We start from the raw sequence: 72,089 nt of genomic DNA on the forward strand, positions 1-72,089 counted from the left end.
AAAAGTTACGGGTTTCAAAGATTACAATACAACAGTTCTTGAGCGAGTTCTCCAACCCAGGGATCTCTAGTATTAATTATTGTTGATTTTTGTTAATAATAAAGCTTTAGCAGACTGAAGGTTGTAATCCTCAGACCACTAGACCAACCTGGGGCCTATTGCATGTAAAAACATGATATTAGTAGTCAGCTGGTTATTAGAATAGGAAATTACAAAAATATTAGCTTATATTTTCTCATTCGACAAGGCCCTGGTCGGCAATGTACTGGTTCCGGCAATAATATACTGGCAGTTCACTGTATTTCTTCATAACCTTTGTAAACTCCTGGCAATTTGGTAACGGTGCAGAGTAGGAAAAGGATGGGGTCATGTGTTTTGTCTAATGACAGACAAGGATAGCAAACCAATGTTAATCAGATACTGACTAAAACTTGAATGTCTTTATACTGGAAAAACTTGTTTGCCATCTCGATTCAATTGATTCTTCTTATAATTGAGTAAAAGTATCGTATCTGTCAGTATTTTTTGTAAGAATGAAAGTTTTGGAATTTCATGTCTGTAGAGTCTAACGCACACAGCATTAGACAAACGGAGAAAAATCGAACGTTTGCATGCAGACTTGAGCAGACTTATATAAATAGATGGACGGCTGTGTGCGTTGCAACATTCGAACACGGGTAGGGATTTTCTCTCCGTATTTCTGCACTATTCAATTAAATTCTTCGAATGCAACGTTCTTTGTGATGATAGTTAAGGCCGGTTGCAGACGACATACCACAGAACAATACGACTTAAATTAAATTCTAAGGCGGATTTCACACCAAAGCTAGGCCGAGCCGAGCCGAGCCGGGCGTATCGGCCGAGCGGAATCTGCCTGCGTTCGCACTGAAGCTGATTCGCTCAGTAATACAAAATACTGTGCAACTCACTACGTGGGAAGATCGAACTAAACTGAAAGAAGGCAGAATCCGCTTGCCCGAAAACGCTCGAATTGGGCGTCAATCCGACTGCACAAATCCGCTCGGCTCGGCCCAGCACCGCTCGGCTCATAAAATTCAAATTTCAACAATAAATCAATCCGTGTCAAATCTGACATTATGAAGTACACAATAATGTACCAATTACAATTAACTACCTAGCTATCTAATATAACTTACAAATTTGCGGTAAAATTCGAGGGAACACTATCACAGCGACTGCGATTGTGGTACAGAAGCTAGGGGAAGCGTAGTGCTCAAACCAGTGACACAACAATTGCAAGGAAAATAATCGCTACACAGCGCGCAACGTCATGTGGAAGTATTAGTGCCACTGCCATGCCTGCCAATGCATTCCATATGCGCTGCGTTTGTGGTACCACAGAAGGAAAATAGTAGCTCCCACATCTCACATGCGGTACGGTAGTGGTTCGTCTGCAACCGGCCTTACTGAGCACTGTGATTGGACATTTCGAATAATATCAACGTATTGCCATTTGTATCGCCTTTCTTCACATTTCAAGTCTGTGCGTATTGCACGGGTAATATCGCCTGGGAAATATCCCCATCTTAACATACTGGCCAAACCTATCTAATTGTAATGTAGTTTTATGTGAGAAGTGGTGGAATTTTTCAAATATAAATACGATAAGTTCGCGTCTTGATAATTATTGATGTTACAACATTTTTATGGTTGCTGATAAATTTGTTCTAGAAATTGAATTTCAGTAGCCTGAGTTTAAGTATACTTTTCATGAGATCTCTTCAATAGACGTACTGTATTTCATTTATTTTATGTATGGAAAAATTCCTTGATCAATTTTAATATACTAGAAGTTTTAAAAGCTTAGAATCTTTTGAAAATAGCTTTCAGTTACAAATCAATTATAATGCATAGGAAAGTTGTATTTTTTAAACTGATGAATAATTTATACTAAGTAGGTTTCAAGTATATACTATCGTTATGTCTTGGAAGATTGAAAGAAAGCTATTTTAGTAATTTTCTTACAAAAACAATAATTGAATAGACATCTTAAAACCCCTATTTTGCATGAAACAAGGAATAACTGTTCTTTTATGCTGTTGAAAACAGTCACTGAACCTAATATTTATTTTAATTGAATATGAAAAACTTTCATGAATCTATGAGAAGCTTGTGAACTGAGAAATATTTCTCTATATTACTTAGTAGATTAGAAAGTAATGTATCCATACATGTTAGTGAAGGATATTTCAGATATGATTGTAGATTTTGTATCCCTTAGCTGGGGATTTTACAACCCGGTTTTTCTAGATTGACTTGTTGAAGAAAATTGATAATGTGATGATATCCTAGAAGTTTAGAGAAATGAGCGTAGAAAAACTTGGCCGACCAGTTTGATAATTACATTTGAATGTGTATAGATAATCGAAGATGCTTTAGTTATTTTAATTTGAAAATTGTTATAGATCACTGTAAAAGTATTAAAAAATGTACTTATTTTAATAATAATTTTGGGGTTACCGTTCTGTTTATTTTTCTTAATATTTATTTTTTTCCAATTCAGAATGGTTCCCCCTGTTATTAGTGGTCTACACTACAACACGCTCTCCTGTCCGATTGTTTTTGTTTTATTTCTTTGAATCACTTGAATTCATTAAACCTGTTTCATTACTCTGCTGTATCTATTCGTATCTACACAATAATAGTAATTATATGGATATTTTGTTTCAAATAATGGAAGAATCAGTTATGAATACTTTCATTATTCCACGTTTTAAATGTATACAACTATAAACAAGGGATCATCGAATTCATGTTATTACTGTACAATAAATCAAATATCTAGGTAATCACCTCTCATAATAAGTGTTACGTGTATTGATGAGACCACAATTCTCAAATATTATCAAAGTATTATGAAAAATGAAGAGTTTAATTAGATATGAACAATATAGTCAACTAAAATAGAGTGTTTGTAATAAAATATCTTTCTATACACTTTCAACGACAAACATTTTTTATCGTATATTGAAATGTTGAATAGTAAATCTAGAACAATAAATGATACAATAAATTGTTATCTTGTCTTGAATTATTTTCACCTTCATAGTTTGTATGACCTTATTATAGAGGCAAACAGCAAAGCAACCATATAGGTAGAGCTTCTTCACAGCATCGAGTTGATCTCATTTTTGGAGAATTATAGAGCACATGTTCTCTAACACATTTTTGTGCACCAAGAATCTATCCTTCATCTCCTGAAGAATGAAGTACATTTAAATGACATGAAAAAAAATGCAAGTCTATAATATTGTTTGGAGTTATTTGTTTGAACGTTTGGAGGCTTGTTTTGCCTCCCACCTACTCTAGGCATTGAAATTTATTCTTCTGCTTCTTTGAAAAGTTTATCAAAAGCTAATTCAGATTCATCTCTCAAATTTTGTATCTCTTGCTAAAGCTCCAACATACTTGATTGCATCAGCCAAATCCAATGTTGGTGCTTGCAGGAATTTACAGAGCCCAAATGCAAGATGAAAAACTTTGCTTACTGTAACCAAAAATTGGCTGTTGTTGAGAGCATTGTACAATATTCTCTTTGAAAAAGCATCAACATCATGGGAGTTTTGAATATCAGATAGCGCTCTTAGAATAGGAATGAAGAGTTCTTTAGAAGTAACTGATGCACTCAGATGTTCCACCCATCGTGTTTCGCAGAATTCAAGTAATCTGGTTCTTTTTGCACTAGGATTTTTAGCAAGGAGGATTTCTTTGAAAAATTCACTCCTTTTCGGTGATGACCTGAAGAAATTTGTTATATCTTTTATAGTTGCTAACGCGTTTCTTATAGCTGGTACAGTGTATGAATGTGACACAACAAGGTTCAAAGCATGACTAGAAAAATGCACATACATTGCTCCAGGATGAGGTTCCTTTATTATTGCAGCACAACCTTTGTATTGTCCACTCATTGCCGATGACCAATGATAAAATTGAACTTGAAAGTTTTACAGTAGAAACATAACCTATTTTTGAACATTTTATTAATTTATCAAAATTTGGGAATGGAATAGATTTGGGCCAAGCCTGTTGTTCCTTCCTAATCATATTTATATGATTTGTGATTCTGTCCACGAATAAATAAATAAAAATAACTGTATCACTTGAAAAATGACAAATTCACACCATCCAATACTGTTGAAATCATGCAGTAGTTTTCCTCTAATGCTACACCTCGGGTGTCATGTACAGGCACAAATTTCAAAAAATCCTCTTGTTTAAACGATTGGCCATCTTTTCTCTTCACTTCGTACCTGGCACCAGTAGCGGCTCGTGATCTTTTAGCTTGGGGGTTCAACCTCATTATCTATTAGGGTGAAAGGTCAAGAGGATATAGAGTATTGAGCATAATCAAGTGTAAAGGTAATCAATAATAATTTTAAGGAATTACCCCCCAAAGATTAAGCATATTTTCTACAAATAAAGATTTTTGTCCTGTTCATATTTTTTTTGTTTGATTTTTACGTTGATCATGTTTTATTTTACACCTATCCTCAATATTAATAATGTTTGTGTTCAACAAATACTGAACCTTATTCATATTTCTTCATCAAAATGCTGTTACGGTACCTAACACAATAAATTATATTCAAACTCTCACTAAAACAAAGTGGACATACTAGAAATACTCACGAATACACGAAACACACTAGAAATTACTAGTCTATATTCTTCAACACGCAAAACAAATTTATATAACAAAAAATGCAGTGAAACCTATCACAACTGTATACAGTGTATACCCGAAACCGTACCGTATAACCTCAAAACTGTCATGCTTTCTACTTCTTGTTTACCGCTTTTTTTCTGTTTATTGCCACCAAATTTGAATTTATTGGTTATGTTCAAGATGGCACTGCTACTGAATCCGTATCACGAATACTCACGACTCATTCCGAGGTTTACCGAATGCTTCGCTTGCCTCGGCTACTCTCGGATAACTCGTGGAAACGTGGTTCAGTCAGGATTGTGAACCAAATCCGTGCTAGCAAACCGATTCTCCTCCTCTGTTCCACTACCTCACCCAGCCCTGTTTTTGGGTTCACATGGGGGAATAAACACTGCTTTCCACCACCACCCGGCTCGCCATGCCATTCGGTGCTGTTTCAAGCAAGCCACTCCGGCACCGGCCGCAAAACATCGACGTTAAGTTTACGTAGATGAAACATTTTGTAATGTAATTTCATGAGTATAAAATAAAAATATAATTATATGAGTAGAATTCATCATTCTATAGGAGTTGGTTCAATTCTGGCGGTTCATTGAACCATTGAACACATAGGACGAGCTGCCACTGCCTGGCACACAATGTGAATTGTTCAATGCCGCTTATATCTGTGGTCTCATCGGCAAGTAAACTAGAATAGCCTGATTCATTCATCTTATTTACAATTTTAGCAAGTATGATGTGACCACAAGTATCTATGATTTTATTTTGAATCAGAGAACTTATATAAGATAAATTCAGGTTGCATGTATTCAAATGGATTTTTAGAATATCTTCCCACTTTCAAGTCGAAGCAAGGCTCTGAAGTTCCCGTTGTTTGAAGAGGAGGTACCATTGTTCTTTAAAATTAAATTCTCTACAATATTACATAAATCAAAATACCGTTCAACAATAAGCTTTCTATGAACTGTGTTGAATTGTAGTATTGTATATAATCTTGTCTGTAATCTAATGTACTCGACGTCTCGAAGCTAATTTATAGTCTATTGTATGATTAATTGTTGTGTGATATTTGCACTCATATGAACCTGACGATGTCCATGTATGTGTATAATTGCTCACGACAATAAATAATGAATAGAATTGAATCTTATTTCTATCTCTTGGAAAGTTGGAAAAGTGAGTTACACTACACTCGTAGTGGCGAATAAATAATTCAATTTTATTAAAACTTACAGAGAAAAGACAGAGGATGATGATTCAATAACAAGGCATAAAAGTGGTTAGAGTGTTTCGAAGATGACTAGAAACAAATTATACTAGTAATACTATTTCACGACTGAGCCATGAGTTTTACAGTGTAAATTATAGTTGGCCTTCCACCGGAAAGTTTTCGGACACAGGGCGCACTTGTAGGGTGTGGCCTTGCTATGCACGCGCTGGTGATCGGTGAGGTGCGTGCGCACACGGAATGCTCGCGCACACACACGACACACGTAGGGCTTCTCGCCGGTGTGCGTGCGCGTGTGGTTGTCGAGGTTGCGTTTGTCGGCGAACGACTTATGGCAGTGTGCACACGCGTGCGGCCGCTCACCGGTGTGCGTGCGTAGGTGGCGATTGAGCTTGCTGTTGGCGGTGAACGACTTGTGGCAGACGGGGCACGCGAATGCGGCCGTGTGCAGGCGTCGGTGCAGCGTCAGGTCCCAGCGCATCGCGAACGTCTTGCCGCACTCGTCGCACGTGTGTGGCCGCACCTGAAATCATGCCGCACACATCAATAATATTCATCAATACTAAAACATGAATAATATTGACAAATTCAAATTAATTTTATTGAGCCAAAGACAATGCACATACATACCAAGTAGATACTAAAATCTTTGCAGATAATTTGAAGGAATATCTGGTAAGCCTGTCTCTTTATTCCTTACAAGAGTGTTAACTACCGATGATTTTTAACTAAACTCGGTAGCACTTTCGTATTTTTAGCCTTCTCATAGAAATAGACTTAAACATTGACACTATTCAAATGTATTTGTACATATTTTGATGAATAAAGATAGAGTCCACAGAGGCACAGAAGGATTTATAACCGTAAAATATACGAGAGAAAAATAAAGTCTAAAGTGAACTTTTGCTTTGCTCATCCAATGAAATGAGGCGATTCCGCGGTTGGGTAGGCCTACTGACCTGAGTGTGCAGTGCCATGTGAGAGTTGAGTCTAGTGCGCCGCTGGAACTGTTTGCCACACACCGAGCACGCCAACCCCGCCCCCACCCCCGTCCCCGCGTCACCCCTAAACAAGCATCAACACTCCTATTATCAATACAAATAATTTCATAGTTTCAAGTTTTTATTGGGCCAGTTGAACATAGAAGTTACATATAGCCATGTCACAATTCACATTGAAGAAACATACAACAAATTGCACAGGTACAACAACAAATACAATAGACAATAATAAATAAAACAGATATGTTAGATTGGAATCAAAGCAAATTTACAATTAGATAATTTAGTGGTCTCCTGTACTTTGATATTATTTTAAATAGACAAAAAATCACATTAAATTAAATTGACTAAGGTGTTGTGATCAGCAGTAATGAAATCCTCAACTGAATAAAATGGATTCACATCAACCAGGATCTAAGTACTTGAAGAAAACGTTTATTTGGCAAGGAGTTGGTAGCAAGTTATGGAGTTTGTAGCCTATCACAGGGTAGCTCGACTTAAACTTTTCATAAATTATAATCTGCATGATAACAGGAAATGTCTAGCAGTCTATGTATACTTGGGATTTGACAATGTTTCACATGAATAATTGACATACGTGCTATTTCCATAGATGGTTATTTTGCGCAGAGGCGATGTCAACTGGCCACTAAGATCGTGTGGTTTCACTCAAACGTATTCTTGTGTGGTAATACCAGCTATTTGAAAATACCATAAGTCAATGAACTATTGTTACTCAAAAGTCAAAATTACTCAAGCCATCAATGAGATTGAGCCCGACTTGTGTGTGCGCCGGATTGAGAATGGACTCTGATCGCCGACACCACGTGACCCGATTTGAACATTGACAAATCTCATGAGTAATAACATTGATGGCAGACGGCTTGAAGGCCATTGCTGAAGAACATTTATCAAACAGTGTTTATTATTATAATTTTATTGATTGTCAATAACGATTTCTTCAATTAATAAATGGTATTGATAGTAATCCAAACAAAAAATGAATCTCATCAATATCACACACATAGCTAGTTTCTTCTAATTAATTGAAAGTTTTTTGTGTAGTTGAGAAGTTGAAATTGTGGTAATTATTCATATTGAATGAAAAAGACTAAGAAATTGTCAAAAAACCACTGTTTATTGATAATTAGAAAAACCGGTTTCGGTTATTACACCATTGTCAATCTCTGATAAACTAAAACTAAATACAAGAGCAGCAGAATTTATACTAGTAGGCGAGTACTGCTATTGGTCGAGGGCATGAACGCCTGCCATTGGCCTAGCTAGACAGTCTCCTCCCCCTCAACGGTGTGACAAAATGGCGGCTTAAGCAACAGAATCGCCATGATAATAAAATTTACTTTTAGTACAAAATAAGAACCAAGAAAACAAGTGTGAAAGATAATAAAACAAATATGTAAATGGTAAAACTATTGACTAATGTATGCTTACAATATTTTATGATAAAACTAAATTCGTAGTGTTGTATTGGTTGAAATGAATCTGGTCATTTAAACTATACTGGGAATTTTCCTTAATTACTCTGGTTATTTCTAAAGCCTCTAGAATATTCAAAGATCTGCCTTTGTTATTAACATGCAGAAACTCAACATTCTCCTTAACTGTGAACTTGTGATTATTTGTTATCAAATGTTCTGCAAAGTTAGATTCCCCATTTTGTTTATTCCAATCTCTGATGTGTTCTTTAATTCTACTTTTGAAACTTCTACCAGTCTGACCCACATAACAAGCATTACAATCATCACATTTAAGTTTGTACACCCCGCTTTTATCCCAAATATCAATTTTGTCTTTACTCCAGCTAAATAGACTATTTAAAATCGGTTTTGTTTTGAAAGCAACATGAAATCCATTCCTCTTCAATTCCCTACCTATCTTATCAGATACAAGGCCTAAATATGGGATTGTTATCCAAGTCTTCTCTTCACAGTTTGAGCCTACAAAGCTAGAATTGATTGAAATTTGTCTATTAATTTTACTCAATAATCTATCCACCATACTTTCTTCATACCCATTTGTGACAGCTATCTGTTTAATTTTAGTGATCTCAATATCAAAATCATGATATTGATCTCAATACCTATGAGCCATCATTGATCAGATTCATTTCAACCAATACAACACTACGAATTTAGTTTTACCATAAAATATTGTAAGCATACATTTATTAGTCAATAGTTTTACCATTTACATATTTGTTTTATTATCTTTCACACTTGTTTTCTTGGTTCTTATTTTGTACTAAAAGTAAATTTTATTATCATGGCGATTCTGTTGCTTAAGCCGCCATTTTGTCACACCGTTGAGGGGGAGGAGACTGTCTAGCTAGGCCAATGGCAGGCGTTCATGCCCTCGACCAATAGCAGTACTCGCCTACTAGTATAAATTCTGCTGCTCTTGTATTTAGTTTTAATTTATCAGAGATTGACAATGGTGTAATAACCGAAACCGGTCTTTCTAATTATCAATAAATCAGTGGTTTTTTGACAATTTCTTAGTCTTTTTTCATTCAAAAATTGAAAGGACATGTAACAATCTCATGTAATTATTTTACTCGCGCAAACGACATGATCATCCTGAAATAATGCTACAGTAACTTTATTGTTACTTGATTGAGCTTACTTACTTTTTCTTGATATTGTTCGCAATTTTCGCAGGAGACTTGCCATCAGTATCCGAATTATTCGAGATCAGTCTGAGATACTTTTCCGACGACTTGTTCTGGCTGTCGTCCGACTGAAAGAACATCAAATCGGTCGACAGACAGTCGTCGTTTTCTTGAATTTCGGCCTGGTCGCAATCGATTGCCACCAGATCTTCACTTTTTACATGGTCGTGATCGGGATCCTTGTACTTGAGTTCGACCATCACGACGAAATCTCGATTGGGTTCCGGCTGCAGTTGGAGTGCGCTCGAGTCCAGCTTACTCAGCACGATCACGTTCCTGTCGTGCACGGTCAGCGTTTTCCCGCTCTTCGTGGCTGCATCTTCCGACCAGATACAGTTCGACACTTCCTTCAAACTACATCCGTCAGACACCGGCTCTCTATCCTACAACACAAAATAACATTTCATAAGAATTTCCCTCATGATATTCTAAACTGATTAATATGTATTGATGCACAAATCAAGGATAAAGAGAGTGCATCGGCACCTTATTCTATCTGCTGAGTATCAACTTATAGCTGAAATAATTGGAACTACAGCCGCTTACGCTAAATTGGTAATAGAAGTATTATATGATAAAAAGACATTGGACATACTGAAAATAGTCATTACAAAAAGACAATTGGACACTGGACTTTTTAAAAACTGTGACATTGTATTCTGCATATTGTATATTATATTTTATTCATAATGAATGTTGTATGTGGCTGGCTTAGGTACTGATGTACTTTGGCTTAAATAAAAATCATTGAATCAAAACAAGGAGTAATGTTTCTTTTTTATGACATACATACATTTGAATTACAGTTGAACCTGAGCCACACTTATCATGCAGCGTTCCGATCCTACTCATGCCTGATATTTCTGTTGGGTGGAGAGGTGTAGGAGTGGTGGTGGGACAGATCACATGACGGTCATGTGTAGCATGCACCATTCTACGCCGTTGTAATCACTGAATATATATGTGACCGGATCAGAACGCTGCATGAGTGACCCGGGCTCGAAGCGTTTTGCATAAAGATCACGAGCTGCATGACTTTTCGTTTCATTTTTTTCTCTCTATGTTCTATTTTTCTTATCTATATTTTCATCTTGTTTCATTGTAATCCACGTTATTACTGTACTTACATTTATTATAATCTAGTGCTATATTGGTTGTGTACCACTATGAGTCTCTCCAGACTCATTCGAAATTGACAAATTCTGTAGATAAATACACTCAATATTTGTACGTATTCTATTGAGACACACTAACTGCTAATTTAAATACAGCACTCACAAAGAATATTAGCAGCTACTAGCCATACTAATAATCTATTGCTAGCCAATACTACTAGGGATATATTGACAACGTACGATTTTGATTAGATTAGATTTCCTTATTTCTGTAGATTACAATACGGTTATGTGAGAGCTCATTATAAGAGTTGCAGTCATCCAGAAAATCAATGCTATTAGTAATTTTAATAAACTATAACACTAAAATGTGACCTCATATCTCCTGTAACTCATGTGTTTCTTTACATGAATGACCAATTCCTTAGTACCTAATCCTTGTATCGTTTTCTATCAAGACTATGAATTTGATATTCTAGTCTGAAGTCGTGAAGTCTCAGTAGCAAGAGCTACCAAGTATTCTGTTCAATATAGAAGTTCATATCATTTCAGTCTGTTTAGTATGAAACTGGGCCATTTGGAATCTGATACCCAGGAGTTCCTGCCTTTATTATCCACTATTTTTGTAAAATACTAATACAAATCCATGAATCATGTTTGTTTGATGTTTCAAATTCATAAGATTATTCTATGATTTCAAAAATGAACCTTATAGAGAACAGAACAGATAACAAGAATAATGTTTGCAGAAAAAAATGATACATACATGAGTAGGGCTACTGCAGTGCCTGTCCAAAATGAAATTGAACTTCGAATCAGCGGCCACACACATGTCAAAAAGCTCATTGCAAATTTCCAGTTTGGAGAAACAGGACAAACAAACCTGTTTTGGTTTAGAATCATCCTCCACTATCTGAAAATAAGAATAATTATCGTTTATAATTTATATATAATCGTTTTATGATCAACTCCTGAATATCAAAATTATTCCATGATACTGGATCATTGTGACGGTTGCTTACATGCAGTTTCATGGCATTTTATTGATAACAATGATAATATTGTGCTATGCTACTGTTATATATTGTATATTGCTGACGTTGTTGTGACACTCAGTGTTTTTGACAATAAATGATTTGAATTAATCCAAAGTTCACTTTCAATTAATTATCCTTGTTGAGTCTTCATCACAAGAACACAGGCTTCACATGTAACCGAAGTCAGTGCTACTGATATACTTCATACTATCGTTTCTTAACGGTCCCTTCTCGTAGGGACCTCTCAATTGATTTCAGACGATAGTTGTCAGCTGACACGACAATACTGATTATACTGTCAGGAATACCAATCAGCAATCAGAAGCGACACGTAATAGTGCTGAGCCCTACCAACTATTCTGTGGATAAAATACAAGTTACTTAAACATTAAACTGAATTCATAATAATAAAATCCGGTGTGGCGCACTCACACAACTTTCCTTGCCGTTATGAAAGATTCCATTATAATTTTGAATCAATCAGCTGACGAGATCAATTCTGCTATCTCTTCCAGTGAATGATTGAATAGAATCAATCAAGGTATCTAGAATAAATTCTAGGTACATTGGAATCAACAGTTGCCTCTCTCTTCAAGTTTGAATTTGAATACAGTAATAACATTTTCTCAAAATTCGAGCTTATTTTCAATATTAGGTGAAAATTTTACTGTACATTAATTGTAGAGATTTCCATGCTCAATCTTGTCCACTTGGAATTTTTCGTTTAAATTGAATCTGAAGCCTGATAATTGGAAATCTAAAATCAAACTTTGCATAGATGGGGCAGAGCTCCTGAAATTATTACAGATATGGGACTTGTGGTAGTTGATAGAGCTTATCAATGACTATTCAAGGTATAAATTTGATCAAAATTTCGAGAAAATCGCAAAGCTTCCTGTTTTTTACATAATTTTTGCCGTCATCTTGAATTGCATTTGATCGAAATTGTTCGTGTCGGATCCTTAAAGTGTAAGAACCTCAAGTTTCAAATTTCAAGCCATTCCGTTAATTGGCAGATGATATATCGTGTACACAAACACACACTCATACAGACCAATACCCAAAAACCATTTTTTGGACTCAGGGGACCTTGAAACTTATAGAAATTTAGAAATTGGGGTACCTTAATTCTTTTTGGAAAGCAATACTTTCCTTACCTATGGTAATACGGCAAGACGATGTAATTTTGTTCGTTTCTTTAGTCCAACTCGTGATATTTTACTACAATATTTCAATGTGTATTTGTCAATTTGTTCGTTTTATAATCCAACATGTGATATTTTACTTATTATTGACGAAGCCTATTGCTTACATTTTTGTAATGTGGTTTTATGGCCAGTAAAATTCTTGATTCTTGAAGGAAAGTCAATCGAGTGGAACAGCTGTTGTTTAGGCTGGCAGGGCTAATCTCAAACTATACCAAGCAGACTGTAGACGGGTGACGTCAGTTACAGATTGAACTGTTCACCCAATCTTATTTATTCAATTAGAGAGGGCTGTGAAACGCAGAGCCCTGGACCACTGGCAAGACAACACCCGCTCCACCTAGTATAGTGACCAATGATTTGTGTACGAGTGTATATCGTAAACAGTTGATTACTCTCGTATTATTAAGTTTTCAACATTATGTTGAATTAATTAATTCAGAATAAAAATATCATATTTGAATATTCAAGGCTAGAACTCCTTTGGTGGATTTTGTCGATTGAATACAAAAACTTTTGGCAGCGTTACAGCTCAGCAAAGTTTTCACCAAAAACATCCTTCAACTGATGGAACCTCTTTCCAATGAGTTCTTGAACACATTCACTGTTCGCGCTTGTTTCAACTACTTTGGCCAACATCATTAGATCTTTCACCACTCACGCTCCGGCTTGTTAGCCAAACATCCCCACATACATTATCTGGCTCTACAGTACTGGGTGGATATTATACAACATAATGCCTTCACTCATCTCGTCGCCAGTTCCTCACTCCAATCACCTGGAAGTCGCAGATCACATCGTTTATCCATTTTGTCCTGGGTCTTCCTCTCTTTCTTGTTTCTATCATACTCTAATCAAGCAATTTAATGGGCACTCTATCATTGCTCATTGTTATCAAATAGCCCAGCCATTCTAACATCCCCACTCACGTTTCAAATCGAACCTTAACAGGCGGCTGACCTTGCGTGGTCGGCCAAGTCAGTTGAACATTTCACCAGACTTCCGACAGCATTAGCCCCGCCCACAACAACCCCATTCACGTTCCGACGTCGAATTGAAAGACCTCAAGTTGGAAAAAATATCGGATAGTGAATGGCCCGCATAACTGAGTTTAGCAGGCAGGTGAATATTCATTCGCACAGCCAACACTGGAAAACTTGACAGGTGACAGCGAGGCACTTTCAAGTTAACCCTTCCACGAGTTCTGTGTGCGTGCACTTCCTCTCATCTAGTGAATGTTTTGGTGACATTTGGGAGCGATGACGGTATCAAAAGGTCATTACTTGTATGGATGACCAATCGCTGGAATGTGAGCTGACAGTGTGCATGAAACACTAAATGTCATTCACAGTATGTTCTTCACATGCGTTTAATGACCCATATAAAAACGCCATATTGAATGTGACTGGCAAATAATGCATAGTAATACATCAGCAGGCTTGGAACTAAATAGTCCAGAATCTCTATCCTGATGAGTATACATAGTCTATATCTCATTCAAGATTCAATTTCAGTTAATTATAAAAAACCACTTCTTGGCCTTGGAAAAGAGCTCACATGGGCACCCCTGGTAAATGTATTGCAAGTGTAAGTGAGTGATCACATTGAATGCAAGCTAAAAAGTGCAAGCTTGATTATGTATTACCAAGCGTGCAGATGAGAAACAAAATCTGGAAATAGCAATATTATGAACACTCACATTGAATGCTTGCACTAGCTGGTTGCGTTTAGTAGGTGTAAGCAGCTACATGTCACAACGTATTTTAATGGATCTTTTCAAATTTTGTTTACCATGATCTGACGTGCACTTGCATACAATGTAATCGCACCCCTAATATTAAACCTACAGATTGAGTTACAGATACATAAAATATGATTATATAAAAACGTAGAATTTTAATATTTGACAGCTAACGTACTTACTGATAAAGAAGGAAAACATTTCTTGATTTTCTCCAATAAATTATCTTTGTCGAACGATGTTTTGTCAAATATTGGAATTAAAGAATCACTGGTGTTTGCACATAAACGACAGATGTTGGACTCAAAAACTACAACCGAGTCAACAGTTTTCTGTTTTAAAAAATATGCCATGAGATTGGAAAGTTGGAATAATTTCTCAGTTTAAAAAATCTAACAGCAAATATTTAAAAAAATCAATTTTCTTGATTTTACAAAAGCCAACAACATTATAACCTCATTTCTGAAGATTTATTCATTTCTCATTCGGATTCATGAAAAAGTTCTATAAAATTTTGGCGCACTAAAAACAAATATGAGCTAAATTGTGGATAATGATTTGAATTATTTTAGAACATTTCAACTAATACTTTTCACCAAAATTGAGAATCAACTTATCTGTTCAAAGTTTGAACAGACTTCACACAGACACACACGACAGACGACACAGAAGACGAGAAGCCTAGGTGTTGTCGGCGCCACACTCTTGCTAAGTGCATACAATTGACGACGAGCGCTAAAGCACAGGTTAAAGTGTAGATGGCTATTACTCGACATCACTGAACTTGTATTCGCTCCGATTTTTGTCAAGACAAGAAAAGTAAATAAGTAGACGTGTAGCTCCTTATAGCTATAATTATTTACATTTTCGCGCTCGTCGTTATTTGTACGCACTTGACAAAAGTGTGATGTCGGCATATAGAGCACATCAGCTGGTCAACAGCTGATTGATTTCAAATATTGCAATAATTTTGCATTTGTTGTGTCATCATCGTCAACTCTAACCTTTAGTCTCATAAATAAATACTATAATATTAAAGTTAATTATATTATTTGGTTTTTATTATTATTGTTTTAGAATCAATTCTTATCTTTCACAGTCAGTTCTCAACTGTTTACAATGCATAACACTAACCATTCTTCGGATCCTCGTAGACCCGATAAAGAACACAGGTATTTTTATTTTTAATACTTCTATTTTGATGTATTTGTTGAATCTGTTTTTTCATGTTTCATTCTTACTAGACTAGAATTGATACAGTGTGATACTGGTAACAACACTGATTTCCAACCTGTGCATAGTGATACACTATACTGTGTCTTTCATTACATCTTACTGAAGAAGATTTCAATATATTTATGGCTTCATGGACAGAGCATAGAGCATGCTGAATTACCTAATAGATTGTAAGAAAACATTGATGGAAGCCACTTCAAGGGAGAAGGATGTATGAGACACGTCCTTCTTTCTTGCATTGGCTACCATCAATAGAAAAGGTGTATCATATGAATCAGTGCTTGGCTCTTTGCTCTTTCCTATTATAATTTGAACCTGATGTTTGCAGACGATACCACAGTCGTTGGTAAAAATAGGTATTGGACCAACGAAAGGAAAGACTGGGATGTCTGAGCACTTTACTAATATTCAATATAATGATTAAAGACCAGGGTTCCCCGGATAAATCGTGTCAAAATGTAAAAACTAAATTTCCTTGAGATAGGGACGTCACAGACCAGAAAAGTCATCATCAAAAAAAATTAGAAGCTCCTCCCAATGAGCAACCTTGAAAGGGTGCTCCTGAATGCAGTTGGTGAGCGCCCTCTCACTGAGTGTGGCAGGCAGTTGAACATCCTGATTGCCAGCACTGGAAACCATCCTTCAACCATCAACCATCGACAAACGATGGCGAGGAACGTCCAAGTTGATCCTCCCTGGAGTGTCATGAGTGTACACTTCCTCCCTTCTTAAAACGTAGACAGGTGTTTTGTAGTGATGCTAATATGTACAGTCCATACACAGTATGAATTCTCAACCGTTGGAATATGGGCTGGCAATGAGCTTCAAACTTGCTAAACGTCATCACCCGGAGTGCTTTCTATTGGAGTAGGAGAATATCCTTTACATGAGCCAAATGTCCCCACACCAATATTTCATACTGGATGTGACAGTTGAACACCGCGTGAAACAGAATCAGCAATCGTTGGGCACTCAGTGTGGACTTTGGTGTCCTCTAACTTTACAAAGTGAATTACTCGTGACAGCTTTTTGCAGACTCCAACAATGTGAGGCTCCGAAGACAATTTGGTGTCCACACGGAATCCATGCAAATAGACCGGAGCTGCACTAACATCTGCTGATTTGGCCAAAGTACACAAAGTATCTCCTGAGTTTTGCTCTCATTCAATTTCAGCTTATTTGCGCAGAACCAACTCTTGGCCTCTTCTTACTTACTTACTTACTTGATACTTGATGTCTTCGTCCTTGACTGGGGGTACCAGACAGACTGTGTCAAAGGTTTTAAAATAGTGGCTCTTCAGCCAGCTCAGTCAATGAATAAATTGGTCTATTCATTAATGCCTGTCTGATGAGAGAGCAGAATCTAGTGCGAGGTTTATTTCTCACTTCAATTGGGAGTCTGTTATAAAATCTTAGTGCAGCTGATGGATAACGTCTCTGCATGCTGGTCAACCGGCTGCGAGGAACTTCCAGATTGGTAGCATGGCGAGTGTTGTGGCTGTGAATTTCGTTTCTTCTCACCAACTTATGCTGATTGTCCCTGACATAGATCAAAGAGGACAGGACATACTGACTGTATATGGTGAGAATTTTCAGTTCCTTGAAAAGTGGCCGACAATGATCTCTATGTCCTGCAAAAGAGATGATTCTGATTGCCTTCTTTTGTAGTAGTAGCACATCGTGACAAGAAGGTGCGTGTCCCCACAGCAGTAGTCCATATCGGATGTGACTGTGAAACAGGGAATGGTAAGCTGATAACAGGTAGTCTCTGCAGACAATATGTCTCAGCTTCCTAAGCAGGTATATCACCCTGGACAATCTCTTACAGACTTCTGTCACATGGTAGCTCCATCGCAACCTGCTGTCTATCCAAAAGCCCAGGAACTCTACAGGCTCTGCCTCCAATGTTGTCCTCTTTAGGGAACAGACCAGAAAGTTTGTTTTATCGTCATTTAGCATCAGCTTGTTTGCTGCAAACCAGGTCCTGGCGACATTTAGTTGGAGAACTGATCTTTCCACCGTTTCTTCCACAGTTTTACCTCTAGCAGTCAATGTGGTATCATCTGCAAAGAGTATGGAGCTCTCATTGTTTGGGAAGTCATTCATAAGCAGGATGAAAAGCAGGGGACCCAACACTGAGCCCTGTGGCACACCATGATCCACATTTCTAATGCCTAATGAAGCTCCCTCAAGTGAGACCACTTGCCTTCTATTTTCTAGGTAGCTTCTTAGTGTGTTCAGTACTGTTCCCTGTACACCATACTTCTCCAGCTTCTTGACAAGTATACCATGAGGCACACAGTCGAACGCCTTGTTCAGGTCGCAAAGCGTGATTGAAAGGAAATCTCCATACTCGAAAGCTGACTGTATTTTTTCTGTCAGGGTCATAAGTGCACTAGCAGTTGAACGACCACCTCTAAAACCATGTTGGGCCTGGTTGAGGAGGTTGTTTCTCACACAGAAGTTTGTGATTTGCTGCTTCATCTCGGTTTCAATAACTTTGGACAATGTAGGTACTATGGAAATAGGTCTGAAGTTTGATGGAAGTTCTGTATTTCCCTTCTTATGAATTGGCAGAGTCCTTGCTAGTTATTCCTTCGAATAGCTCATGGGTCTTCTGCTTAGCTGCCTGGGCCCCTTGCCCTGTCCGATGATGGTGGTGTCGTCGGCAAATCGCAGGCTGAAGTTGTTCAGGTGCAGGTCATTGATCATTATTAAGAATAACAATGGTCCAAGCACCGAGCTCTGGGGTACTCCATGCGGTACACATGCCCTATCAGAGGTAGCACCCATGTTGGATACAACCTGCTGTCTGTCTCTGAGGTAATCAGCAATCATGCCCCGTGCTCTGCCCTGAAACCCGTATCTGCCCAACTTCCTGAGCAAGATATCGTGGGACACACAGCCTTCGATAGGTCACATAAGACAAGGTCAATTGATCCCTGGCCTTCGAAAGTCTCATTAATCCTCTCCAAAAGTCTAACCACAGCCGATGGTTACCTCTCCCTTCTAAACCCATGCTGCGTGTCTCCAAGCAGATTACTGTGTTCGAGAAATTTGGTCATCTTCTGTCTCAACACAACATAGCCGTCTCTATGTTCTATTGGTACAACAGAGACTGGTCGAAAACTTTCCAATGTCCTCTAAACAGCCTTTCTCAAAAATTGGCTCTGTTTTGTACACTTTGGAAAAACACCCTCAGACAGACAAGCATTCACCAGCAGGAGCAGCGGGCCAACCAAGATATCAGCCACTTTTTTCAGGATGTGTTTGGATAGGCCGTGGACATCCTGACTGTAGATAGACCTGAGACCTGAAGTTCTTTATTATGTTGGTCAGCTCACACTCACTCAACACACCAAAAACCTCAAACTTATGAGGAGTTTCAGGTACCAGAGAAACTGGAGCAGGAATCCCCTCCACTATTTCGGCCACAGACTTTAGAAAAGCTTCATTCACCTCAACATGACTCTTCATACACTTTACTTGTGGCTGAACGGAGTCATTGATGAGATTCCAAGCTGCCTTACTTGAATTGTGAGATCTCTCAATATAACTGCTGTTTGACTCTTTTTTCCCCCTGTCTTAAAGTGTTTTTTGCTCTTTGTAAATCTGCTTGGCCCTCATGTAGTTTCTATACTCCACACCCTGCAATGAGGGCTTTTCCTTGTAGGAAGCATACAACATGGTGACAAGCAATCCAATGTTTCTCAACTCTGTAGTATACCAATCATTCGGACGCCTGGTCTTCTATTTTGCTTTCCTGGCTTCATGCAGAATGGCTGGCGTGAATGAAACTGGTGGGCATGACTGGCCATATGCCTCCACCAATTTCTTGAAGAAAACATTGAATCTGCCCTCAGCTGAAGATGTCATGATGAGAAGAAAATCCCATTTGATTTCAAAAAGGCATTGCTTTGAAACTCCAAGAACAGTTGATGTGCTGTCCTCTTCTAGTTATCCTCTATTAGAGGGTGACTGGTAATCTACAAAAAAGTTAGTACTCAATAAATGGAGAAACCAGGAATAGCCTACTTTTACACTCGTCAACAAAAATCTTAATCAAACATCAGTCACCCTCATTTTGGATATGGCATCAACTCAAAGTAGGCATGGGGTGCTGCAAATTCTTGAAGTGTGAAGCAAGTGCAGTCAGGATTGATATTTTTTTGGAAATTAAGATAGCTTTTGAGTTGTTGCTATATCATGCAGTTTTTATTCGCATTCTGTAAGGTATTATGTACCTTAGGTATGGAATTGGGCTATTTACCTCCAAAAGAATGTTACTATTTTATCTATTTACCTCCAAAAATATGTTATTACAAGTAGCAAGTATTATGCACATTGCCAGTCCATTTTCCAGAGATTGGGTATTCACACAGTCTGTGGTTATTACATTTCGGCTTCTCTGCTATATGTAAGGAGCAACAGATCAACGCTGCAATGTAGGATTTGGTGACTGGAGGGAGGGGGGTTGCAAGTTGCATACATCAATTGCGGTCTTCACAGATAAGCTGTCTCAACTCTTAGATTTTATTGATGTTACTCCTAAATACTGCAAATATAAGATTGTAATTGCCGGTGACATTAACATTGATCCTAGAGGTAAGGGCTCACAAACATTAGCTTTTCTCAACACATTGAAGTCTTATGACTGTTTTTGTATCAACTCACTTCCCACAAGATTAGATTCATGTCTAGATAACTACATCTCAAACCTTCACCCTACAAGGTATACATGTGCTACAAATCAACCGCATCTATCTGATCACTTAGGGATAGTGTTGACGATTTCTAGCCTCACTCCCTTCAGCACTGGAGAAGTAGATGATGGAAGTGCGAAAACTAGCTATAAGTATAGAGTGTTGAATGATACCAGTATAAACAAGTTAAAACGTTGTTTGAATGAAGTTGATTGGTTTGCAACAATCTGTACAGATCATGTAAATTTGGCATTCAATAATTTTATGCAGGTTCTGTCTAATAATTTCAAAAGATGTTGTCCTCTTAAAACTAGAAAAATCAGCCTCAATAAAAATGGTCAAAAAATAGCAGTGCAGGGAACTGGTACACTCCTCAGTTAAATAATATTAGAACTCTATTAGATTCTAGCCATATGAAATGCAAGACCAATCCTGAACTATTAGAAAATCATAGAAGATTGAAATAGCTCTATAGAGATCAAATAGATTTGGCTAAGAGAAAGGCAAATTATGATTTTATATTGAAATCTAATAATATGTGCAAAGCATCCTGGAGGGTTATAAATGATGAAACAAGGCGACTGCCAAAGAATAAGTCACAATCTGAACCACCTTTATCTGCTTAAGAGTTTAATGATTTTTTCGCAGGAATTTCTAATATGATTTCGGTAAAGAGTGATAATTGCAACAATATTTGTTCTATTGATATTCTATCTGCATCTGGGTTGAAGCCTCAGAATTAACAGCCGTTTGTGTGGTGTGTGGTTGAACCAGACGTTATTTGTACGATTGTTTCAAGAATTAATAATTCCAGGGCAGAGGATGTTTTTGGATTATCCAAATTTGTTTTGAGGGAAATTATAGATGCCATCATAGAACCTTAACATTCCTTATAAATTGGGCTCTTGGAGTAGGGGTGTATTCGGATTGCTTGGAAGTCACTGTGACAGTACCAGTATATAAAAAAGGAGATAAGAACAACATTAATAATTATATGCCAATTTCTCTGGTACCTGTCATATCCAAGATAATGGAAAGCGCAATAAAAATTCAAATTGAGAAATATTTTGAGCAGAATAGATTGTTTCAGTCGGCGCAGTTTGCTTTCAGATGTAATTTGAACACTACTAAAGCAGTTGAAAGCGTTGTGTCTTTTATTATTGATGGCTTTGAAAATGGTGAAGAGGTTAGTGCTCTGCTTTTGGACCTTAGCAAAGCCTTTGATATTGTCCCACACAAGCAACTTATAGAAAAACTGCACTACTATGGATTGAATGGTAATGAGTTGTCACTTTTCATGTCATATCTTTCTGATAGATTCCAGTATGTGAAAATGGGTGAGCAGAAATCTGATTGTAAGAAGGTCTCAGGAGGAGTCCCTCAGGGCTCTGTACTGGGTCCTTTCCTGTTTATAGTATATATGAATGATCTACCCTCATACATCCCTTATAAAACTGTTCTCTATGCAGACGACACGACGCTTCTGTGTTCAAATAAGTCTTCTGAAATAAATAAAATTATCACAACATTTATGACCAACAGAGCCAATATTTGGTTCTCTGCAAATAAGCTTATGGTGAACGAGAGCAAAACAGAATCTATATTGTTTGGTTTGAGTAGAAATTGTAAAAAAAGATCAGTAAAACTACTAGGGATTAACCTTGATTCCAAACTCACTTGGAGTACCCACACTGAAGCTCTTTGCAGTCGCCTATCCAGAGTGATATTCTTATTGAAGAGGTTGAAATTGTGTACTAGTGCTAGTTTAACGTTGATGGCATATTTTGCTCTTTTCCACTCTCATTTACAGTATGGCACCCTATTGTGGGGCAATTCAAGTGGTGCCAGTGACATATTTTTGTGTCAGAAAAGAGCTCTGCGAACCATTTTTAATCTTGGTAGAATGGATCCCTGCAGGCCATTCTTTAAAAGAAACGGCATATTGACTCTGCCCTGTATATTTATGCTGCAAGCTCTGACATTTGTCAAAGATAATCTGAGGCAATTCGATCTAAGATGCGATGTACATCAGCACTTTACAAGAGAGCGTAAACAAATAAATACCGGACGGGTACGACTTTCCAATACACAAAATATGTATGTATATATTTCGGTATAAAATTATTTAATAAACTGCCTGAAAGTATCCGTGATAAAAACTCTAGATCGTTCAGGTGCGCAATTTCCAAACTATTCAAAAATAGGGCTTTTTATTCGATTGAGGAGATGTTGGCAGTTGACATTTCATGTTAATATTTGACCTCTATTATAATATTGTTATTGCCAATTCGAAATATGACTGTATATAACTGTGAAGATACTAAGTACGCGGGACTGTTAGCTGTGATAGTATTTCTCTGTTTTGAGTACCTATGTGAAATGTATGTATAATATATATGTTTACCTGATGACTTTGTCAATACATCTATTAAGTTCAAGGCAATAGAAACATTTTGAATTTGAATTTGAATTTAAAGTGCACTCCTACAACACAAAGAATGTGGAAAAATTTGTATGTGCCACGCTATCCCTGTTTCCCTGTGCTGGCATTGAAAATGTTCAACCATTTGCCACAGTCAGTGAGAGAGCGCCCAGTGAGTTTTTCCAGGAAGCCCTTATCGAAGTGGCTGATTGACAGAAATCTACAGGCAATAAATGAATTTTTCAGTAAGAATGCTCATGATCTGGAATATTGCCATCATATGATCATGTTAGTGTGTGGTCTGTTGACCATTGTGATGAGCAGTTTATATTATATAATTCCCTGCTATAAATTGTTTGAAAATGAAATGACCCAGGAATGACCGGTGATCTTGAAACTGGAAATATATTAATATCTGATGCTGATGTGGGAGCTTGTTTCTTCAAACCAATTAGTCAATTGGTTAGTATTTTACTTGATTCAATAAGTTGACCTAAACCTCGAGTTTCAAGAAGAATTAAGATTTTAATAGATTTTCAGTTTACTGCAAACTCTGTTAAATACAAACGGCAGAGAGAATTAATAATAATAATTTCTGTGATTGCCAATGAATTGCATCCAGAGGAGTTTATTGACAAAACATATACATAATTGTTATATTATACATACAAAATTGCTTATACTTAACTTATTTTTAATCATGATACCACACTATAATAATATGTATGGGGGTGATCATAATATTCTTTTCTAAAACATACGTATAAAAATTTAATTAGTAATTTTAGATATAAAGGTTTGTTAGTTATTGAAGGTAGAATAAAAAGAAGACAGTAGTTCATCCTATATCCTATTTACAATGAGCTCCTCGGTCTGGCAAATGCCAATATCAATATAACCAATTATTCCTACGTTTCAATTGTAAATTTCAAGGAAATTGATATACGATTCTCCTCTGTATATGTTTATGAGTACGATAACAAATTATGAATGTTATTTACTTTTGGATGGTGGGGTGGAGGAAGTTAACTAAAACTACTAAACACTCTCCATACGTTCCTGGGCTTATGTTCTTTTAAATAGAAGCACATTATTATTATAGATAAGTTGGATAATTATTAATCAGTTTTTTGAAAGGTGCAATAAAGATTTTGAGTGATTGATATTAATGTTTATAAATATTATCGTATATTTTGTTTCAGATATAAATTGCCCATCAACAACATGCAAGCTTCTCCTGGGGAAGACCTCACGCCAGATTATATGAATATACTAGGAATGATTTTCAGTATGTGCGGTTTAATGATGAGGGTCAGTATTGATGAATAGCTTAGATGTTATTGCCATTACGAATATCAAGAGCAAAAATAACTATTTTCATCTTTACACTTATTCAAACTTTTTTAAAAGTAGGTTGAATAATCTTCTGCTCAAGTGTAGTCCATGTGAATACTAATTTTTACTTTCCTTGCCATAGGTAAGGAAAGTATTGCTTTCCGAAAAAATTAAGGTACCCCAATTTCCAAATTTCTATACGTTTCAAGGTCTGAGTCCAAAAAAGTGGTTTTTGGGTATTGGTCTGTATGTGTGTGTGTGTGTATGTGCGTCTGTGTACACGATATCTCATCTCCCAATTAACGGAATGACTTGAAATTTGGAACTTAAGGTCCTTACACTATGAGGATCCGACACGAACAATTTCTATCAAATTCAATTCAAGAATGGCGGCTAAAATGGCAAAAATGCAGTCAAAAACAGGGTTTTTCGCGATTTTCACGAAAACGGCTCCAACGATTTTGATCAAATTTATACCTAAAATAGTCATTGATAAGCTCTATCAACTGCCACAAGTCTCATATCTGTTAAATTTTCAGGGGCTCCTACCCATCCATGCAAAGTTTGATTTTAGATTCCCAATTATCAGGCTTCAGATACAATTTAAACAAAAAACTCCAAATGGAAAAGATTGAGCATAAAAATCTGTACAATTAATGTTCAGTAACATTTTCACCTAAATTGAAAATAAGATCAAAATTCGATAAAATGTGATTATCCAATTGAAAACTGTTGATTCTATTAAATCATTCACTATGAAGAGATAGCAGACCTCGTGTGTCTACAGCGTTATTGTCCTGTCACCAGCTGGCTGAGATCTTTGAATAGTAGACTTGAGATGCGCGGGAACACTAGCGTCAGGTGATCAATTTTCATAACGGCAAGGAAAGTTGTGTGAGTGCGCCACACCAGATTTTTCGCTATAGGGCTACTAAAATTATTGAAACACATAACACAATGAAACTTATTTAAATACTCCCTTCTACTCTATTAAATCACAACTAGTTTCAACTCAGAGCCATTTTCAAGTGTAATTCATTTAAATTAGTTGTGATTTGATAAAATGAAAAACGGTACATTAATTCTAATAAGATTATTCATTCTAGCTTGGCCGGGCTAAGTGGGAATTGTCCTATTAGGACTAGAAATAATATTCTAAAATCTATATTATTCTACAAGGAATAATATTCCAAAATCCTATTAGGAATAATATTTTCACTGTACAGGACATGTTCACTGATAGCTATGAATTGGAATCCAGCTTTATTCCGCAGCAGAAACGGTTAGCCTTACAGAAGCGTAACAGAAGTAAATTTCATGATCCCGCTATGTACTACCATAGCCACCTCTAATACAAGGCCGCGGCCTACGATATTGCAACGTCGCAGTGCAGGCCTAGAATCTAATACATGATCGGTGAAATAGATTTAAAATAATACCAGCTGATCTTTTTCACCAATCATGTATTAGATTCTAGGCCTACACTGCGACGTTGCAATATCGTAGGCCGCGGCCTTGTATTAGAGGTGGCTATGGTACTACTGACCTTACATTTTTCATTGTTCCACAGAAGTACTAAACAAAATTGGATTGAATTCTACTTATCTCATTTATTCATTTGATGCATTTATTTTTCAGTTAAAGTGGTGTGCCTGGGTTGCTCTTTATTGCTCGTGTATAAGTTTTGCCAACTCGAGAATAAATGATGATACAAAGCAGATCCTTAGCAGTTTCATGTAAGTGTCAATAAAATTCTTTCCGACTGTCATGAATATTAATTTATGACTAGCAGGTAACTCGTGCTCTGCTATGATCTAATTAAAAACTTGAAAACATGACCTTCTGAAATCTTGAATAATTTAAAATAGACCTTCAACCATCCTCGGTAAATTAAAAATCTTTATGCGACATTTCAAGTTAATCAGCTCAGTAGTTCAGACGTGATGATGCGTCATTCGTGAATTTCCTTGGACTACTGGAGCAACTAAGAGGTCATTGTAACAAGAAGCTTGTGAGTAGGCTTATGCAGCTTCCATTCTACTAAATTTTGTCTTTTTTTTTAATTTTACTGTTGAATGCTTATTTGCTTTTAAAAAGCATGAGCATTCAATAGGCATTACAAATTTCAATAAATCAATTAATTTCAAGAAATTGCATGGTCAGTAACTGAAACAAAAAATGTAGCTTGTTTACAAACCAAATTAAATAACAAGATAACACTTACTAATCACTTGAAACGGTAAAATAATGATTAACTTTGTTGCTGTTAGTGCTATAAATGCTGTTTCAAGTGAAAACCCCCGACTGGAAAAGGCAAATAAGAAAATTACAAAATAGATATTTGTTTTCCATATATATTAATTAGTTCACATGTAATATGTTTCACCTTTTAAGTTTTCCAAACAACGAATTGAACAGTTCTGATTCGGCTTCACTTGTGTAAGAATTGTATGGAATGGGAGCCATGAAATTGACCAGCTTCTGATGCACCGTGTACCTCAACCTCCTTCCTTTGGTCGACTTCACATCGACGTTCCTCTTCATCTTGTTCCTGGCCTTTTGCAATTCCTTCCATTGCCTGTAACAACAAAAAAACATATTTTTCTATTAAAAATAATAAAGATCAAAGATCACTTTTATATTGAGTAATATTGATTCAAGAGTAATAATTTTCAATTCACCATCATTGTTTACATAAATGGAATAAATAAATTTAGATTAATGGAAGGATCGAAAAATGTGATTGGTAGAATTGATGATATTCTTATTCTTGAAAAGTTGGCGATTTGTGAAATTTCAAAATACCAAAACTTCCAAGAATAGGTAAACATGTACAGTTCGAGCAAAAGCTTAAAAACTTGTTGAGAATCTCCAATATTGAAACTTGAAATTTACAGTAAATTCAATACTTATTACTGTATAAGATCAGAGCAAGTTTGGATTTTTCGCATAATACATAATTTATATTGATTTTTATAACAAATTTGGTGGATCATTAAATTCAAGTCAGTGAAAGTTTTCAACCTCGATTTTGAAATTCAAAAATTATTTCCAGTTTCCACGTTTAATGACGGAATCAGATTTTGTGAACAACTTTCAGATCCTGTAAAAATCTCTACTTTTTTTAATCTATCGTTTTCAATTTATCAGAATAATTAAAGTTTGAAAAGCTAGTGAACAATATTCACTGCAAATTGATCAAAAATAGTATACCTTCCCCGTTCGCTGGGATCATCAATATCTGCGGATCTTTGATTGATTAGCTCTCTCAGAAGTCTATGGTAGAAATCGTCATCGTCAAAGATTTCCTCATCGAATTCAGCCAGCTCCTGAAATCAAAAGAAGGTACTATTATAAACTAAACGTGGTTTACCGTTTTTTTATTGCAGTGATGCCCACATGAGCTTTTTGCTTGTGCGAGGGTGAATTATGAGATGATCAAACGTCCATGCCTATTCCATGGGATTCGAACCGGCGACCAGGTAGCACTAGCAGACTGAAAGGGTGCAACGCCTTAGTCAACTCGGCTATCTGGCCGGCATTATTTTATTGCAATACTTATCTGATATGAATTCATACGTTCTCATTAAAAATTGAATTTGAAACTACAGTAGACTCCGGTTACAACGCGGTTGAAGGGACCATCCGGTTCTGAGCGCTATAGCCGGAGCAGCGCTATAACCAGTGTTGCCATTTATCAACAGTGGAAATGGGTTCTAAGACAATCAAGCACTAAACAGCTATTTAAATTACTATGCCATTCTTGTTTTATATACTGAACACTTTGAACAAGTTTTTGATAAATATTTTATGATCTTACTTCCTAAATTATTCATTGATAGTCTTTCAATTTTTCTAGAATTTAGAAATTTTCTGTCTATGCTACTTGAAATTTCATACAAATTTGACAGTATCATGTCATCACTCTCATTCTCTCTCCTACATTCATAGAAATGAATCAATTGTTTCACTTGATTGAAAGCCTGAGAAAGAGTTGGAGGCTTCAAAAATTCCTCTTTCACTTCACAATCTGCTTCAAAAACATGAACACCACTGTCAGTCTACTGACAATGTCCAGTTCACAAAGTATTTTCAGTAAAGTAACAGAGAGGGAAAGAGTAGGGGCGATTGACACCATACAAACTGGTTATAATAGGGATATCCAAGAGGTGGGAGAGGCTCTTAACTATTCTATAAATTGTCACTGGTGAATTGTTTAATAATAGTCTATTTTGTGGAATTTCATTCACTGAGAGCAACAATAAAGCTATGGGATATTATGTGAAAACAGCGCTATATCCGGAGATACACAGCGTTATAAAAGGATCCTAAATACACATAATTATACGGGATATTGGTCGGTCCTGTCTTGTAAGAGCACTATAGCCGGATTAGCGTTCTAACCGGAGGCGTTGTAGCCGGAGTCCACTGTATTTTCGATTAAAATACATGGATAGCACGCAAAGGCTAAGACCAAGTTTCTGGAAACCTAATTCCCGGTTTTAAGAACTACCAAACTTCATGTACCATTAAAGTTGAAGCTCTATCAAGTCTGTATAAACATTATTTCGTTAAGATAAACATTATTGGTGACGTAATTTTATAAAACTTTCAACTCTGTGCCTGTATTTGTAATTGTAAATAACTGCCTCGCGGACAATTAAGACAGCATTACCACAATTTGACGTATTGAAGGTGTTCCTGTGGAGTTGTCTTAAAGGCAAGGTACACAGCAAATGCCATACAACAAACCAGTAAAGCGTACCCAGCTTGGCCATGTTCGAATGTCCAGATGAAACCGGGCCAGTGACCAACCTTTTTTTCATCAGTGTTGTCCGCAGCTGCACTATTGGGATCGAGCGGGCAGTAGACAGAGCGTTTGGTCTGCGTGCGTTTGATGAGGCGTGTCTTGTCGCTGAGTAGATTCTCTATCTGCTTCAGCGTTGTGTTGGCGAACGCTCCGAATCCGTCTCTAGAATCACCACGAGCGCCGACGTTCAGCGTCTTCTCGTTCCACTTTTGAATGGCCGCATTGCGTGCCGGCAAGTAGACATCACGCTGGCGACTCAGTTCGCGACTAAAATCGCCAACTTTGCGCTGCTTTTTCGCAGGCGGAGGCTGCGCCTCTTCTCCGTCCTCCTCCTCCTCCTCCTCCTCTTCCTCACTTTGTACACCATCGAAGCCTGATGCAATGCTACTACTAATAGATGCATCATCATCATCATCGCCACCATCGTTCATCTCTGCATCTTCTTCATTACTGCAAAACATGATAGAATGCAATTTTATTTTCCTACAGTTACCTTGAAAAGTGACCATTCCTGAACTGATTACAAAACGCAAAGAATCACTTTTCCGCTCTACTGCGCAAAGTATTACTTTGCGTACTCCAGATTTGCAACATGGCAACACAAAATAGTTGGTGGGTTATATGGAGGATTAGTGCACGAAAACAAAAAGTAAGTTGGTAACAATGACTGTGGTTAGATTTAGATAAGAATCATTTCAATGGCTACCCTACATTTATGATAAAATCCCAATCTAGAAATCCAAAACAAGAATAATGTTCATCTAAATCATAATTAAATAATCATCATTTACGAATTCTCATCATTTAATAATAAATAATAGTTCTTTTCTATTGATAATTATTATTTGAAATGCAAGCGATGAAAAAAATAGCAAATATACATTAAAAAATTCGAATTTTGAGGTTAAATGATTACTGTTCGATATCCATATAAATAAAAATAATAAAAAACATAAGAATACTACAATTAATATTCTCTGTTGTCTATGTTATTTTTATAAATATTTTTCAGTTTACTTTGAGAATTTTTCTCGGTAATTTGAGCAAAAGTCTAAATTTCTGAATCCTGTTTCAGTACTTTTTAGCTGGATGAAACAAACTTAGGTACGATTCTTCCCGCTAGGTCGCGCGCTTGTCGGTTCAGCCATCTTGCAGCCATCCCAATCAGCTGTTGGCATATATTTTGAATGCGAATTTTTTGTTCTATCTGTATTTTTTCTGATTCTTGAATGAATAAAAATGAGAACTTTGGCTGAGAATTTTCAACTTCAATTGGATTATTAATTTGAGAATGAATTAAGGTTGTTATTAATAGCAGCATCACACACACAAACATTTGATGTATTTCAGCCATCATTTTACCCATAATCAACCACTTTTCATATTCAATAGTAACTATAGGAAAAGTTTAATGTGAAATACGTGAGCAAAGTTCCTCTGCTGCACTCAAGAAGCCATTTCGCCCTCGCCTACGGCTTGGGCATAAACGTTTCTTTCGGTGCAGCAAACTGTCACTTTGTGCACTAGTTGCACAAATAACTATTGTGAAGTTAATATTGCGTTGTTTTTAATGGTTATATTGTATTGAACATCAATGGTTCTATTTTTCAAAGTGATAGTGTGGTAGATAACCTCAATGAAAAAGAAAAGTTACTTTGGCACCACGATAAAATTGATTGAATCAGAATGAATAGGTACACTACATCTACTCTAACATCAACACTATAACATGGGTGACCATACTTCCATAAACGTATATTATTTGTGGAGTTATTTGTACAACTTGGTAATATATTGTGCATGTATTTGTAATAGGAAATGAATTTATTAGCTTATTCAAATTTCAATTTATTGGAATTAATGTCACATTGAAATCGTGGTATAGAAGAGAAGGTTTAGCACATAAAAAGTGATAGAATTCCAATTCAGTTACTCCATTTAACCATGTTTGATAATACCGTATTGTCTTTAGCAGAAGTAAATGATTAATTATTCTGTTATCAACTGGTAGCTGTCCTACTGTTGGGCTGTTATAATTTTCTAGTTGTGCCAATAATTGTATTTTATTTTAAATGGATAGTTTATTGAATAATTATTTTGAAGAATTATTTAGTAGGCCTATTCTATATTTGTTGTAAAACAGATTAAATAGTGATTTCGATAGAAATATACAAAAGATAATAATTGTATAGGCTTGAACCTTTACCTCCGCTTTGAAGACGTAATAAACTCCGGTTGACAACTCATCAACGCCGCCTGAAAATGAGATTTTTATGAGAGAAGCAGGTGCTTGAATATCAAATGAAACCAGAATCATTCGCAGACAAGATTAATCTTGACTCTATTCAATCAAAGCTCACGATATAGCATTAATTTTAAATAGTTATTCCACAAGATTATTTCTCAAAAAACATGTCTGAGCCATCGGACTGAAAATGAATAATAAGAGTAGAAATGGGAACAGAATTTGGGAACGACATTGACAATACACCTGTATATAAGATTTGGATGAAGGAGGTTGGGTGGATGTTTGTGATGGTTGGAAGCTGATTCGATTTGGGCTCGATTCACCCAGAAAAATCTTGACATTTTTAAAAAGTTATCCCTATTTTTCATAGCGAGAAATTTTGGGGTAGGTTTTTGAAAAATTGGATTTTTTTTTCTTGTTTAAGGTAACACAGATACTTCAACAAATATATGCGAAAAATCATTTGGAAAAACGAAAAGAATAATGTTTACAGGAGTTGAAATTTTGATAACATTTAAATTTTTATGTTTTTTTTTTTTCAAATAGAGATTATAGAGCTTCCTTGTAGAACTAAACATCATTTGTGAAATAATATTTCCTAAAGAAACTACACCAGAAGAAATAAAACATTAAAAATTAGAATTTTCTAAAGAAGTTTTGCACCTCGGTTTTTTTCAAATCAGAGACCCCTTCCGACGCGTGCGGCGCGAGTTAAAGAATGGAGGGCCATGATTATTATCCAAATATGATTATTATCCCAGCATTAATGAATGATTGAGTGGTGATTTATTGTCTTTGACATTTGCAGTGCTACGGTATGTGTAAATTGATTTACAATAAGTTTTTACATTATTATCATTACAATTTACACCTGTTTTTATCAGTTTAATATTACAATATATTATTTTTGAATAATTCAATTGTATGTTAAATTAATTTTCGATAATTTATAGATGATAAAATAGCCTAGTATCAGGAAAAATTAATAAATTTAATTTTATTAGTTTAGTAGTTTTTTGAGAGGGGATATACCATATTTATTGAAAGGAAAAAGGACATTTGACCTACCTGTAAATCTATCAAAGTACTGAGTGTATTGCCAAAATGTTTGACAGTTTTTGAAATTTTATTTTGCTCTGGCTTTGCTAATTTTGAGACCATCTGAGAAAAATTATCAATTTGCGGCAGTCTATTTGAGGCCGCGAGACATTTCTGCAGTTTGATTCGGCATTCCAGAAGGGTTTCCCAGATTTCTGAAACAAAATGACCCGTGAACTTGATAACAGAGACACGAAAATAATTTATTAATAAGTATGAAATCAACGAATAGATGTTTTTAAGCTTATCCTCTAGTGGAAAATCTTGTTCAATTTCTATGGTCATGATCTAGTTATGGATGTAATTGAATGGATGTGTCTAAACATATTATTTTCGGCTTACCATGAGCCACGATTTCATAAATTGAGTAATATTGTAAATATAAATAATAATTAAGGCAATAACTGTATCATAATTTATGAATATATTATTTTATTTATCAGAACTCATGCACTGTCAAAGGTTACAACCAAATACAGCAACTTATTTATTTTTCAAATCTACTTAATTGAAGTTAATAACCTGCAGTGTGGTAGCTACATGAACTTGTACGATAGGAAAATATCGAATAAGTTCACTGTGTACATTCGTTGTCGTGTAAAAATCGTGACAAAAGACGAAACAGTTCTACTTCCAACAAAGATTGTAATCTGATAATTAAATTCCTTTCCAAGCAATTCTTTACCTCAATTCAAATTTTACAATCTGAACTTAATTTTTGAGCTCGAAAAAAATATTATACTGTAATAAAATACAAATATGTATTAAGACATCAATATGGTTTTAGTTTTCAACTAAAATATTGTAATTAAATAAGACTACTGATAATTACCATACTGCTTCCTAATAGCATTTCCCTTCTCAATGTCTTCATGCACGTCCAAACTCTTTTTAGTATACTGGTAGATTGAAGAGCTGTCTTCCGGCTCATTTTCATCTCTCTTTCCATTGGCTTTTGCTGGCTTTTCATCCGCACTGACAAAGCACAAACATTCGTGATAATTGAAAAAAAAACGTTTTCAACTGAGTGGCATATGACAGTTCATTTTGCATCAAACTACAGTTTTATCAAATAACAGTTTTATAAACTACACATCTCACAGTTGTTTCAACTACATCGGAGGTATAAACTACCCAAGTGTTTATAGGTGAAGTCGTATATTGAAGATTTCCTACACTTCAATCATTGTATCAATAGAAAATGATTGATAGTATAACCGAGTAGTGACAATGTTCAGAAGTCGTTAGTGAGATAAGCTTGTAAGCACCATTAAAAATCTTTGTACGAAATTTCGAGTTATTAAGTAATTTTGGTGTGATAATGCATCACACTAATCGATCTTGACCATTTTATTACATTACTAGTGTGTACCCCTTGCTTCGCAACAATCAGTGAGCCTTGAACCTTCCTTTTCGGTGTCCAGCGTCGTATCACGACATACGGAATAAACATAATTATTGAAATATTATTAAAATGGAGCGAATTAAATAAATCAAACTGGTATTGAACAAATATTTAAAATGTTTGTGCAAGATATTTCGAAATAGTTCACAAAGTGGTTCATCAAATATATAATAGCTGCTTAATCCTATCCCTATGTGATTCAATTTCTACTTTTTGAATTAGAATAGAATAGAATAATGATTTATTGACATAAACAAAACAATACACACTTTTCAAATATAAATTAAATCATAAGCTTGGCTTCTAAGCCGTCAGCTGAAGATGGAGTTTCATAATTATTTAGTTATGCATATATTTCAATCATACATTAGTGACTATAGTAGTATTTAAAGTTATACAGTTTAAACAAAATTTCATCAGAATTTAATAAAAGAAACATATTATGAGACTAAAACTATGATTAATATTAAATTTAGAGAAAAGCTCAAAACAAAGCACAATGCGAATGATCAATTATTGAAATTATCTATTAAAAACCATCGGTATTTCCATGCGTCCCTACAATATAATGCTAAGTTCTTCCAGTTTTTGCCATTCATAAAGTCCTTGAACTCATCCATTTGCAAAAGGGCCTCTCCCATCCACTTCCTTCTCCATTCTCCTAACACTGGACATCTTGCTATAAAATGATAGATATCCTCCTGCTCTTTTTTATTGCATAGCGAACAGCACCAATTTCTTTCCGGCATCCAAGGTCTGTAGTTCAAGTCAATTAATTAATTCTCCTCTCGCCTTCATAATCCATCGAACCTCCGTAAATTTCAGGTCGCTTTCAAGATAGCTATCCTTTCCCAGGCTATGGTTCAGACTTTTGTATATCAGATGATATTCTGCATCTCTCGCCTTAGCCTGCAAGTTTTCCAAATTCTTTAATCTCACTCCCTCTGTCAACTTTTTCAATTCTTTTTTCCAGTTAGGAACAGTTTGAACACCCAAATTAATCTCAATTCCCAAATCTCCGGCTATCTCATTCCAACATTTATACCAGGAGAATCGTTGATTAATTATCTGGAAAGCCAACTTTTTCGGATATCTCCCATCTCCATATGATAGTACTATAAGAATGTAAGCTATCTGCAAGTTGAGGGTAAATTCATATAAAGACGACTCCCTAGTTTCCAAGAGAAGAAGATAGTTAGGTGTATTCGAGGGCAATCCAAACAATCGCTTTATAAAGAATCGCTCAAGCTTCTCCACTTCATCAAACCTTCTATATCCCCATACTTGCGCTCCATAGCACATAACTGCCCTAGCAACCGCTCTAAACAATATCCACTTTGACGACAAAGGCACACTCGCCTCACTGACCATATGCTTCCATGCTACATTCAATCCCATCTTTGCACACTTCAATTTTTCACTCATATGATTTGTAAAACTCAAATTTGGAGTAAGTATCATACCTAATCCTTCCTCATTCTTCCGCCCTTCCTAAAAATCATTATCTTTGACTTTTCTAAATTCACGCAAAGACTCCACATCTTGCAATATTTTTCCAACCTAACAATCATGCCTTGCAATTCTTTTGGGGAATCTGCCAATACAACAATATCGTCTGCATACATTAATAAGCTTACTTTAAACCCTACCAAACAAGAACCCCCTCTCAATTCATCCTCCAGATCATTTAAAAAAAGTGCAAACAATAATGGACTTAATAAATAACCAACCTTGTCTGACACCAGTACCTGTACAAAACGACTCCGTTATACCATATTTATACCACACACTCGACGCTGTATCTCTATACAAGCTTTTAATAATTGCGAGAACCTTAGTTGACAATCCCATAGTAGAAAGCTTGTATAACAACGCCCCCCTGTGAATTGTATCGAATGCAGCACGGAAATCGACGAAGAAAGCATACAACTTGCCCCCTTTTTTTTGCGCACTTCAACTCAGCCAATGAGATGAGACTGAATAGATTATCCACTGTCGAGTAACCCTTGCAAAATCCTGCTTGGTTTCCCTTTAGAATCCCATTATTTTCCACCCAACACTCCAGTTTGAGAAGCAGAAGGCCAGTAAAAATCTTAGCAATCGCATCAATAAACGAAATACCTCTGTAATTGGAAGCCAAATTTATATCACCTTTTTTGAGCAATGGATAAATTATGGAATGCCTAAAACTCGATGGAACATCTCCTCTTGAAAATAACTCATTGCAAACTCTAACTATTTCATTCAGCAGCTGGTCTGGTGCATTCTTATAAAATTCATATGGTATACTATCCCTACCCGCCGCTTTGTTATTTTTAGCCTTTTTTAATACAATTTTAAGCTCTTCTAGTGTAAAATCTTTGTCTAATTGCTCATTTGCTATGTATGGTTCAGCAAAAGAAAATGTCTTTGAACTCAAGGGTGATTTCAGTAACTCTGAAAAATGATTGACCCAATCTGAAATTCCAATTTTGTTAACGAGTCGACAGTCACGTCTTTTCAATTTATTCACCGCCTCCCAAAACGATTTTGTATCTTTTAAACTATCCAAGCTACTATACAAAACCGCACGATATTTTTTTTGCTTAGCTATACAAAGTTTCTTATACTTTTTCTTTTCTGTCAATAACATTTCTCTGATATAATCAGAATTATTCCTTCTGAATATTTTCAATAATGCAAATATCTTATCACGCAGTCTAGCACAATCCCCATCAAACCACTCTTGCTTGAACTTTACTTTCTGCTGTCCTATCTGTAAGATTTTATTTGAAGATTTCTTAATGCAATAGGTTAATTCAAAAACTGATTGTTCTGTATCGACATTATCTAAACTTCTTCCTCTAATATTCAATTGCTGCATGTTGCAGATAACTCTATCTTTATATATAATATTTATTTAATATTTACTATATATTTTTTCATCACTTTTACTCCAAATTAATTTCGGTGGCAGACGACTGTATGCCTTAACCCTGTCCTGAGCCGCGCCAATTTTCTTCAACTGGAGTTGCACTGGCAAATGATCAGAAGAAATCTGTGGAACAACAATGAACCCATTCAAAAATGGTATGCTATTTTTAGAAATCGCAACCAAATCGATCACCGATGCTCCCATACTTCCTATAAATGTGTAATTGCCATCTGTATCACCCTTTACTCGACCATTTAAAACAATTAATTCAAAGTCATCACATAATTCGAGAAATTTTTGTCGTCTACTATTTGATATCTTATCTTTTGATTTTCTATTTAAGGACAGATTGACTAGCGAAGACGATTCTTCGTTAAAAAATATCTCATCAGATAATTCTTGTTTCTCGCCTATCCTAACATTTGAATCCCCTATAAGAATTAAGTTGGGTATTTCACTTCCATAAATTGAATCACTTAAAGTATTAAACTCATTCGTCCAGTCATTACAATTGAGATACAGTTTTATCAAATGACAGTTTTATAAACTACATATCTCACAGTTGTTTCAACTACATCGGAGGTATAAACTACCCAAGTGTTTATAGGAAAGGTTGTATATTGAAGATCTCCTACACTTCAATCATTGTATCAATAGAAAATGATTGATAGTATAACCGAGTAGTGACAATGTTCAGAAGTCGTTTTCAAGGGTTAACAGTAATTGCTCCGCTAATATTAATGAAAAAATATAATTGGGTCTCGAAAAATTAAAAAAAGTTATTACATTCATTCAGTTTATTGTAAGCAGGGTTAATAGTGAGATAAGCTTGTAAGCACCATTAAAAATCTTTGTACGAAATTTCGAGTTATTAAGTAATTTTGGTGTGATAATGCATCACACTAATCGATCTTGACCATTTTATTACATTACTAGTGTGTACCCCTTGCTTCGCAACGATCAGTGAGCCTTGAACCTTCCTTTTCGGAGTCCAGCGTCGTATCACGACATACGGAATAAACATAATTATTGAAATATTATTAAAATGGAGCGAATTAAATAAATCAAACTGGTATTAAACAAATATTCAAAATGTTTGTGCAAGATATTTCGAAATAGTTCACAAAGTGGTTCATCAAATATATAATAGCTGCTTAATCCTATCCCTATGTGATTCAATTTCTACTTTTTGAATTAGAATAGAATAGAATAATGATTTATTGACATAAACAAAACAATACACACTTTTCAAATATAAATTAAATCATAAGCTTGGCTTCTAAGCCGTCAGCTGAAGATGGAGTTTCATAATTATTTAGTTATGCATATATTTCAATCATACATTAGTGACTATAGTAGTATTTAAAGTTATACAGTTTAAACAAAATTTCATCAGAATTTAATAAAAGAAACATATTATGAGACTAAAACTATGATTAATATTAAATTTAGAGAAAAGCTCAAAACAAAGCACAATGCGAATGATCAATTATTGAAATTATCTATTAAAAACCATCGGTATTTCCATGCGTCCCTACAATATAATGCTAAGTTCTTCCAGTTTTTGCCATTCATAAAGTCCTTGAACTCATCCATTTGCAAAAGGGCCTCTCCCATCCACTTCCTTCTCCATTCTCCTAACACTGGACATCTTGCTATAAAATGATAGATATCCTCCTGCTCTTTTTTATTGCATAGCGAACAGCACCAATTTCTTTCCGGCATCCAAGGTCTGTAGTTCAAGTCAATTAATTAATTCTCCTCTCGCCTTCATAATCCATCGAACCTCAGTAAATTTCAGGCCGCTTTCAAGATAGCTATCCTTTCCCAGGCTATGGTTCAGACTTTTGTATATCAGATGATATTCTGCATCTCTCGCCTTAGCCTGCAAGTTTTCCAAATTCTTTAATCTCACTCCCTCTGTGAACTTTTTCAATTCTTTTTTCCAGTTAGGAACACTTTGAACACCCAAATTAATCTCAATTCCCAAATCTCCGGCTATCTCATTCCAACATTTATACCAAGACAATCGTTGATTAATTATCTGGAAAGCCAACTTTTTCGGATATCTCCCATCTCTATATGATAGTACTTTAAGAATGTAAGCTACCTGCAAGTTGAGGATAAATTCATATAAAGGCGACTCCCTAGTTTCCAAGAGAAGAAGATAGTTAGGTGTATTCGAGGGCAATCCAAACAATCGCTTTATAAAGAATCGCTCAAGCTTCTCCACTTCATCAAACCTTCTATATCCCAATACTTGCGCTCCATAGCACATAACTGCCCTAGCAACCGCTCTAAACAATATCCACTTTGACGACAAAGGCACACTCGCCTCACTGACCATTTATGCTTCCATGCTGCATTCAATCCCATCTTTGCACACTTCAATTTTTCACTCATATGATTTGTAAAACTCAAATTTGGAGTAAGTATCATACCTAAATACTTATATCTATTTACAACCTCAATAGCTTCACCTCTGAAAATCCTTCCACATTCTTCCGCCCTTCCTAAAAATCATTATCTTTGACTTTTCTAAATTCACGCAAAGACTCCACATCTTGCAATATTTTTCCAACCTAACAATCATGCCTTGCAATTCTTTTGGGGAATCTGCCAATACAACAATATCGTCTGCATACATTAATAAGCTTACTTTAAACCCTACCAAACAAGAACCCCCTCTCAATTCATCCTCCAGATCATTTAAAAAAAGTGCAAACAATAATGGACTTAATAAACAACCTTGTCTTTTTTTTTTAGATTACGTCCTAAAGACTCCAGTCATGGAGTATAAGACAAGTTATGTTATTACATAATAATTCTAGCACTAAGTAGTTCAACCTAGTTTAGGTTTGAAAGGAATTCTTGTACACTATAAAAAGCTTTATCAACTAAATATTTTTTCATTTGTTTTTTGAAAATCTTCAAATCATCATTACTTTTCAAGATTTGAGGTAGCTTGTTATAAAATTTCCTATCAATATAATCTGGTTTTTGTTCAAATAACCTACTATTGTGACCCATTATATGATAATCTGCTCTGTTTCGCGTATTATACTCATGAACATCTGAATTCTGGATCACACCACTCGTTTTCACATGCATTACAACTTCATATACATACAAAGATGGCACAGTTAATAGACCAAGCTTTTTAAATAAAGGCCTACAAGAGTCTAACCTATTCACTTTCTCTATACATCTGAGTGCCTTCTTTTGAATCTTAAACACTCTGTCCATATTTTGTTGAGATGAATTACCCCATACTAAAATAGCATACCTAATATGAGGTAGTATAAGTCCATGGTAAGCAGTTAACAGTAGTTTTTTATCATTCAGCCTAGCAAGCTGCCGCAGGACAAATACCCCAGATGATATCTTATTACATATCCTCTCAATGTAAGGATGCCATGTTAATTTCCTGTCCAATAAAATTCCCAAGAATGCTACTTTCTCTTCTTGGTCTAATTCATTTTCCTCTACAAACACATTTATTTCTCTATCCTCTACTGAATTATATTTACTTTTGAATTGTAGGAATTGACATTTCTTACTATTTATTGTTAATTGCCTTTGCTTCAAGAATTGGACAATTGACTGTACTCCAGTAAAAGCATTTATTTCTAGACTATCTAATAAATAATTGTTAAAGATAAGCGATGTGTCATCAGCAAACAACAGAGCTCTGTGATCTTTTAACTCTTTTGGTAATTGGTTCACATACAACAGAAACAGTAAGGGACCCAGAATTAAGCCTTGAGGTACTCACTGAGGTCTGACACCAGTACCTGTACAAAACGACTCCGTTATACCATATTTAACCACACACTCGACGCTGTATCTCTATACAAGCTTTTAATAATTGCGAGAACCTTAGTTGACAATCCCATAGTAGAAAGCTTGTATAACAACGCCCCCCTGTGAATTGTATCGAATGCAGCACGGAAATCGACGAAGAAAGCATACAACTTGCCCCCTTATTTTGCGCACTTCATCTCAGCCAATGAGATGAGACTGAATAGATTATCCACTGTCGAGTAACCCTTGCGAAATCCTGCTTGGTTTTCCTTCAGAATCCCATTATTTTCCACCCAACACTCCAGACTGAGAAGCACAAGGACAGTAAAAATCTTAGCAATCGCATCAATAAACGAAATACCTCTGTAATTTGAAGCCAAATTTATATCACCTTTTTTGAGCAATGGATAAATTATGGAATGCCTAAAACTCGATGGAACATCTCCTCTTGAAAATAACTCATTGCAAACTCTAACTATTTCATTCAGCAGCTGGTCTGGTGCATTCTTATAAAATTCATATGGTATACTATCCCTACCCGCCGCTTTGTTATTTTTAGCCTTTTTTAATACAATTTTAAGCTCTTCTAGTGTAAAATCTTTGTCTAATTGCTCATTTGCTATGTATGGTTCAGCAAAAGAAATGTCTTTGAACTCAAGGGTGATTTCAGTAACTCTGAAAAATGATTGACCCAATCTGAAATTCCAATTTTGTTAACGAGTCGACAGTCACGTCTTTTCAATTTATTCACCGCCTCCCAAAACGATTTTGTATCTTTTAAACTATCCAAGCTACTATACAAAACCGCACGATATTTTTTTTGCTTAGCTATACAAAGTTTCTTATACTTTTTCTTTTCTGTCAATAACATTTCTCTGATATAATCAGAATTATTCCTTCTGAATATTTTCAATAATGCAAATATCTTATCACGCAGTCTAGCACAATCCCCATCAAACCACTCTTGCTTGAACTTTACTTTCTGCTGTCCTATCTGTAAGATTTTATTTGAAGATTTCTTAATGCAATAGGTTAATTCAAAAACTGATTGTTCTGTATCGACATTATCTAAACTTCTTCCTCTAATATTCAATTGCTGCATGTTGCAGATAACTCTATCTTTATATATAATATTTATTTAATATTTATTATAATATTTTTCATCACTTTTACTCCAAATTAATTTCGGTGGCAGACGACTGTATGCCTTAACCCTGTCCTGAGCCGCGCCAATTTTCTTCAACTGGAGTTGCACTGGCAAATGATCAGAAAAAATCTGTGGAACAACAATGAACCCATTCAAAAATGTTATGCTATTTTTAGAAATCGTAACCAAATCGATCACCGATGCTCCCATACTTCCTATAATGTGTAATTGCCATCTGTATCACCCTTTACTCGACCATTTAAAACAATTAATTCAAAGTCATCACATAATTCGAGAAATTTTTGTCGTCTACTATTTGATATCTTATCTTTTGATTTTCTATTTAAGGACAGATTGACTAGCGAAGACGATTCTTCGTTAAAAAATATCTCATCAGATAATTCTTGTTTCTCGCCTATCCTAACATTTGAATCCCCTATAAGAATTAAGTTGGGTATTTCACTTCCATAAATTGAATCACTTAAAGTATTAAACTCATTCGTCCAGTCATTACAATTGAGATACTGTTTTATCAAATGACAGTTTTATAAACTACATATCTCACAGTTGTTTCAACTACATCGGAGGTATAAACTACCCAAGTGTTTATAGGAAAGGTCGTATATTGAAGATCTCCTACACTTCAATCATTGTATCAATAGAAAATGATTGATAGTATAACCGAGTAGTGACAATGTTCAGAAGTCGTTTTCAAGGGTTAACAGTAATTGCTCCGCTAATATTAATGAAAAAATATAATTGGGTCTCGAAAAATTAAAAAAAGTTATTACATTCATTCAGTTTATTGTAAGCAGGGTTAATAGTGAGATAAGCTTGTAAGCACCATTAAAAATCTTTGTACGAAATTTCGAGTTATTAAGTAATTTTGGTGTGATAATGCATCACACTAATCGATCTTGACCATTTTATTACATTACTAGTGTGTACCCCTTGCTTCGCAACGATCAGTGAGCCTTGAACCTTCCTTTTCGGTGTCCAGCGTCGTATCACGACATACGGAATAAACATAATTATTGAAATTGGTATTAAACAAATATTCAAAATGTTTGTGCAAGATATTTCGAAATAGTTCACAAAGTGGTTCATCGAATATACCATAGCTGCTTAATCCTATCCCTATGTGATTTAATTCTACTTTTTGAATTCAATAAGTCATATTACTAATTCTGATTGTCATGATCTTGTTGCGGTCCTAGTTCTCAAGTAATTCGAAATAAGCCAATAATTTTATTCTATTTCAAAAGAACTCACTGCTGGCGCACAAGTTAGCTTTTGCCAGTAGTGTCGTAAGCAATTATGCTTTATTGACCAACTATATTATCTACCATTATAAAGAGGGGTAAATAGTATATTTCGCACCTAGGGTCGAAAATGTACGTTTTCCGGCGCGAGATCGCGGTTTTCAAGTTCGAGACGAAGTCGAGAACTTGAAGCGTTCGAGAGCCGGAAAAACATTTTTGCCCGTGTTGCGAACGCTATTTTTCGCCACACCAAAAAAAAAACTTCCCAATATTTATAAGAAATTGAAAAATTAATAAAATTCAAACAGCCTATTTTGATAGTTTGAATCTTGGTTATGACAACTTTTACTGTCAATTAATTTCAATGTTACTAATTAATAATTTACAATAGTGACCATATTTTTATACTATTAATATTTCGAATAATTGTTTGAAATTTTATAGCTCGCGCTTTGCGCCCGGTGCAATATCTCATGGATAGATGGATGAATAGAATTTTCATTACTATTTTGAAATAATGTGATGAAAAAATTAATATAATTGCATATTTCACAGTTTTGTCTCAAAATATATCTAAAAAATTGATTGAAATTTAATTATGGTAACTAATATAAAAAATAGCTAATAAAAGTCGAAATTCATCGACAAAAAAAAATGTCATTGACCGAGATTCGAACCTAGATCGTATTTGTAACTCACTGAGCTGAGTTCAGTTGTGTTACGCCCTAACGCTCTCGGCTATTGGGTATTGTTGAAGGAAGAGGCCTGACTGATAACTCTTAGCATACACGTAATACTGTAAACTAGACTTCTAAAAAAGTTTACTTTACTCCTAAAAAGCGTACAACCTTTGACTATAGAAAGAAGGTTGTTCTTTCTATAGAAGAAGGTTCTTTCTATAGTCAAAGGTACAACAGACTTTGGCTCATGACTTATATTATTAAAATTAATATTATTATCTGTTTCACAATAAAATTTTCACTCTGAATTAAGTCAGGTAACGTATGTAGGCTACTATAATATAGTGTATAGCAGCATATTAATTTGAAGCCGGTTTGCCGGCATTTTCACAACAAAATATTGCTCTGAAATCATAGAGAAAACATTCGAAGATTCAATCTTGAGTGGGCCTAATGTTTTCTCTATATGGTTCAATATTAAAGAAAAATTATCTAAAAGTTTTAATAATGAATTACGGAAAAATTACTAGGAATTTTTAGTCAAGGCTGAGTTTCACCAGTAGGCTTACCTTAAACTTCAGATCTCTGCTGTATTTTCTTGTTATTATAGTTGATTGTATTGCATTAAGAAGTGGAATTCGATAATAAAAAAGAAACAATTATTACTCTACCTCACTTTTAAATATTGATACAATTATTGTACTTTGATTTCAAATTCGATTCTTCACTTTTAAATACTTGCGATACGTACCTTTCTGACAATGGACAATGCAGCCATTGTATTCATTGTTTGATATCAAAAACACAATAAATATTAAATTATTAAACAGTAATTTATAAAATATATTATAGACATAATACCGCGATTCACGATACATAATTATATAGATTATTACAGTCGTTATGAGATTATCTCTCTATGACTTTTGTGAGATCGGGATCGGACACGATCAGCTGTTATTCAAGGTCATTTTACAGCCCTAGGGCCGTAAAGTTTTACCGGCCTGGTCGGAAAACAATCACTTTCGGCCTCCATATGACGCACGTAAACCAGCTCATTACATCCAAGTGTGGCGAAAAAATATATACACTGTTTGGCAATGAATATCTTGGTAACGCACAGACAGTTGTTACAGTTTGCATGGGGACTATTCATGCTACACTTTCTGTTAATGAGACATCGAAGTACAATACCAAAAGTAAGGCCCAATTCACACAGAACGGACACTGGTCGTTTTCTCACCCAGCCAAGTCTATTTGCCATATCTCGTGGCAAACAAAAACGGACCACTTGCTCAAAATTAAAAACGGACGAAAAACTGTTAAATTGAATAGAAATGCAATTAAATTGACACCATCTTGCCCGTCTGGTGGGTATTGCATACGTCACGTCTCCGCCACGTCTCAGCCAGAATGTCTGTTCTTTGTGAATTGGGCCTCACGTTTGTAGTTCGATGTCTCGTCACCAGGTAGTGTGGCATGAGCAGTCCACATGCAAACTGTAACAACTGCCCGTGCGTTACCAAGATATTGACTGTCATGAGTGTTTACATTTTTTTGAATCCCGCTGTATATTTTTACAATAGTAAAGTAATAATTATTAGTTATAAGTCCAGTATAATGTCTGTATTAGCAAGTTTGTCTGTACTGTAATTATTTTGTAACGTTGCTTGCTTTTTGATCTTGTGTATTTTCTTCAAGGCATATTATTTGCCATATTTTCTGGCAAATAACCTGAATTTGAAAATTCAAGTTAATCAGTGTTGTAGGTTGAGCATGATGATGCGTCACACTAACCTAGCTTTTCATCTTCATCATATAATAGAGAAAAAAGATTTATAGAAATTATTAGGAACATTATGATGGATAGAAAGATAATGCACAGTATACAGATAAATCTTGAAGAATACTTACCTAGACATGTCATCATCGGTAAATTCTCCATCTCCTTCATTTTCTTCTGCGGAGCCAACACTGTCCATTGCATCCGAAAAATCATCATCTCCATCATCACTCTCGTCATCAATGGAATCGTCACTCGTCAGCTCTTTACGAGAAACTTTCGTTCCTCTATTCCTCCAATTCAAGTTTTCTGTGTCAGCAGCAGGTAATACTAAAATGTAATAAGAAACTTTTGTTAGGTATCTTGTACATTATTGTATCGGTATGATGATTGAACAAACAAATTGTATTCATAACATAATTCTGAAACTGGTGCTTTTCTATTTTTTTGAATAAATTAATACATAAAAACCGGCATTTACAAACCACATACTTGACAACTGCCAAATTGAGATGTCTAATTTGAAGGTTACATGCAATTCAAGTTATTATACAGACACAAATTTAGTATTGATTACTATTCAGTATCTCTATTGTGTTAAAGTAGTATAGTGGATATTCATGTCCAAACTTCGCCAAGTCATTCTATTCGATAAGTGATACTAATGCACAATTATAGGACTTCACTAAAATGGCCTTCCTCTGAATGAAAAAACACATGAAATTACATTTAAATATCATGTGAAAAAGGACAATCTTACAAAGAACAGCTAAGTACAATTTTACCAAAAGGTTGGCCCTTCCGCAAACTTGAAAACTTGCTATCACTCTGCATCATAGATACAAGTCTGAAGTACGCAAAACAAGGGGTACTCTTTACTCTGAATATTTGAAAATTGAGAAATTTTATAGGAAGCAAGTCGACTGCAAAAAGACAGACCAATATTTGAAAATTCAGCAGGCTTCAAAACCATGTAAGTTAGCTTAGGACTTGGTTAGTAAAATAGCAGTAGCCTAAGGCCAATCCAATCATGAAGTGTACAGCGAGTTCAAATAACTTCAGACCTCAGGTAAGAAGACAGGGGCCTTTAAGAGAGCCGGCTCTGTGTCCACGACCCTATGCGACCTCAGAAAAGACAACGACTGTGTGTCACATGAGATTGTACTGGGAAAGATTGAACGTCATGGTTTAAAGGGATCTTATTTGAAAAATCGAAGACAGGTGATCTACATTAGAGGTGCAACATCAAGAGCTCAACTTGTGCGGCGGGGTGTCCCACAGGACCCAGTGCTGGGTCCTGTGCTATTTTTGGTCGCAATCAATGATCTTGATCTGGAGGGCAGGGCGCTGAAGTTCGCTGATGACACCACCATCATCTCAACTGACCAGGACCCAAATTTGCAGCACATGGGAAGCTGATAGTCTATTTGTGGTGGCTGGAGGCAAACAGACTGCTTTTGAATGTGGAGAAAACTCAGAGGCTGATTTGTTCCTTGAGCCGCAGCCAGGATGTCGTTGAGGGGAGCCTGTCCCTGCTTGTATTCACCATAAATCCAAGACTCGCCTGGGAGCATCACATTCAGGACACTGGCAAGGGCCACCTACATGCTGCGAAAACTCACACAGATGGTGAGCAGGCCCTACCTTGGGACTGCATATCATGCTCTTTTCCATAGCATTCTCAGCTATGGTTTGCTGCTATGGGGCGAGCTTCGGCTTGTCATGATGCCATCCTGCTGCAGAAGAGGGCAATTCGAGTGGTAAATCTCAGTTGATACTTGGAGTATTGCAAACTTCTCTTCACATCTGTAATGACCGTGTACAGTCACCATGTGTACTTATGTGCTGTGTTTGTGCATGAAAACCTTGGGAAGTTTAATACAGAAAGTGACTTACATGACCACAATACAAGTACAAGACACTTATGACTATTGGATGTGCCTTTCAACCGGCTCTCAAGGACACGTGATGCATTTCCTGCCTTGACCATGCGAGTCTATAACAGGCTGCCAGATGGAATACTAATGAGATTGACCTTGCCAGTGTTCCGGTCCCAACTTAATACCTGGCTTGCTAACCACCCTTTCTACGCAGTTGGGGAATTTGTTGAAGATGACCTATTGTGCTTTACCCAGTCAGGCTGCCATCTTGATTTTTTAGTTTTGTATGAATATATTTCTTAAATAAAATTCATGAAGCCATGCCTGCTGGCATTGGTGGAGAAGGAGGTAATACAACGGGTTTATTCTGAGAGAGGTAAATCGGATTGTGAATTTCTCAACATCGGATGAGGGCAATGACTATTTAAACTGGAGAGACTCTCAATGCTAACAATCAGTATTCATCAATTGGAGACATGTCAGCTGTTACGTGCAGCTGGAGACGTGTGGTCCTCAGTTAACATCTAGTTACAGATCAACTGTTTCAATAATACCGGCACTGAGTCTGCAATTCTTGCCGACATGAGTAAGGTATTTGTGTTTTCCATCTCAAAGTCCTATTGAAAAATAAGGCATCCAAGGACCAACATTTGTGGTGCTAGTAGGCCTATCCCCAAGATTGATAACATATTGTATAAATCAGTGAAGCCTCATCTTCCCCCTATTGGTGAACCGCAGGAATCAGTCAGTATTGAGTACTATTCAGTATTTAGTACTATTCAGTATTTAGTACTATTCATCATTGCTACCAATTATTTGAACTTGCTAGTCAATATACTGCTCTTTGCTGATGACACCACCATCTGTTCAAGAGGCATATCACCAGAAGATACACCCCTTCATACGGTACCGAAGTATTTACCTCATCATACATACCGGTATGCGTTAACCCTGAGTCATCTCACATAGGGCCTACCTATAAGTAAATCATAATATGACCATTATACTAAATAAGCCAACTTGAATATATGCTGCACCTACCTTCTTTTCCTTTAGTAACCCTCCTCCAATACTCACTATCATCTACATCCTCCTCTATATCTTCATCGGGAGGGTTTGTAAAATCTAACCATTGATGATTAAAACCTGAATTTTCGGGTTTATCCATGTAAAACTTCCCTTCTTGTTGTATTTCACTCTCCTCGCGATCGACTCTTTGTTTTTGAGATTTGTAATTGGAATATTTTGGTTTTTGCATCTTCATTATAATTATGAATCACCTCTATTGTTTTATCTACAATGGAAAATTATAAAATTATTTAAGAATCAACACAAATTACACACATTAAACATGTTATTGATAGGCTATATTATTGTAGGTTTTAGGTTATCTAAACTCATATAACGAAGACAAACGCATGCTGCCATGCTGTTTTTGGTATAAAGTCAAACTGGGTCGACGACAAACGGCATTATTTTTTGACCGCATCTGTCACCTCTTGACACGACAAGCTGGGTCTGCTCAGGAATGTGAGACCTGATCTTTCGGGAGACGCAGAGTAATTATGAAAATCGATTGCATCTGACGCCTCAAGACAAAACAAACTGTGTCTTCTCAGGAATGTAGCTCAGTCTTTCGCCGACCCAATCTGTCGTTAGCGTAGTTTGTCATTACTTGTGATAATGTCACTAAAATATTATATTTAAATATTATATCTTCTTCTATATACCGTGGATACATTCATTGTATGACCAGTACTACTATTACCGGTAAGGATATATTAGCTCTTATTGTCTCTCCCCTGACTGCTTGTATTAATCTGTGTTTCCAGCAGTCTGTATTTCCTTCTCAGCTTGAAATTTCTAAGACAGTGCCTGTCTTTAAGAAGGGTGATAGGCATGATCCTACTAACTATAGGCCTATCTCCATCCTGCCTATTATATCGAAGATATTTGAAATCCTTATTGCTGAGCAACTCCTTGCTTATTGTGACCAGTGCGGCCTGTTTGCGACCACCCAGTTTGGTTTCAGGAAAAATAGATCCACCACTGATGCAGTAGATTTCCTGCTTTCCAAAATATTTTATTGCTTTGAGGCATGTGGACTTTCTGGGCTCACCTTGTGTGATCTCAGCAAGGCCTTTGATACAATGGATCATGCTATTCTCGTGGACAAGCCTAGGTATTATGGTGTGGGACCGTCTCCTCTCAAACTGATTCAGGCCTACCTGGGGGGTCGCAGACAGGCGGTGCTGGCTAATGGAGTTCTCTCTGAGATCAGGGATTGTGTTGACTGTGGAGTGCCTCAGGGCTCTGTCCTGGGGCCTCTGTTGTTTCTTATTTCAGTAAACGACATAGCTCAGGTGGATGGCAGGTGTGTTGTCTGTTATGCGGACGACACCACCTTCTTCAATGCTGGTCGCAAGATGGGAGGGCTGAGGGCAGCTATGGTGGAGACTGGGGCATTTGCGTTGGACTGGTTCTCTGCCAATCTCTTCCTCCTCAATGAAGACAAAACACAGTCTATTGTGTTCAGTCTCAGAAATGGGAATGAATACAATTTTGCCCCCATCAAACTGTTAGGGTTTACCCTTGACAGGAAGCTCTCATGGGGCGAGCACATTGAGACAGTCTGCGCCAGGTTGAGCAGAGTAGTTTTCCTGCTGAGAGGTCTCAAATACAGTGTGCCACCTCATTATCTTAAAATGTGCTATTTTGGCTTTTTTCAGAGTGTGATTTTATATGGCCTCCCCTTCTGGGGTGGAGCCACAGATGTCACCCGAGTCCTTTGTCTCCAGAAGAGGGCCCTGAGGATTATTTGTGGGGCTGGTAGATTAGCCCACTGTCACCCACTCTTTATCAAAGAGAGGATCCTCACCGTCTTCTCCCTCTATGTTCTTCATACCCTTTGCAGAACACATGCAAACGTGGGGTTGCTCTTGACCCGACAAAGCTTCCACCTGTATGAGACTAGGGGTAGACTCAGGCTGGATTTACCCTACCAGAGGCTGAGCAGAACTCGGACTGGTCTGGCTCATATGTCTATCAGCCTCTATAATAGGCTGCCTCTGTTAGCCAGGGATCTGCCTGCTGTGCGGTTTCGAGGGGCTCTGAGGAGCCTGCTGATGGATCACCCTCTGTACTCACTCCGTGAGTTCTTTATGTTGGAGAGCAGTGTGGTGAGTGCCTATTTTATTATTTGATTTCTGCCTCTGGGCAGTTGTTTTAATTTTACTTTTTTGACGTGTCACAGTGGGCTTCACTTTAGTGATCCCTTTTATGGACCTATTTAAATAAATACTAAATTAGTGTGGAATAAGAATCGACCCAGTTTGTCGTCCACCCACTTTTGCCCAAAGTGAAAAGGTAAGCTGTAGGGTTATATAAATTTGCTTTTGTTTGTTTGACAATAAATTATTATAGCGACTTACTCTGTTTTTATTAGAAATGTTTTTATCATTTTAAATGATAATAAACATGGATAGCAAAACCATAGCAAATCACACACTGCCGTTATAACGTGGACCTCACTATACTTTTGAATACTTTTGAATAACTATGTGATAACTGTGACCGTTGCTGGCCGGTACTCTGTATCTGAGACAAAGAGAAGCTGCTATATAACGAAGACAAACGCATGCTGCCATGCTGTTTTTGGTATAATCAAACTGGGTCGACGACAAACTGCATTATTTTTTTGACCGCATCTGTCACCTCTTGACACGACAAACTGGGTCTGCTCAGGAATGTGAGACCTGATCTTTCGGGAGATGCAGAGTAATTATGAAAATCGATTGCATCTGACGCCTCAAGACAAAACAAACTGTGTCTTCTCAGGAATGTAGCTCAGTCTTTCGCCGACCCAATCTGTCGTTAGCGTACTTTGTCATTACTTGTGATAATGTCACTAAAATATTATATTATATTTAAATATTATATCTTCTTCTATATACCGTGGAGACATTCATGGTATGACCAGTGCTACTATTACCGGTAAGGATGTATTAGCTCTTATTGTCTCTCCCCTGACTGCTTGTATTAATCTGTGTTTCCACACAGAGAAGGGTACCCTCTTCTCTGTGGTTTCCAGCAGTCTGTATTTCCTTCTCAGCTTGAAATTTCTGAGACAGTGCCTGTCTTTAAGAAGGGTGATAGGCATGATCCTACTAACTATAGGCCTATCTCCATCCTGCCTATTATATCGAAGATATTTGAAATCCTTATTGCTGAGCAACTCCTTGCTTATTGTGACCAGTGCGGCCTGTTTGCGACCACCCAGTTTGGTTTCAGGAAAAATAGATCCACCACTGATGCAGTAGATTTCCTGCTTTCCAAAATATTTGATTACTTTGAGGCACGTGGACTTTCTGGGCTCACCTTGTGTGATATCAGCAAGGCCTTTGATACAATGGATCATGCTATTCTCGTGGACAAGCCTAGGTATTATGGTGTGGGACCGTCTCCTCTCAAACTGATTCAGGCCTACCTGGGGGGGGTCGCAGACAGGCGGTGCTGGCTAATGGAGTTCTCTCTGAGATCAGGGATTGTGTTGACTGTGGAGTGCCTCAGGGCTCTGTCCTGGGGCCTCTGTTGTTTCTTATTTCAGTAAACGACATAGCTCAGGTGGATGGCAGGTGTGTTGTCTGTTATGCGGACGACACCACCTTCTTCAATGCTGGTCGCAAGATGGGAGGGCTGAGGGCAGCTATGGTGGAGACTGGGGCATTTGCGTTGGACTGGTTCTCTGCCAATCTCTTCCTCCTCAATGAAGACAAAACACAGTCTATTGTGTTCAGTCTCAGAAATGGGAATGAATACAATTTTGCCCCCATCAAACCCTTGACAGGAAGCTCTCATGGGGCGAGCACATTGAAACAGTCTGCGCCAGGTTGAGCAGAGTAGTTTTCCTGCTGAGAGGTCTCAAATACAGTGTGCCACCTCATTATCTTAAAATGTGCTATTTTGGCTTTTTTCAGAGTGTGATTTTATATGGCCTCCCCCTCTGGGGTGGAGCCACAGATGTCGCCCGAGTCCTTTGTCTCCAGAAGAGGGCCCTGAGGATTATTTGTGGGGCTGGTAGATTAGCCCACTGTCGCCCACTCTTTATCAAAGAGAGGATCCTCACCGTCTTCTCCCTCTATGTTCTTCATACCCTTTGCAGAACACATGCAAACGTGGGGTTGATCTTGACCCGACAAAGCTTCCACCTGTATGAGACTAGGGGTAGACTCAGGCTGGATTTACCCTACCAGAGGCTGAGCAGAACTCGGACTGGTCTGGCTCATATGTCTATCAGCCTCTATAATAGGCTGCCTCTGTTAGCCAGGGATCTGCCTGCTGTGCGGTTTCGAGGGGCTCTGAGGAGCCTGCTGATGGATCACCCTCTGTACTCACTCCGTGAGTTCTTTATGTTGGAGAGCAGTGTGGTGAGTGCCTATTTTATTATTTGATTTCTGCCTCTGGGCAGTTGTTTTACTTTTACTTTTTTGACGTGTCGCAGTGGGCTTCACTTTAGTGATCCCTTTTATGGACCTATTTAAATAAATACTAAATTAGTGTGAAATAAGAATCGACCCAGTTTGTCGTCCACCCACTTTTGCCCAAAGTGAAAAGGTAAGCTGTAGGGTTATATAAATTTGCTTTTGTTTGTTTGACAATTATTATAGCGACTTACTCTGTTTTTATTAGAAATGTTTTTATCATTTTAAATGATAATAAACATGAGACAGAAAACAGGAAAAATGCATTCTTGCTTGTAGATCCCCTTGTCCCCAACAGCCCCCTATCAATCCATCACTAAGCCATCCTCATAAATGAGTTCGGTATTTCTGATGGGATGATGCATCATCAAACAATACTCATAGGTACCGTAGGTAGGCTTATACCTACCTACAGGTATCCTTCCTGTAGTTGCTAAGGATCTAAAGATCCAATCCCCCAGTCTAAAAAACTTATAGAATAAGAGGAAAAATAATGAATAAGAAATAAAACATTATATGAAAATAAGCATATGAACATATTATCTAATATCAATAACTTGTTTGTTTTTGTATTTTAACTTTAAAATGGCCAAAATAGCCTACTCATTCGAGAATGAACTGCGTTTTTTTATAAAAATGTATTTTCAATATTATAATTTATTCATCTATTCAGCATTATCATGAACATAGCAAAAACACACCCTTATTTACGGTACTGATTCAAATAAGTGTTGTTTTTACCAATCCATCTTGAATTATAAAAGAATACTGTAACAATAAACTTGACACAGCAAAGTTTAATTTCATTTCTGAACAGTAAGTACCAAAAACAAAATGTTAACCCATTTCAAACTGAAACTCTCTGTTTCATTTTTTCGCGCATCTTCTCTATCAAATTGCTAATTGTTGTCATTTTTTCGGAACGTGTTTTCAAAGTCATTAAAAGATCATTCTCTACTTCAGTGTATTCATCAACATTATTCAAAACAGTTTTTGCATTAAGACTATCGATTGAAGATTTCTGCAAAGTACGATCACTCTCCGTGTGTTCAACAATGGTATCTCCCGAATAATTTGTCACACTTGAAAAGTGAACTCCTCTTTTTATTGTCAGCAAAATCTGCAGAAAAAAACAATAATTATACTTTCATCATAAGTTATATTATGGTACCGTACCGTATTGATATTTATTATCAAACGCATCCGTTTATACATCTATATTATATAGTAAAGACAGTGCTGATTTTGTGACGGTATAAGCTACACGGTGTACCTCTTGAGCAGAAAAAAGTGGCTTCTAGGAATTATTTAGCCCTTTGAAATTTAAGAAATATATGAGAAGAATTATAACTTCAGGTAACTTATGGTCACATATAACTTAAAAACACCTTTTTTGAGTCTAACATTCAAACAGTTTTCCGGGACGAGGCATCAGGCACCCCTTTTGAATACCTCCCAGACCCTCTGAAGCATTTGGTACCAAAACCTATATTGTTACAAGAACAATACAGAGTATAAACATACAAAAATATTTGTATATAATACTGTGAAATACTACAAATGAGAACTATTTATATACCGTATAGTATAACATATATGTTATTCATCAAAATTGAGTTGGGCTAAGAAAAAAGTGGCTTTAAGGATTTATAAACGCTTTTTGGAATTCATGAATTTCTGGATGTCCACTAGATATACAGAGGTCATCCAGTAAGCAGATTATCATTAATAATTCTTTTTCATATATTCCAGATATCTAGAAGATAGCCCAGGAATATATATTATGGATATCCTATTAATATCCAAAAAAAATTTGGATATCAATAAATATCTAGGGATATCCAAAAGGCTGTTTTTTATATCCCAGGGATATTGTATGCTGCCTGGGCAGTAAATTATCTACTTATTAAAAAACACAATATAAGAACATGAAGTAGGCCTACCCTTCATTTAAAATATTTCAAAAGAGCAACTACTGAGGTGATTTTATCTAGAAACTGTTTATATAAATCACCCCAGTATCTTTATGTAATTGTTTTGTACAAAAATATAATAAGGATACTAATGAATCTCTTTAAAAATACAGAGGTGCAGGGAAACGAGAAATTAAATGTAACAGCAGTCGATAGATGTTCAAAATGATGCACAATTGATGAACGCCTAGCCATTTAGTAGCCTATCATATGGCTCACTAGACTTGTTTGAAACATATTACCGTATAACAGCAATGAGAGCATGGTATGTGAAACTGCCGCATATGGAAAATATTTTTACAGCATTATAACATTTAAAGTAATAATGAACGTAAGTTAAAGTAGGCCAGGTGCACCATTCACATCCTACAACATAAGCTAAAGGAATGCATTTGAAACAAAATTACTTCCATTCCCCAAGATTTGCTACAATGTCACTCCAGAGTTTCCATTCCATGCTGAGAACGCCGAATGAAACTAAAATTTTTCTGATGTTAAGATGTATAAGAGGTAATTAATGAAATGTTGATAGTAGGAGCATAAATGACATGATGAATACATGTAATAATTTCATTAATTCCAAGTTTCATCAATTATTTGTGTAAAAATTACCTTAATATTTCAAAATTTTTCATTTTTCTGTGCCACCTTGTACTTCAAAAATACTGAAACTGTGGTTAGTGATGCACAGTCTATGATAAAAACGTAAGATAGTAAGCCAGTTGAGCTTAAATCTATATCTGATCACTTAATAGAAATGAAATGGAAAATCAGAAAAAGCGCAGAAGAGGAGAAAAATTAGATGCAACCGGAGTAACAAAAAAAGAACTCTTACTCTGTGGCTATACCACAGATGGTGTCATAATTACCTATTTTAGTCATTAAAAGAAAAACTAACCTGGGGGAATGCTCCTGTATTATCAAACATTTGACTTCTATTCTTACACGTTTTAACCGCAAATGATAGTATTTCATGGAAGTGTTCAGCTAAGTCATCATTGAAATCAAACTCGTAAAAATTTATAACGTTCACAATCATTCGCAGATCATTTTTTATTTTTTCTCCTGAACTAAACAGCCCAATCTCATCAGAGTCAATTGATTGAGAACGAAAATTGTTCAAGAATACAGAATTTGTTCGGTCTAAATCGTTGAACATAGCAGTTCGGTTAGTGGAATAGTTTCGCAGCAAGGTCATTAGAGCTGTTTTGAAACCTGAATACCTGCTAATGATATCAGTCAGTTTTTCTGTTACAATTTCCGGAAAGGTTTCACTGTTGCCTTGCTCTATAGTATGAAAGATATCGTAGAATATTTTATCTAATGAACTGTTCATGGTCGAATTGAATGTGTCACTCAACAAGACTATTTGTTTGAGATCAAATTTAATTTGATTCAAATGCTGGTTCCAAGTAACACCATTCATAACCGATATAAAAGGAATATCAGTTTGGCTAGCAAAATCTCTTGTTTCTGTCATAATCTAAGCAATCTTGTTGTCTTTATAGATTGTCAACACAGAAAATTAACTAATCAAACTATTTATTTTAAAAGTTATGTTGATAAAGCCAGCTGGGACATGACTAATGAAAGTTTACAAAAAAATCTGGTGTGGCGCACTCACACAACTTTCTTTGCCGTTATAAAAATCGATCACCTGACGCTAGTGTTCACGCGCATCTCAAGTCTACTATTCAAAGATCGGAGCCAGCTGGTGACAGGACAATAACGCTGTAGACACACGAGGTCTGACGGCTATATCTTCATAGTGAATGATTCTATAGAATCAACAGTTGCCAACAGTTTGCAATTAAAATAATAACATTTTCTCGGATTTCGAGCTTATTTTGAATTTTAGGTGAAAATGTTACTGAACATTAATTGTAGAGATCTTCATGCTCAATCTTTTCCATTTGGAATTTTTTGTTTAAATTGTGTCTGAAGCCTCATAATTGGGAATCTAAAATCAAACTTTGCATAGATGAGGCGGAGCTCCTGGAATTTTTACAGATATGGGACTTATGGCAGTTGATAGAGCTTATCAATAACTATTTTAGGTATAAATTTGATCAAAATCGTTGGAGCCGTTTTCGAGAAAATCGCGAAAACCCCTGTTTTTGACAACATTTTCGCCATTTTAGCCGCCATCTTGAATTGCATTTGATCGAAATTGTTCCTGTCGGATCCTAATAGTGTAAGGACCTTGAGTTCTAAATGTCAAGTCATTCCGTTAAGATGAGATATCGTGTACCGGTACACAGACGCACATACAGACCAATACCCAAAAACCACTTTCTTGGATTCAGGGGACCTTGAGACGTATAGAAATTTGGAAATTGGGGTACCTTAGTTTTTTCGGAAAGCAATACTTCCCTTACCTATGATAGTAGGGCAAGGAAAGTAAAAATGTGAAAGTATAAATGTGAAATGTGGCTTACTTTAGATTAATATTATCTATCTATAGTAGGCTGTGGAAATACCGAAAGGCTTTCCAACACTATAAAAATTATCACTAGTTCAATCTACAGAAACTATATAACCATGAAAACATAGTTACTGTAGTTTAAACCAGAACCTCCTATATACTATATATAGTATATATACTATATACTATATCTATATATAGTATAGTTCAATGCACTATTAAGGTAGACGCACACAGATCGTCATCGGACGGCATTCATCAGACGATTAGATTTGATGCACTGTTTTCAATTGGAGTGCGCATACCTAGCCGCATCGTAAAGGTATGCGCACTCCAATTGAAAACAATGCATCAAATCTAATCGTCCGATGCGTACCGTCCGTCCGATGACGATCTGTGTGCGCCTACCTTTAACGTCCAATGTGTTGGTGCATTATTTCTATACAGTCATGAGACTGCAACATGAGCAACAAGAGACACATAAATAAGAAGTTTAAAAAAGACAACACGCCAGCGATGATACAAACAGTCACGAACTCATAACTTGATCCCTGAACCACGGAGTAGAGAACACTGTTTTCCTTATTCCGTGCCTGAACCCTTCCACAGCATCAAGTTTTTCACAAACTTGACACAAAACTTTCACAAACCCTTCCACAGTTTTTTCACAAATTTTATGAAGTGTAAAAAACATAACCAACTTTCTGGAAAAGTGTATGAATCAAAATTTCGGGGAGGAAATGTTTTAGGCTGTGCCTGTTTGTCCTTCCTCATTTATTTTAAAGAATGTAATATTACATTTTTTCTCACATTTGAATCGAATCTTCAATTCGAGATCTATGGAACTTTATAGTAAATATCAGAATCATCAATAGACGGACAAACTTTTTGACGGAGAATTTATTATCGTAAATGTTTGTTGCATTGTTCCATGGTGTCACCGAGGCAGGGTTAACAAAATTACTAGATAAATGGTTTATTTAAATCGAGATATATATAAAAATTTAAAATAACATTTTCAAAATAAAGTTTTATTGAGAACAGATGTAGAATGTGAATTCTAAACTTATAAGTTATAATTTTTTTGTGACGTGTCTGTAAAAATCGATACTGAACAAGGCGTTGGCTTTGTGACTTGCAACTTAGGTTTCTTCCTGTTCGGCCTCTCTAGAAAAATGGCTGGCTACGAGTGTTGTTGTGGAATTTTGCTCTGAATCATTTTCGTTTATTAATGTTTTAAATTGAGTTTTATACAAATTTTTGTGTTCTATTTTGTTAAGATTTAGCTGTTTGTATCATCAAGCCAATAGCCACTGTGTTTCAACTGTAAACTAGATAAGTATTTTAGTTCGTAGTTACTCTAAAAATAATTAGGCTTAAGATATATTTTTCTTTGTGTATTTGTATAAATTCATCTGAAGATTATAAGTTAATTTGCTCTGAAAACTGGATTTTTCATTCATAGGCAATAGATCCATTCACAATTTATCAAGAATCTATTTCATTGGAGCCGACAACTATCTTTAGGTTGATAGGTGTTAAATGCTATTCCAACCGTTTAAGGAAAAATTGGTAGCACGGCAAATGGTACGCCCTGTGGTGGGACCGAATTACAAAATAAATATGTCCCAAATGGTACACCATGAAATCCCTGGTTATAGAAATTATTAGTAGATAGATATCTTGATAGGTTATGAATGGTTTGTTGCTGAGTGGGAAGTCGGTTCAAGAGAGATCAAGTTTTAATGAATCAGTGCATATTACAAAATGGCAAACACTAAAAATGATCTGAATCTTATAGCATTCTTAACACAAAGGTTTGATAAGCTAGATGCTAGATTTGATGAGCAAAATGCTAAGTTTAATGCTAGATTTGATGAGCAAAATGCTAGATTTGATGAGCAAAATGCTAGATTTGATGAACAAAATGCTAGATTTGATGAGCAAAATGCTAAGTTTAATGCTAGGTTTGATGATATGAAGCAAGAATGTACTAATATAAGACTAGAGCAGGTTAGTATAAACCTTCTATTGAAAAGTGCACATGAAACATTGAAAGATGAAGATGAAGATGAAACAAATTGAAGCAGGATGATAGTAGTGTTAAGTTACAAGATCAACTCATTCAAGTTTCTGAAATGTAGGCCTAGTTACTGTTGTTGGAAAAGTCAACCATAGTGAGACAGTAGAATTGAGTAAAGAAGTAGGTAGGGAGTTGTCTTCACTGAAAGTCAACTATCATGAAAGTAATATTGCTACATTGAAGGTTAGGAAAACTATAAACAAAGTGAATGATTACATGAGACAGGTTTCTGTGGAGGTTAGGAACAATGTAAACAAAATGAATGTTGCTTTGAGTCAAGTTGATGAGTTCAACTTTCAACTGAGAATTGAAAAGGTGTATGCAATGCATTCTCAAGTGAACATGACTAACTTTTGTAGGCAAAACGGCTTTGTTGAAACAAATGAACCCATGAATAAAATCATGCTCTTGAAGAAAACAAAACACAAAGTCTCCATTGATGTGTTAGTATTCAAAGGTTGTTTCAAGTTGCTTACTTACAAGATGATGACTGTGAATCACATGATGGAAGGGTATTCCCCAACACACAATGATTAGGAATCCTGTGTTATGCCGGGATTCAGAATAGCATAATCGCTACACAGTGTATGGTAAGAGTCCATAATTGTGTCTTTTTTCTTTCCTGTAGCCTATTTTCTTGGCCCTTAATCTTTTCAATTTTCGATTCTTTCCTGTCTTTGTGTAATATTCAGTAAATTTCTTCTATGATGCATATCTTAACCAATCTTGTCCATAGTCATTTAAATCTGTATTCTTCTGAAATAATTTTGGAAGTTGAAATAGTAGCTTATTTTCCTAATCTTTAATTTGTTGATAAAACTTTACTTTTCTAAAATCTATCCATTGTTGTGTAAATAATTGTTTGCTTGCGGTATATTTTTTCATCATGTATTACATATTTTAATCATGTCTATTTTTTTTCAGGTATCATATTAAGTAATTAGGTTTTTCAGAGCAATTTTGTCCCATGTTCTCATCTTTCATTGCATATTGTGCCATAAGCCATATGTAATTAGGTTATAGTTTTCTTCTGGGCTTTTAACCCATTTTGCATTTTATTTTTTCTTTGCTGTCCAATACTTTGGATTTTTGGTAGACAAGTAGGTGTGATTTTTTTTAGAGGTGTGGGCGTGAACCACATATGGCTGGACTCGATTATCTGACCTACTTGTTTGCGATATAAAAACCTTATGACTGCAACATCAAATGTTTGTAAAACCTTTTGCATACTTTTGTTTTTGTGGTCCGATACTAGAGTCTGCTATCACATTGCCTTACAGACATCTAGGAACTTTCCACCCAGTCACAATAGTCAACACATTTTTTTCCTTCACCAGTTGTTTTTGTGGGAGTGATAGCTCACAATTATAACAAATTAGAGTCATACTTGGAATTTACAAAATTCCATAGTAGTATATTTTATTAAATATACTTCCTCATGAAAGTTCAGTACTGACATGTAGGATAGGCTCTAATTAATCTTTCTCTTCTTTGTATTGTTTTAGGGAATTTATTTACCCAGTTTTCTTTTCTCTTGTTTGTATTTTTTAGGGAACTTATTTACCCATTATTCATCTTGATCATCTTTGTATTATAATCTTGAAATGTTTGTACTTATTATACAGTCTTTAAATTTTAACTTAGTTTAAAAAATAAATGGTTCAATTTAAAACGTTTTGTTATATTATTAATTGAAATAAGTTTTTGTGATTGATATCTTTTTCAAAATTTTTAAATTTGTTTGTTCTATAAATTTTGATATGATTGATTATCGTTTGAAATGGATGCTGGAGTGTATGTAGAATTTTTAGTGGGGTTTGTTGATTAGAATTTCGCTGGTATGTGATTGTTTTTTGAGATGGAAAACCATTATTGCCTAAAGAAGAAATGACCAGAAGGTTATGACTTAGAGAGGCAGTAATGAGATAATATTTTTTGTGTTGATTACTTATGTTGATTGCCATAGATGCAAAAATAATGATTAATAATGTTGATTGCCATAGATGCAAAATGATGATTAATTATGAATATTGTTTGCCTTTGAAGCAAAATATTATTGATGTTTTGAATGATTTCTTGTTTAATGATTGATAGTAAAGTTTTGTCATGAAATGTAGTTTGTGTTTAGAACATTGAAGAGTCGAAATAAACTATAGTATCCAACAAACGATGATTAACAATATTAAATAATTTGCTTTTTATACAATTTTTGAACAAAATTAAAACTAAATAATTTTGAAACCCTGAATGATAAATCATAAATGTGAAATGAACTTGCTATAAATGCTATAATGAAATGTTATATTAAATGATAATGAAATGCAGATATATTATGAAATGATTGTGAATAGAAGACCAATTGTCTGAATTATTGAAATATGTATTGAAATTAATTTTTGTTGTGATGATCTGATGTTTGTTTTTTACAATTTTGATAATGATACAGGGTGTTATGAAATTCTATTTCTATTTTGAAGAATGGATTAAATTTTGATAATTGAACAGTGAATAGATGAAAATGAATTTTTTTTAAATTTATCATTGATATCTCCATTTTCACATTTATGTATTGCTGACTGTATAATAAGATGTTAACAAATTTCAATTTTATATATATACTTAAAAATAATTTTCATGTGTATTAGATAGTATTGATAGCCTAATCAAGATTTTCTTTTTAGTTTATAAGCATTTTAAGATAACAGGTACAGCACAGACATTAACATTGAAATAGTTATCATGTGAATCTCGAAATCAGCAACAAGTGAACACCATGAAGAGTGTTAAGAACATTTGGGTGATTTTCGAACTAGTGTGACATAACTACGCCAATGTCAACACCAATATCAACACCAATAACTACACCAAAATCTACGCCGATGCCTGTGCTGATGCCAACGCCAATATCTACGCCGATGCCTGCGCCGAAGCCAATATCTGCGCCAATGCTGATGCCAAAATCTGCGCCAATGCTGATGCCAACGCCAATAACTATGCCAATGTCAACACCAATAACTACACCAATGCCTGTGCCAATGCCAAAATCTGCGCCAATGCTGATGCCTACACTAATAACTACGCCAATATCAACACTAATAACTATGCCAAAATGCCAAAATCTACGCCGATGCCTGTGCTGATGTCAATGCCTGCGCCAATGCCAATAGCTACGCCAATGCCTGCGCCAATGCCAAAATCCGCGCCAATGCTGATGCCAATGCCAATAGCTACGCCAATGCCTGCGCCAATGCTGATGCCAACACCAAAATCAACACCGATGCCTGTGCTGATGTCAATGCCTGCGCCAATGCCAATAGCTACGCCAATGCCTGCGCCAATGCTGATGCCACCGCCAATGTCTACGCCAATGCCGACACCAAAGCATACGCCAATAACAATGCCAACGCTTATTGCTGACTTTGTATCTCAAACTTCAACACTACTGCATTACCTGGAGGTAATTGTCATCCATGTTCACATTCGCAACTTTGAATTCAGAAGAACAGTCACAGTATCATGAAAGAATTGATTCAAAAAAAAAAAAAAAAATCCTCTCCTAAATTATTCCTGTATGCAGAACTCTAAACCTTGAAAGCTGAAAATATCAAAAAACCAAACCTTACCTAAATTAATCCTCACCTAAATTAATCCTGTATGCAGCGTCTATCTCTTTTCCAAAAACGAATTACATTGTCATTTCAAGCCTGAAATGTACATTGTATAATTATATGATACAAAATTTATGTGACTCTGTATTGAATTTGGAATGCAGCCGTCTACTACAAGCATGAGGCAATGCTAACTGAGATGTCACCTGTATCGAGTTTGATATGCATCAGTCGACTACAAGTATCAGCCCAACACTACGTGCATCCAGATCAGCCCAACACTTAACGTCATCACATTGGAGTCACACTTAACTGAAAATCATACTGAGTGCCTTAACGGACTGTTTTCCAAAATGTGCATCAATAAAATCAACCGCGTCAATAGTGAAAGAAATGAACATTTTTTGATTTATTGAAATTTTATGTGAAAATAAATGTAACAATTCATCAATTCATTTTAAAAAAAAATAATAATAATAATAATAAATTTTTCATTCAACATACTAAATTTTTTTTATGCAATAAAAATTAAATTTTTCTATCTATTAAATTTATGTGCAATTTCAAAAAACTATTATTTACATATTAAACTTCTTGTTGAGATATTTTCCTGTAAATTATAAAGCTAAATCAAAAGTAATATTGATATTCTATATTTTGAGATATTGTTTGGAAACATATAACAAACGCTATTGATGAATTTTTATAATAATTTTCAATATTATTGGATGACATGTAATGTTTTTCTAGAAAAAATTGTTACTGTTCTCAAATTTAAATTTCAACAATTTTCATTAGGGTCAATGTAATTTTTTTTCTTTAAATTTTCAAACAGTAAAATTTTTTTATGTCAAGAGGGGGTATTTGTAATATTACATTTTTTCTCACATTTGAATTGAATCTTCAATTCGAGATCTATGGAACTTTATAGTAAATATCAGAATCATCAATAGACGGACAAACTTTTTGACGGAGAATTTATTATCGTAAATGTTTGTTGCATTGTTCCATGGTGTCACCGAGGCAGGGTTAACAAAATTACTAGATAAATGGTTTATTTAAATCGAGATATATATAAAAATTTAAAATAACATTTTCAAAATAAAGTTTTATTGAGAACAGATGTAGAATGTGAATTCTAAACTTATAAGTTATAATTTTTTGGTGACGTGTCTGTAAAAATCGATACTGAACAAGGCGTTGGCTTTGTGACTTGCAACTTAGGTTTCTTCCTGTTCGGCCTCTCTAGAAAAATGGCTGGCTACGAGTGTTGTTGTGGAATTTTGCTCTGAATCATTTTCGTTTATTAATGTTTTAAATTGAGTTTTATACAAATTTTTGTGTTCTATTTTGTTAAGATTTAGCTGTTTGTATCGTCAAGCCAATAGCCACTGTGTTTCAACTGTAAACTAGATAAGTATTTTAGTTCGTAGTTACTCTAAAAATAATTAGGCTTAAGATATATTTTTCTTTGTGTATTTGTATAAATTCATCTGAAGATTATAAGTTAATTTGCTCTGAAAACTGGATTTTTCATTCATAGGCAATAGATCCATTCACAATTTATCAAGAATCTATTTCATTGGAGCCGACAACTATCCTTAGGTTGATAGGTGTTAAATGCTATTCCAACCGTTTAAGGAAAAATTGGTAGCACGGCAAGAATAATATTGTTATTTATTTTAAAGATTATATTAATGTAATATCCTATTTTAACTTTCCTTGCCCTATTACCATAGGTAAGGAAAGTATTGCTTTCCAAAAAAAATTAAGGTACCCCAATTTCAAGTTTTCTATACGTTTCAAGGTCCCCTGAGCCCAAAAACATGATTTTTGGGTATTGGTCTGTGTGTGTGTATGTCTGTGAACACGATAACTCCATTCCTAATTAACCGATTGACTTGCAATTTTAAACTTAAGGTCCTTATACCATGGGGACCCGACAATAAGAAATTCAATAAAATTCAATTCAAGATGGCGGAAAAAATGGCGGATAATTACTAAAAAACCATGTTTTTCACGTTTTTCTCGAAAATGACTAACGATTTTCTTCAAATTTATACCATGGATAGCTATTTATAAGCCCTATCAACTGACATGAGTCTCATTTCAGGAGCTCCGTATTATTATTGAGAAAAATGACGGATAATCACTAAAAAACCATGTTTTTCACGGTTTTCTCGAAAACGGCTCCAACGATTTTCTTCAAATTTATACCATGGATAGCTATTTATAAGCCCTATCAACTGACATGAGTCTCATTTCTGGAAAAATTCCAGGAGCTCCGTAATATTATTGAGAAAAATGGCGGATAATCACTAAAAAAAACATGTTTTTCACGGTTTCCTCGAAAACGGCTCTAACGATTTTCTTCAAATTTATACCATGGATAGCTATTTATAAGCCCTATCAACTGACATGAGCCTCATTTCTAGGAAAATTGCAGGAGCTGCGTAATATTCTCGAGAAAAATGGCGAATAATTTCTGAAAAACCATGTTTTTCACGATTTTCTCAAAACTTACTCGACTAATTTATTTAAAATTCATACTCTGTATAGTTATCTATCAGCTCCAACAACTGGCATGAGTCTCCTTTCTGGGAAACTAATGGGGGGTTCACCCCATCCTTCAGAAATGGACTTTCTAACCTCCTTCTCGTGCATGTGGTAGGTAGGTAGAGCAGTCTATAAAAATAACACATAGTCGAGATATTTCATCTGTAGAACAGCTGTTTTGACGATTTTTAAAAAATCATCGGATTTCACAATTTACACAAAGGAAAAAGTACTCTGAAAACAATTATATACACACACTAGCCGTCAGGCTCGCTTCGCTCGCCATAATCCATCAAGCCAGGGGGCTCCGCCCCCTGGACCCCCAACTGGATTGTCCAAGAATGATATCAGCAGGCTCGCTTCGCTCGCCTGCATTTTTCATTATTTGAGCATTTTTATCATATGTTAGGACGATCCAGTCGGGGGTCCAGACTAAACGTCTGGCCAAACGGATATGGCGAGCGAAGCGAGCCTGACTCCTAGTAATATAATATTCCCAGGATTGAAGTAGCAGTGCCCAATCAATTTTTTCGCGATAAATGCATTTAAATCTTCAACTTGGTGCCAACCTAACAAAGTCAACTCAACTTAATGCCAACCTGACAAAATTATTAATTTAGTTGCCAGTTAACAACTGTTTCGAAGAGGTACTCTATCTAGATTATAGTTCTATAGTAACATGTGATATGGGAATTTCAATTATAATTAAGAGATTGGGAGAAGAATATACATGCTAAAAGACGAACTTTAAACCCTTAAAAACAACCCTTAGAGTTAAAATATTGCCAAAAGATTTCTTAGTGCGCCTCTAAAGGGCCAACTGAACATACCTACCAAATTTGAACGTTTTTGGTCCGGTAGATTTTTAGTTATGCGAGTGAGTGAGTGAGTGAGTGAGTCAGTGCCATTTCGCTTTTATATATATAGATATACAGTAGTCTGATCGTAGTTTCAAATAATTATGTTGCCGCCAATCGTCGTTATGTTATTTCTCTAAATTATTGTCGTTTAAGAATGAGGCTCCCAGTTTAATGAGCAAGGAAAGTTGTGTGAGTGTACCACACCAGATTTTTTAAATTTAAAAATCTCATAAAAATATAATGTGAAAATTGACTCCTCTAGTGAAGGCTTTGGAGTAAAATGTTTTGTATGGTTTTATAATCTTAAAATTTCCCACTGAAAAGAAATATTTTAATCATTTGTTATCCTTGCTCTGTTTATTAATCATTTTTTCCTGTTTGTATGATTCTTTTCATCAGTGTATTTTTTATTTTGTTTTATTTTCTGTAATAAACTCCCGTCTTTTGGAGATACCAGAACGAAGGAAAAAAGAAAGGAAGGATTATTATTATTCAATATTTACCTTGGAAATATTATTATTCACCACAAGTTCAAAAACAACACTACATTTTTAAGTGGAGTAATAATAATTAGGTGATGTGATGTTTAGTTGCTCAATGTTTTTATACGGCTAGATCTTCTAAGTTCAGTCACTGTTTCAGTTGTCTGCTGGTTCCTTGGTATGAACTCTTGTTGCGAGTAGTCGCTCAATGTTTTTCTACGGCATTTTCTAAGTTCAGTCACTGTTTCAGTTGTCTGCTGTTTCCTAGATTTGAGCTCTTGTTGCAAGTGTCTCGCTTTATGTCTCTTCAGGTGATCAGCTCGAAGGAACTTGGCACTGCACTGGTCACAGAAGTAGCGTCTCTCAGCTAGATGCGATCGCTGGTGTCGTTTCAGATGATAAAGCCGGCTGAACGTCAGATTACACATGTTACAAACGAAAGGAGTTTCCTTGGAATGTGTGAGCCGATGCACTTTGAGATTGGACGTGTTGACCGACTTGAAGTCGCACAGGTCGCAGTGGAATGGTCGCTCGCCCGTGTGCGTACGCATGTGGTAGAACAGGCTTTGTTTGCGCACACACCTGAAGTCACACACAGTGCAGAAGTGCGGCTTGTGGCCCGAGTGTCTCATCAGATGCTGGTCCAATAGTCGCGAAGTGGCCCATTTGTGGCCGCACACGTCACACAGAAACGCCTTCCCTTCCTCGTGAGACCTCAGGTGTGACAGCAAATGTTTGTTGCGTACGAATTTCACGTCGCACAAATTACATTCGTAAGGCAGTTCGTCTTTATGCTCATTTCGAAGATGCTTTCCCAACTTTATCGCCGATAAAGCATTGAATTTACAATACTTACAAATGAATTCGCTTGTTTTATAAAGTTTCTTCGGTTCTGAAAAAAAAATAATGATTAGAATACAGACAATTACAGTAATGAAGAAACAAATAGACATAAATTGTAATTCTATATAGTTATATAAAATTCAATTCAAATTAACTTCCTCCACGAAAATTTTGGAATTTTGGGATTATTTCCAAAACATTGATGTAATGTAATGATTATTAAATAAAACTCATCAATTATTTGGACAGTGGCAGTGGTTGTGTGGCAGAGAGAACCCAGAGTCCTAACTCTGCCCTTAATTGAGACAATTATTCAATTCAATTACAAAGTTTGCTATAGCATTTACCTTAACCTAGTACATATATACTGACTCTCCATCAACTCCAACAATAAAACCATAAGAGTTGGAAATGAAACCTCAGGCATAAGTGAAAATCATTTGTTCGCCAGTAGGAGTGGCATATTATTATCCTTCGGTTGCTTATGCTTAATTGAAACTAAAATAACAAAAATGTTTGAATCGCTAATTGCAGATTGCAGAAAGGGAACATGTCCAGTTTTCATAATTTTACAGGAGAGACAAAAAACTTATTTAAACCTGAACCTAAACCTGTAGTAAACTATATATTCAAAACGTCGTCACTACAATGCTTTCAGTTGGACATGTATCCTTCCTACAGTAAACGATGTATCTTACATCAAATATTTGATTTTTTGAAAAAAAAAACTATTTTTGAAAAAGTTGGAAATGTTCCCTTTCTGCAATTAGCGATTCGTTTATATAGATAAATAGAATAGAATGACTGCCTTTATTTTATACCTGGGAGGGCGAAGTTAGGGCGTAGTCGGCCCTCTCTTACTCTTGACCCTCAAGAAAGGTCTTATCTTAAGTAGAGATAAGATACAACTACTTATGTTTCGAAGAAAAAATACATAAAGCTATGAAACGAGGAAACATGGTAATGAAATACATGTAAATTTCATTGTCTCAACAATACATGCATCAGTAATGGCTTTCGGCTATACATTTCTTAATATTCTTTAGATGCATTTTAATTTGTATTTCTATGATTAACAACCTTGAAATACTGTTGCCTTGGTCTGTTGATGCTTTTATTAAATTGATAAATCTGCCTATAAAAATTAATGTTAAATACACTACTTACTTAAATTTAAAATATTGATTATAGATGACTCAATATTTAGTAGTATTTGCAATAATTATAGTAAAGAAAAAAATTGACTCAATATTTTGATAAATTTAATATAGGTACCTTTTCTCACAAGTCTCAATTGACTAGTCGTTTCTGTTTCTGTTTCTGAGTCCTCTCTGGTTCCCGAGCCAAAAAAAACTGGTTCAATCTGGAACAATAAAATGGTGATAGATTTACACATAATAAATAATTAAATGAAACTTGAAATAATTGAAATAAATAAATTTAAAAAAAATAAATTAATTGAAATATCCATTAATCACCAAATAAACAAGATACCCTCTGTTAAAGCAAAACATTTTACCTCCTCTGTTGATCTATGTAGGTCTCAATGCTTGATTCCACGGCCTATACACTAAATTGCAGGTGTATCTCAAAAATCTTTATTATATTGAAGCCTTTATTACATTAAAGTTGCATGGGACAAAAAATTCGCAGCCGATTCGGCTTGTTCCCTCGAAAACCCACTTCAAAATCAGTTAGAGGGCAAACTAGAGGCTACAGGAAAATCTCCAAATATTGCAAATTTTACCCTTCTGGTATCCCTAGAACCCCCCAATTTTTTCGACAGATTTAAATCAGCCAAAAAGGTAGTTTCATCGAAAATTTAAAAAAATCACAGCCAATATTGCTTGTTCCCTGAAAAAAGTGAACACAAAATCAGTTAGAAGGTATGCTGGAGGCTACAAGAAAACCTCCAAACCTGGAAAATTCTACCCCCCTTGACACCCCCCCCCCCCAAAAAAATCCTAAGACACATTAAAATTTGATTGGTTCCCGAAAAATAATTATTAAAAACTTTTTTTTCAGCTTGTTAAGATTAAATTTATCAATGGATAAGGAGAGATCAACTTCAAAAAAATTTGAAACACTCCCAGACAAAACTGTGGATTTCACAATGTTTTTAACTATCTCATTGGAAAGAGAAGAGAACACAGAGTAGGTACCAGGAAAACCTCTAAACCAGGAGAAATTTTATTCTTAGAGAGTACAAATATTTAAAATTTGCAAATACCGGTATCCTATTAAAAAATTTTAAAGATCATAATCGAATTATAAAGCCGGAAAAATGATCCTGCACAGGCTAGGATGAAAAAAGTCAAAAGGAGTGCCAGGGTTCATTTTTGCAAATTGACCCAATTCTGAAAAACTTACTTTTTCCTTCCTAGACAACTGGGTGGATGATTTACATTAGGATTCTATTGGGTTGGCTTTATGAGGTTGAAACTATTGAATATGAAACTTGCAAATTTTCATTCCAGGGGGTACCAAGCGTCACCAAAATTTTCAACTTTTGAACCGCTCATTCTACACCAAAATTGAACTGAACCTTTTTTGTTCAAAAAGATTCCGGTAAATTCCGGTAAGTTTGACCGGGTTAGCAGGGGGGGCCAGGTGTCACAGACATTTTTTAAAAAAGTGTAGAATTTTTTTCCAAGTGTCAGACAAAACTGTAATTAGGTACTCAACCTAACCTGGCTCCCCCCTAACCTACCCTACCTAACCTAATAATTGTAATTATTCTACTTTTTATGTAGAGAATTGCTATTTCCAGCTTCTCATGGAAGGCTGCACTTTAGTATATGGGCCGCGGAATCTAGCATTGAGACCTACATATATTGATAGAGGTCAAGACGAGATCAACCATGTATAACATTGTTGTCGATTTCCAAGGATTAGCTGAAAAAATGTTGACCTTTCCGCCATGTTTTTTCAGCTAATCCTTGGAGATCGACCTTTCCGCCATGTTTATCAGCTAATCCTTGGAAATCGACAACAATGTTATACATGGTTGATCTTGTCTTGACCTCCTCTATCGATATATGTACCGTGGGTCTCAATGCTAGATTCCGCGGCCCATATACTAAGGTGCCCCCAGGAAGGGGTTGCACGAGCTATTTCATTAGTTATAGATGAATAAATGTTAAGCACTAAATTGCAATTGCAGCCTCATGGAATGTAAAAGTAAAATGTACAATGGTGTCGAAAATGCATCTCTGACTCTCCGGACAGACCTTGCAGCTTGTATAACAGCAAATTAGGCCCAAGGATTTACATGAATTTCAAATGCAATCATATTATTGTTTTATATAGATATTACGGCTCCCTGATATTACAGTACAAAACAAGAATATTTACAACTAAAACAACTTACAATAATGTCATCTACATCATTGGTAAACCCCTGCCTGATACGGAAGATTTGCTTTCTTCGTTGACTACTATGCATAATTTATTATTGTAAAGAAGTAATTATTCAATAATTTTTTTGGATACCAACTAGTAACAAAGTTATTGTTATATAACTTGATCAGTTAATGTATAAAATAATATTTTCAGAGCTAAATTTTTTGAAACAAACTGATAACCTAAACTAAAATCAAAACCAAGATCAACCTAAATCTAACCTTATCAAAATCAAAACAAGACTGATCTTGAGGCACTGCCCAAGTCAGTCGACGACAAACAAAGTCTAATCCTATTTTATAACAGACTGGGCCACATTTCTGAGTACAGTCACAAAGTAGAAGAAATTCTTCATTCTCTGTAGTAAAGTAAAGCTTGATTATTTAAATAGTAAGGTCAACTTCATAATGGAAATATATAGTATTTGATTGACAATGGTGTCGCTATTCTTCTCTATCATTCAGCAAAGCAAATAGCAATATAGTGAGGTCCACGTTATAATGGCAGAGAAGAAAGATAGTAGACAAAGTTGCCAAGTCTCTCCATTTTGCCATTGACTGTACACAGCTGTTACTCAATTCATCCCATTAAATTTTATCTGATAATAATTATCATTTTCTTGATAAAAAAAATCAATTTAATTTCAAATTAATCAAATAATAAAAAAAATTTCATAATAATTTGATTCAAAAATTTGCTTTTATGAGAGATCAGATTTTTATTTTTATACAAACCTGAAATGGCGGCTAATTTGAGAAGCTGTGATACAACAATCTGAATTTCAAAACAACAGAAATTGAGTTATTTGGTAGGTATTTCAAATCAATTATACGACTTGTGTAGCCCTACTTGAGTATTTTGATAGAATGAAGAAAAAATGGCAGCTGAGAATATGGTTTGTTCAGTTTTGTACAGTCACTGTCAAAAGTAAAATATGAAATATTGTG

At 35.7% G+C, this 72,089-nt stretch overlaps 4 protein-coding genes across 7 annotated transcripts; 1 reads left to right on the plus strand and 3 right to left on the minus strand.

Moving 5' to 3' along the window:
* Positions 1-5,882: 5,882 nt before the first annotated feature.
* On the minus strand, positions 5,883-15,588 carry LOC111064203 (zinc finger protein 771). 2 transcript variants are annotated; one of them, XM_022351894.2, is made up of 5 exons: positions 14,886-15,588; positions 11,487-11,633; positions 9,564-9,988; positions 6,875-6,980; positions 5,883-6,438 (listed from the first exon to the last, which is right to left on the minus strand). In XM_022351894.2, the coding sequence occupies exons 1-5, from the start codon at positions 15,054-15,056 to the stop codon at positions 6,013-6,015; spliced, it is 1,275 nt and encodes a 424-aa protein (XP_022207586.2). In that variant the 5' UTR covers positions 15,057-15,588; the 3' UTR covers positions 5,883-6,012. The 2 variants fall into 2 exon arrangements, with proteins under 2 accessions (XP_022207586.2, XP_022204182.2); XM_022348490.2 differs by having other exon boundaries at positions 14,882-15,017.
* Positions 15,495-26,586, plus strand: LOC111064215 (protein Asterix). Its single transcript, XM_039419330.1, has 3 exons — positions 15,495-15,875; positions 24,267-24,375; positions 26,038-26,586. The coding sequence occupies exons 1-3, from the start codon at positions 15,823-15,825 to the stop codon at positions 26,137-26,139; spliced, it is 264 nt and encodes an 87-aa protein (XP_039275264.1). The 5' UTR covers positions 15,495-15,822; the 3' UTR covers positions 26,140-26,586.
* A 149-nt stretch (positions 26,587-26,735) lies between these two features.
* LOC111064204 (protein AATF) lies at positions 26,736-48,861 on the minus strand. Its single transcript, XM_039419310.1, has 8 exons — positions 48,472-48,861; positions 45,682-45,880; positions 33,388-33,530; positions 32,526-32,710; positions 31,416-31,465; positions 29,215-29,659; positions 27,613-27,728; positions 26,736-26,977 (listed from the first exon to the last, which is right to left on the minus strand). The coding sequence occupies exons 1-8, from the start codon at positions 48,692-48,694 to the stop codon at positions 26,782-26,784; spliced, it is 1,557 nt and encodes a 518-aa protein (XP_039275244.1). The 5' UTR covers positions 48,695-48,861; the 3' UTR covers positions 26,736-26,781.
* Positions 48,862-53,687: 4,826 nt separating this feature from the next.
* LOC111064205 (zinc finger protein 2) lies at positions 53,688-71,387 on the minus strand. Of its 3 annotated transcripts, XR_005570328.1 has the most exons (4): positions 71,111-71,385; positions 69,016-69,103; positions 66,919-67,789; positions 53,688-54,030 (listed from the first exon to the last, which is right to left on the minus strand). XR_005570328.1 is itself a non-coding variant. In XM_022351897.2 (3 exons), exons 1-3 carry the CDS (start codon positions 71,183-71,185, stop codon positions 67,002-67,004), a joined length of 951 nt encoding a protein of 316 aa, XP_022207589.2. In that variant the 5' UTR covers positions 71,186-71,387; the 3' UTR covers positions 66,904-67,001. The 3 variants fall into 3 exon arrangements, 2 of the variants coding, with proteins under 2 accessions (XP_022207591.2, XP_022207589.2); XM_022351897.2 differs by lacking the exon at positions 53,688-54,030 and having other exon boundaries at positions 66,904-67,789; positions 71,111-71,387; XM_022351899.2 differs by lacking the exons at positions 66,919-67,789; positions 69,016-69,103; positions 71,111-71,385 and adding an exon at positions 55,782-56,495.
* Positions 71,388-72,089: the final 702 nt, after the last annotated feature.

The sequence above is a fragment of the Nilaparvata lugens genome, chromosome 1 (genome assembly GCF_014356525.2).
Source record: "Nilaparvata lugens isolate BPH chromosome 1, ASM1435652v1, whole genome shotgun sequence".
Lineage (NCBI taxonomy): Eukaryota > Metazoa > Arthropoda > Insecta > Hemiptera > Delphacidae > Nilaparvata > Nilaparvata lugens.

Bases quoted from the DNA above. Each gene is read 5' to 3' on its own strand.
- LOC111064215 (XM_039419330.1), top strand. From the start codon at position 15,823: ATGCATAACACTAACCATTCTTCGGATCCTCGTAGACCCGATAAAGAA. The intron at 15,876-24,266 runs GTATTTTTATTT...ATTTTGTTTCAG, and splicing joins AGACCCGATAAAGAACACAG to ATATAAATTGCCCATCAACA. The intron at 24,376-26,037 runs GTCAGTATTGAT...TTTATTTTTCAG, and splicing joins TGTGCGGTTTAATGATGAGG to TTAAAGTGGTGTGCCTGGGT.
- LOC111064203 (XM_022351894.2), bottom strand. From the start codon at position 15,056: ATGGCATATTTTTTAAAACAGAAAACTGTTGACTCGGTTGTAGTTTTT. The intron at 6,981-9,563 runs GTAAGTAAGCTC...ATGCTTGTTTAG, and splicing joins GCGAACAATATCAAGAAAAA to GGGTGACGCGGGGACGGGGG. The intron at 6,439-6,874 runs GTCAGTAGGCCT...GCATGATTTCAG, and splicing joins ACATGGCACTGCACACTCAG to GTGCGGCCACACACGTGCGA.
- LOC111064204 (XM_039419310.1), bottom strand. From the start codon at position 48,694: ATGAAGATGCAAAAACCAAAATATTCCAATTACAAATCTCAAAAACAA. The intron at 45,881-48,471 runs GTAGGTGCAGCA...ATTACATTTTAG, and splicing joins GGTTACTAAAGGAAAAGAAG to TATTACCTGCTGCTGACACA. The intron at 29,660-31,415 runs GTAAAGGTTCAA...CATGTTTTGCAG, and splicing joins ATTACGTCTTCAAAGCGGAG to TAATGAAGAAGATGCAGAGA.
- LOC111064205 (XM_022351897.2), bottom strand. From the start codon at position 71,185: ATGCATAGTAGTCAACGAAGAAAGCAAATCTTCCGTATCAGGCAGGGG. The intron at 69,104-71,110 runs GTAAGTTGTTTT...TTATTGTTCCAG, and splicing joins ATGATGTAGATGACATTATT to ATTGAACCAGTTTTTTTTGG. The intron at 67,790-69,015 runs GTACCTATATTA...TTTTTTTTTCAG, and splicing joins ATTGAGACTTGTGAGAAAAG to AACCGAAGAAACTTTATAAA.